The sequence below is a fragment of the Sipha flava genome, unplaced genomic scaffold (assembly GCF_003268045.1).
Source record: "Sipha flava isolate LNK unplaced genomic scaffold, YSA_version1 23_pilon_pilon, whole genome shotgun sequence".
Classification (NCBI taxonomy): Eukaryota; Metazoa; Arthropoda; class Insecta; order Hemiptera; family Aphididae; genus Sipha; species Sipha flava.
Genome location: NW_020272884.1, coordinates 145,752 through 217,840, shown reverse-complemented (window position 1 = coordinate 217,840; position 72,089 = coordinate 145,752). Strand labels below are relative to the sequence as shown.

Here is a 72,089-nt window from a genome sequence, read left to right as displayed (position 1 = left end):
AACTTGTAAAATAATTAAATACTAAATATAATGGTTCCAATGTTATAACGAAAATGAGTGATAAGTGATATTTTAGAATATTACGTATAATATTGTAAAAAAAAAAAAAAAACGATTGGGATAGTTCAATAATACGTAACGGTATAAAAAACATTTGGGAAGTAATTTGTGTATTTCTAAGTACATTTTATTTGTTGTTATTCTTGATTTTTACCAATGTTAAAATATGATAAAATAAAAAGCTAAATGCATTATCAACGGTACAACGGTCAACAATGCTAATATAGTTGAATCCGAAAGTATTTTACTGTATTTTTAATGGTCTATAAGCTATGACACACATACAAATGTACTGTAATCATATCATTCACATATTATATAAGTCAACAGTCTATAATACTATGTATATTATATTATAATGCTTTAATATTGCTGTTCATTAATTTTCGATAACAATATGGCTTTGAGTACGAATTTTATTGGTTTTGACAAAAATGTTATTCGACCGAATGAACTAAAAAACATTGATATAATCGAATTTAACACTAATCTATGGCTATCTAATAGCTTTATATTAAGCATTTAAAAATATATTAAATCACTTAAATTATAATGGAGATTATTTTTCGTATTGTAATTTTACACTCGTCCTAAATAATTGTTCATAAAAAAAAACGTCTCTAATTACTAGTGTTTTATCTTTTAAATAATAATATTCATTATATAATTTTAAACCCTTCGATAATTACTAAGAAAGTTGTATTCAATTATTATATTATGATTTTCATTGAGTTTTTATACGAATTCCAAAAAATAAATCAAAGCTACTGTAGCGTAAATGTTAAAGCTATTTTTGTAAGAATACAATTTACATAATTACCTACATTTAAATTATTTATATAATGGCTTATTGGTTTGTCTAATATGCAAATGGCATTTATCACCATCGTGAACGTACTGAAATGTGAATAACCTGCGTATTTTTATGAATATTTCAAGTAAACGACTAACAATTAAACATACATTTTACACGCAACAATTTATTTCGTTATTTACAAATTAAATTGTTAACTGTATGTTGGTGTTTATAAGAGAAGTTGATTTGCACTTGTTTTTTGTCTTCTAGATGCAGCATGGGTCGTAACAACGTTTTTTCATCGATGAATATTTATCTCCGTGTTGGGGGTGGTATTAGTAGTTTTACTCCCTCTATTCTTTATTCTGTTTCGAGAGGGCACAAGGGTTCAAGGCCAAGATGAAAAAACTATATAAGACCAGCGGCGGCAGCGAGGTAAGTCATCGGATAATGATTGCCACCTGTTCTTTCTTACATCGCAATCAACCCTTTTTTTACGACTGAAGAATTTTTCCCACACCCCCTGAGAAGAAAGAGACTTGCAGTGTATATTATATATTTATATATATATATATATATATATATAAAAGAGATGGCTAAACATGACAATTGAGAGGCAAAACGGGTTCTGTGTGTCGTAATATTATAATAATATCCTGGGCCCCGCCAATTCAAAATTTTTATACCCACCTTGAATATGATAAAAAAAATATGTCTGAGAGTTAGGTAAATTAGCGGTAAGGAAACAGGTGGTTTATCAACCCTCTGATCACAATGATGAATAATATTAAATCTATTGCCGGGTTCTTTTTTTTTTTTTTTGCGTTCAGATTAACCCGGAAATTTTGTTTTATCTTTACCTTCCTCAAAAGGTAAGCTACCGTTATTCGAAATCACTGGTACGGAGTACATCATGGCTACCATATGGAACTGCAGTTAATTAAATGTTACAATCTGTTGTACCAACGGATACCTATGTTACCGTGATAACCGGAAATCGAAATTGACTTCGCGGTGACGGGAATTATCTTTATCCAGAAACATAAATCTTCTTTGTAATGTCCGTACATTTAATGTTTTTCCATGTTATAGACCTTAATAAAATAAATACATAATAATGGACTGGACTATATTTATATTATTTTTTTTTATAAAATAAGTAATTTTTATAATGTCTGATATTTTTTAACTAATTTTCAAAAACTACTAATGTTGTTTTCGGTCGAAAACGTTTATTTTAATAACTGTCATTACTCGTATTAAACCCTCGTCCCAAAATGTTTAACCGTCTAATAGCATTTACGTGTGGTAATTTGCGAAAACCTTTACCCATTAAAAATATATGAAATACTAAATATTTCTTTATAAAATATTTCATTAATAACTGTTTAGGGGTCGCGGTTGGTTTCAATAATCACAGGTTTGCTACGCTTTCCTAGTTGAAAATAAACGTTATAGCCACCAATATTAATCAATGTGTCGTATATAGTATGTAGTACCCGAGACCTTGCATAATGTGTATTATACGATTTATAATAATGTACAACATTGTAATCGTAGTTTTCATATAGACAACTTGAAGGATAACTTAATAAAAATACAAAATCGTATTCCGTTTGTTCGGAGATTTGCCTAAATAAATTAACTTCAACGTTCCACGAACAACCGGAATAAATTACAATAATTGATTACTACCTTTTATTTTAATTTTTTTCTCAGTCGCACATAGGCCTATATCTATGCCGTAAACATATTTTGTACATGCGGTCGTATGGTTTTTCGTGCGGCAGTAGATTTGACAGAACGTCATTTTTGTAAGCACGATTGTGCGCAGGCTACATATTATACAAGTATACGTTTATAAATACGCTGTTTATTGTCTATTGTCAAAACGGGAAGGATATCGTCGTAGGGTAAAACTCGTACAGAATATCAAAACCTAGTGTACTTAGCTCATTGCCGCCACACGGCATAACGTGCACACGGCACTTTAGTCGTTTAGATAACAAGACGGGATTGGTTAAAACGACTCTCCGGTCTCCGGATTTCTGGCCAAATAATAAAGATACACACACACATACACATACACACACACACACACACACACACACACATACACACACACACATGCACACGCACACAAAATGTGTATATATATATATATATATATATATATATATAATGTTGGTGTATTTTTAAATTACACAGTAACAGTAGTGGTGGTTGTATATTGTACTTACCATGTAGTGGTGGAAGGAACACAAACCGCACGGAATGTAGTTTCTATGGAGTAATTGAATTAAAAAATATAGGATTTTTGAATTGCGTGCAAGGAAACGTTGAAGAAATAACGAGTAGTATTCTCATGATAATTTGTATGAATTCGAGATGTATTTTGTAAAAAATAAGACAGACAGCCCTTTTCACTTTATGTATTGTAATTAAAATGGGTTAAATTAAATGCACTGTATACACTATGCCGCATATAATACGTGTACAATGTAACTTTATTACATCGGTACATTTTTAAATGGAATAAGTTTTGAAACGAAACATTCTTTTTTCTTTTAAGATAATCGAACAATTCGATTTGAAATTAAAAAAAAAAAAAAAATTAAAAATACCTTATCCATATAAGGTTGTAGTTAATTTATTATACAAATTATATTAAAATTTAATTATTTTTAAAACCAAGAGTAGTAAAGTTATATCAAAAACTCTTAAACCTAAATCGAAATTAACTATTCAATAAAATCAAATTATTAAGATTCTGACCGACAACGGTTCAGAAAAAATATAGAATATTTGTAGATAAACATGTCTTACATTTTCTGCGACTACATTGATAAAAATTTTCAATGAAAATATAATATATTCAGTTTTCATTGCATGACTGCTGCGATTTCCTTGAAAGGACTTTAAACATATACATACTGTTTTTGTTTATTAAACGAACAATAAAACAAAAAACGTACACACATAATCAATATTGCGACGGCGTCTAGGTTTATATTACAGTTTAAATATCTATTATAAAATTTAAAGAGATAATATTTCTAAAATAAGACCATATCCCTCAGAACAAAATAATAATTAACAAATTATAGCGTTTTATGTTTTATTGCATAATTATATAACTTATGCATTATCATAATTTTTTTGTCGGTAAACATATTACAAAAACAATATGACTTTATTTCAAAAATACTCTCCTTAATAAATTTAATAGTATAAAATAAAATGTTAACACAGATGCTACTTTTTTATTTTATTCAGTGAAATATTGCTATAATTCCCATTAGATGGACTGAGACGGTATTAATACAGATATCATGTTCTCATAATGATTTATACGAAACACATTAAACTCGGTCTCAATTTTCTTTATGTTGTGGTCAAGGCTGCAAGGTCTTCGTGAAATTAATGACTTATTCTCGATAAATATCATCTTAAAAAAAGAAACAGCAATTTTTTCTTATAATTATCAATAAGCTGGCTGTAAAAGTGTATTTCAATGAGAAAGACGATGTTACGAACATTAAATCCCCTATCACTCGAGCTCAACAAATTTTTATCAGTTCAGATATTTTATATGGATGATACCTGCTAATAAGAAATCCTGTATACAAGCCCGACCAAAAATCAAAATTCAATTTTCAATGCAAAAATAGGTATTATGTATTAGATATATTATGTTGCCTTTCGTTTCCTAATAATAAATATTAAATAAAATAAATAAATTAATAAATAAATAAAATAAAATAAAATATTCATAAAATTAATTGAAAAACAATAAAATTACGTAGAATATTTTTATATAAAACTATCCTAATTTTAATCTTTAAACATTTAATTATAAGACATTTTACACTGAGTATATGTTTTATAATTTATATCTATTAACCCAATTAAAATTAAATACACAGTTTTATGCCGGATATTATCTTCTGTTATTTTAAGCGAAATACTAAATGATAATGTTTTTTAAAACAATAAAATACGATTTTCGATTTTTTGGTTACATAATATAATACTTACAAATAAAAGTATAATTGTGTTCTTAGAACAAATACTTTTTAATAAATTATTAAATACACTTAATAATTATCATAAACATAAACATATTCGTAAGTTATTTAAAATTAAATATTAATGATTAGGGAATAATACATACAAGCATGGACTATTGTAGAATGATACTCTTTGATCAAATGACGAGATGCTTTATCTGCCAAACATATGGACACATAGCAAATTATTATAGTGCAAACATACAAACTTACATAACATGTGCGTCCATAGACAAAAATCACGGATTTAAATATCGTGCAAACTGTGACAAAAGTAAGAAAACAAATTATCCGGAGTGCCTTGCCTGTGCAGGAGTAATAATACAAAGATGCAAAATTATGCACTATGGATTAAAAAAATCGAAATTAGACACGGAATAAAAATTTAAAAAAATAAGGACATCACAATTCTCCTTGTTGTCAGGGGAAAAAATATGGTGACGGCTATCTAGCTTGTCGTAAAAGGAATGGCCCATCACTAGCCGATCTACCTGTTGATCAAAATAGTGGGAGACTTTTCTAAAAGAAGTGTCGGGTTGATCGACCAATATCAACTTAAAACCTAATTGGTGCCGCGAAGAAGGGGAGCCCTCTTACAAATCGCACCAGCTTGCCGCTCCGAAAGTAATGTACCTCAAGGTTGAGGTGGTAAAGTGGTTGTGGGACCAGCGTTCGATGGTATGTCAAGTACTGGCTCATTAACTACGCTGTAAAAGGAGAAGGAATCCACCACATTAAAATTCACCACATTAAATTGATAAAGCAATATCGATCAAGTAGAATCTAACTGCAAACCAGTTTAGTACTAGTTTTACCCTAATCTGTGAAGTCTCATGGAATTAGTTGTCGTTGATTGATTTATTTTTAAATTACTGTAAGTCAAAAAGTTTAAAATGTATATTTGAAAAGAAAAGTAATATTCTGAAGAACCTATAGTAGTTCAAATACGAATAAGCAATTATGTACTCATGTAGGTGTGCGTATGTAGTTGGTACACACAATTACGATATAAATAATTGTACATATATTTTGACGAATATACGTGTTAGTGTATGTATGTGTACATTTGTTATATAAATTTAATTCTCCAACCGTTGAAACATGACAATTGACATCCGTTGGATGTGCGCAGTGTGTGTATACGTATAAGGAAAAAAACACCCTAGTTCCCCAAAGATTTCGTTTAGTATTTTTTTTACCGATTTTTTTCGGTATTTGCATGTGTTGCATATTATAATAATTTAAACCATGCACAATATAATCATTCTTCAACAATACGAGGCGTGACGAAGTAAGACATTATGTTATCGTGAAAATTTCCGATTCCGCACTACATTAAACTTTCGTATATTTTTGATGATTCATTGGTCCGTCGACGGAATAAACGGTTTTCAGATTTGTAAGTTTCGTCTAATATTCAAAGTTAATCCTTAAAAACAGTAAATAGTGTGAAATTATAAGAGCGGGGTCAAGCTTGTCAGTTAACCACGTTCGTCCAATCAATTTATGGTACCTTTATTCAAAGTAAGTTTTCTTCTTGTTTTGTCTTGTATAAGAGCTTTAATCCCGAAAAGGTTCTACTATTGCACCTGTCCTACTTAGTGTTACATGATTCGTTAATATACTCTATTTTCTTTCACCTTCTTCTTCTTCGTTGGGGTTTGTCGACTATCAAGACCATCCCGTCACACATCTAATTCTCCATCCTTCTCTATCCAAAGCTCGTGCTTTCCAATCCGGTCCTCCATTCAGTGCCAACGCGTCTTTTTTTATCATATCTTCCCACCTTAATCGAAATCTCCCTAGTGGTCTTTTACCAACTGGGTTCTCTTCCATAGTTATCTTTATTGTGTTGTTCTGGCTTCGTCTAGCATGACCGGCCCACTGAAGTCTTCGATTTCTAATTGTATTTACAATGTTTTCTTTTTTAAATAGGCTTTCCAATTCATTATTTTTTCTTACTCTCCACTCACCCGTTTCTCTGTCTTTCACTGGTCCAACAATTTTTCTTAAAATTTTCCTTTCAAAAATCATAAGTTTTTTTCCTCATTCTTTCTTAATGTCCAGGTCTCCATCCCATAAGTGACCACTGGGCATATTAAGGTTGTATATAACTGTTTTTTAATTTCTAACGACAAGGATCGTGATCCTAGTATTTTTGAGAGTCCATAAAAGCACTTATTTCCTGATTTTTCGTTCACCACGTGTTTGTAAAATTGTTATTTTTTTTTCTCCAAAAAAAAAAAATCTCAAAGGAGACAACAATACAATTATTATATTATATATTGTATTATTACTATAACGATACGATTACGCGTTATCTCTTCGTAAAACGTTATGAGCACAAGGGTGCATCAACTTGGCCCAACTTCACCGACGGAGACGAAGTGACGATGCGTATTGCACACGGTTTCCGACAGCCTGGACAGCGTTTCCGTGCATGCGTGCGGTACCGTTGCGAAGAGACGAAATCGAAAAGAAAGACACTCCGGTCCACGGCCGTCGGTCAAGTGTGTCCGGGGCGGGGGCGGTGGGGGGGCGGAATTCGGTTAGGTGGTTCGGCTCGGTGGTAACGTACGCGTACAAAAATAATAGATTGTGCAGCAGCACACCTCGCCCGGTGATCGCGGTAGCGACCGGCAGTGCGCGGCGGTACGAGTCGGTGATATTCGTAGTGATGCGATGTGGTGAATAATAAATACGTGGGGAGAATGGGGGGGGGGGGGAAACGAAATGGAATTGAAAAATAAAAAATAAAACCAATTTTCGGTCCGACCGGAACGGCGGCACGTATTTTTCCGCTGTCTAAACACGACGGCGGCGTGCAACGTACGTACGTGCATCGCGCGCTTTGGCGGTCAGGGGGAGGAGGAGGGCCGCCGAGCCGTGTGCTGACTCAACATTACATTTGGTGGCAACCGACGGCGGCTACGATTACGACGATGACGACGACGACGGCCAAGGTCAACGCGATCTGTTGGCTGCACCGAGTCACGGTCTGCCGGGGCCGCCTCCGCCTCCGCCGCCGTCGCCGTCGCATAGCGGGTTCCGTATACAATATTATTATTGTAATGATATTGTGTTGCGCGATGCGGTGTTCCGTCATTGCGCGCGCCGATCGTGTATACGTAACTACGTAATAATAATAATAATAGTTTACGTTCGCGCGCGGCGCGCGGTAACGATAATAAAGCGATGACGATGGACGGCGGCCGTAACCGAACCGTCTCTCGTCCGCGGCCGTCAGCGGCTCCTCCACTACCGGACACCGGCGGTCGCCGCGAACCAGACGCTAGTGCGAGAGCCTTCATCAAGCGTCTACGTTCTCCCCCCCACCCCTTCGACGATTGTCGCCGCGCTCGTCCGCACGTCGGTTCCAAGCGCACAATCCTACCCACGACGGGGGAAAAAAAACCCGACTCCCGTCGAGGCCTGAATATGGGGTGCCGGACCGCGCGGTCCGAGCTATACGCCATGTGCGCGGACGAAGTAGAAGGATCGGCGGTGTCTACGGGTTCCGGGCAGTGCCGTAACTATAATCTTGAGGCCCAAGTGTGAGAACATTTCAGAAGCCCTTCATCGTTTCCTAATCAGCTTAAATACACCTTAGGAATATAGAAAATTATATGAAAACTATACATATTCAATTCAACCTTGCAGTTCAGGTTTTAACGATAGTACTAACGCTGCATTTGAAATCATGCGGAACCGTATGCACAGTGCTGTAGTTACGGTGGGAGAGTGTAAGGGGTTCCACCCCCCCCCCAGATTTTTTTTTAATGATATTTATTATTTATTAATATTTCCATGTTATAGTAAAATGAAAATATAATTTTACTATGATTAGGTACATATTAAAAATCGAATAACAAAATAATTTTCATTAAATACGAGACATAATAATAGTACCATTTTAAATGTAATATTATTATATAAGACTTCGTATTAAGATACACCAAGAATATTATGAATTGATCCTTTTTCAATTATTTTTTCAATTCTCCCCCCACCAAAAAAACTGTATCTACGCCACTGCTTGTACATATAATATATGCATGAAATTTGCGGAATCCGAGGCTCCCAATACAAACATTTTAAGGCTCATCTGGCGGTGCCTTGCACCGCCTTCACCTGAGGTAGTTGCGACACTGGTTTCGAGCGCGATTCCTGCGAACGGCACTTCCGGGGTTTTCAATTTTTTTCTTCGCCGTCTTTGAAGAATCGAGCCGAAAGCAAACCGCCGAAGCCCGCCGATAACTGCGACTTTCGTTCGATCGCTCGTTGTGACCTAATGTCATACATTCATTTCGGCTACCAGACGTACACTTTTCGTTTCCGTTTGTTAATGAATCGTTCCAATAGAGACCGTGTGTACCACCGTTGGTAGCGCACTACGCGTCTTGATTTTGAAAGCAACTTAATTTTTACCGTAATTGTTGGAGTTTTCACGTTTTCTATTATTTAACGCGCAACAATGACTCGGCCGGCACACAGTTTTCGGTTGTACCACGATTCGTGTTTCGGAACGTTCTCTGCGTTACATTAATTACGGGCTTGTCACGGTGTGCGCAGCACGAAAGGACTTTTTTTCAACAAAAAAATTAATGCACTACCGCAATACGCATGGCGATGTACAAGATAAAGCGTACGTCAAGTATCCGAACATAACTAGAGGAATACGTTTCTAAGAGAAAAATAAAATCGTATTTATTTTTATACCAGAAAAATTTTATTATTTACACCTATCACTATATAGTAAAATCGTACGATAATCAAAATAATCAAAATCAACGTTGAATTTAATTACCAGTATTTGTAATAATACATCTAAGGACATACTACGCGTTTTATTCAAATAATACGGGAACAAAATAATAAGAATTATACGTTGTTTGCTCACGTTCGGGATAGGAACAACAATCTCGGCAGGTTTTTGATTCTGTTTGCAAAGAAAAACGAATACACAAACATATGACGTTCTAGACACAGGTGGAATGATGATGATAAAAAACGTACGATTACAATGAGTTTTGGACTATCATGATTCATATTTGTTTTATATTTTTTGTGTGCCGCGAAGGAATTTTGATTCATAAACTTTCTTTTCAAAACCTGGGGGGAGGGGTATTTTACTCTAACATAACATTATAACTTACATTTTATTTTCGGCAATATTATTATTAAAATTTGATAATTTCATTGTCTATTTGATAGAAATATGAGTAATCAACCATGGGTACATCGTAGCAGTATTAAGGAGACGCTAATATTGTTGTTATTTATTTTATTTAATATAAATTATTTAGACATGTATAAAATATTATTTGAAATTGTCATTAATTAATATTTTGCAATTCAACTTATTATTTTTAAAAACTGTCAAGAATATTGCCGTGTAGGACATGTTTTTCTTTCAGGTGAGTTGTGAAGTACAAATTATTTAGCTGTCGTGAGCACCATCAGTGATTTTTCTTTTCATATGATTTATTTATTAATTTTTTTGGAGGGTAATTTACCCTGGGTGCTGGGTAAATAACATGTAAGTAGAGGTGCGACGACTTTTTAAAACCATCAATCATGACCACGTTGCCTGTTCAAGTACTATGCGTGGCCACGAAGAACGAACATAACAGCATAAATGCGCGTGTTCGTTAATAATATGTTAAACATGTGTTATTAGTGATGGGTTTCGAGTATCTTATGGGCCATGTATAAGAATACGCAGAACCCGATTTTATAAGTACTCCCCTAAAAAAGTTTCAGATAAATACCTCTAATGTTGATATCATTCAAGTATGGACTATGATTACTTCTAATTTTATCAAATTAATCTATTACCAAAGTTTATGATTAAAATCATTAATCGATAAAACAGGCTTGGAAATATTTATTTAATTTTCGTCTTGATAGTAAATGATAACCAACAGGTTTGTCAAGATGTTTGAAAATTGATAGCTACATAGAATTGTAAAATATATTACATAAAGCGCAGCACAACCTGCTTGAAGACTAAGACTAGGATTAAATATAAACTAAAAAAAAAACCCGTTGGCTTATTTTTTTTTTTTATATAAAATAACAATTATTTAATTATTATTATGCACTATAGTAATTGCTCTTTCATATAATTAATTTAAATTGCCGTTTAACAATAACCAATGCAATCCTTCGTTCCGACCAAATTTAACTTATAATTGTTATTTAGTATTTATAAGATATTTATTCAGGTGGTAGTAAGATTTATTATTTTTGCTTTACTATTAAATTTCAAAAATAAATGTTTGATTGAAATTTGAGATCATAAAGTTACTTTACAGAAACTAAGTTTGAATAAAAATAAAATCAATTGATTTTGATCCCAATTTCTTTTATCAAATTAAATACGTTTTTTAAAATTTGATTAACAATTCTTAGTTTTTAATGATTGTTAGCATTTGTAGTTTTTCATAATTTATATACATTCAAGATGATCGAATATCCAATATTACTTTGATATGTCATTTTAGGTACCTACTATGTTACACTGGAATATATACTAATGTTCTTCGGATAACAATGGTATTATATATCAATATGTTTATATTTTCTTAATATATCCAATAAGAATGTTATTTTTATTGGACTTACATAATTATTAATTTATTTACATAAGTTAAAACAAGAATGAAAAGTTTATTATTAAATATTATAACATAATGCTATATGTATGAATGCAGTGAGAATTATACAAAAAGTATAGTGGAAGGTGACAAATAAATTTAAAATCAAGTATTGCGTAAATAGTTCAGGAAAAATGATAGAAATTGGTACTATGGATTTATTTCAATATTGAATATTAAAACAAATACATTTCTTGTTTAACTAAATACCCACTTAAAGCGAATTAAAAAAAAAATTAGACTACATGTTATTAGAAGAAAAAGGTAAAATTCAAATTATTGAAACGACTGGTACGACAAAAGAGGGGAACTTTCTTATTGTTATTTAGGATGATCTCAGAAGTATTTTACAACAAAATAATATAGTGACTTTCTAATCGACTTATTTTTATTTAAATTAAATCTGCATTTCGAAATAGAAACTGAATATCCTGTTTCCTACTAGTCATATACCTATATGATATATTTTCGTATATATATAACATTTAACAAGAGTTCATGAGTGCGGCGTGTGGACCCTTCGAATTAAATATAGAAAAAGACTCCAAGTTGGCGGAAAACGATGAGTTTATGTTTCGCCATTGCTGAAAATAACCGACTCTAGCCCGCAGGTTCAAGTGTAAACACACCCTTCAATGTTCTATAATTAGAAATTTTTTATTGTATATGTATCTAAGGGACCGGCCGGCCATGTGCAATTGTTTGTTTAGAACACCAGCTCAGCAATCGCGGGAATCACACATCGTTTGTGTTTCTTTTTCTCTACATTTTTTTTTGGTTTTTATAATTGAATAATACGAAAAAACAGACCACCATATGTTTAAAACGTCTACATTACGCCTTTATATACGTCATGTATAGGAGTGTGTGTATGTTGATTATATTTGTCAAAATACATTTGTATATTTTATAAATAAATTGCCTATATAACTTATATAGTTCACATTGTTACGGTTATTTATGTTGAGTTACAACATTACATATATTGAACGTAAAAAAACCAAAATTTTTTTTAATCTTAAATAACATTTGTAAATCAAATACAATATTAAAATAAGTCGAGTTATTCAGAATTTTAAACGCTTAAAATAACTTTATATGATATGTTCTATCCTACAAAAATAACCCAAGACATGTGTGCTTAAAATAAATTGATATAAAACCATTAAACTCCTTTTTGTTTTGTTGTATTTAAAATGTTAAAATATTTAAATCTATAATTACCGAATATACGTATTAAACGGTTTCCTATTTTATTCAAATTTCACTTAAATAAATATGATATTTATTGTTCATAATATTTGTAATGTTTGAATTAAAAATAACTTTATTTGTGTTTATAATACATGGTATCCTATATAATACTATTATGAGTTATAACCCATATAACGTCTGATAAAAATTGTTAAGTTCCTACTGCACCTATTATCTTAATTCATGTATGTGTTATGTACGTCTATAGAAAGCTTTCTGATTTCAACACATATTTTAATATTTTTCTTATTTCTTAGGATATAAAATATTAATTAAAGTATATTTTACAATCATAATTTTTATTTAAATACACTAATAAATAATTGAAATAACTTTGGAAAGATAAGTTTGTTAGATGAAATATTTTTATTGAATTGTATTAAATGCAGTGAGTTATAAAGTTACACAGAAATATATATTTGAGAGCTCTAAAGTTAATTTTCAAAATAAATCTATACTTATCGTTCATCAAATATTTATTATTTATGTTTTAGTATCCAACAATTTATTCAGTGAATAAAATTATTGTTAAATATCCAATGGTAAAACTGCTTTAAACATAAAAATAAAATTTTAATTTCAGAAATACATCGTATTTAATTCATAACTAACAAATAATAATGCTATTTTATTGTTTTTATATCTTTAATCCACGTAGATTTAATAATATATAAATATATTGCAAGAGATATTATTGTACATTCTAAATTACCTAACAAATATATTATGTACATTATGTTTTATAATATCGGACATTCAGGTTAGTTGGGTTTCAGTCCGAATAAAAATACTTAAAGAGTAATTTCGAAAAAGTTCCAAGGTTTATTTTTTATACTTATTGCACATATAATTTATATTATACATCATATTATTTATTTTATGCATTTTATAAAATTTAAAAAGAAATATTATTTTATGTACTTAAATATTTTTCATTCAAAAAATGTTTTTTTTTTTTTTGCGAAAGCTCTTATAAATATATTATATAGAACTCAAGATTAAAACAGCTACGCAGCAGTTTTTAATAATTCTTAAAAATTTCCATGTATATGGTTATATTCGCCATGTTTTTTATTTTTTTTTTTTTTACGATTTAATAAACTGCAATGTTTTTAAACAATATTAAATCATAAAATGCATTTAGACCGGCATAAAATCGTTAGGAATATCTATGCAATTTATTACATAGAAGTAATGTCGTGACTTTTAAATATTGATGTTTTTTTTTTGTTTGTACGTGCCATCTATCTCATGATATCGCGGACGCGGAAACTCTTTTTATTCTGGTACGTAGAATATTAAAGATGAAGATTTTCAAGCCGACAATACCTACGTAGTATACACAACGTATTATTTTTCAACTGGACGTTAAGAACCCGATGGATCTGCATGTTAAGTAGGTAAACCTGAAATATATCGTGTACGTATGTGCAGAGAACCAACATAATGTTTTAAGAGAAACAAGATTTGGGATTACGGATTGTGTGATAAAAATAGTATCCAAATTATTCAGACGAAAGCCTGTTTTACACACAGCGAAGAAACTACTCTCAAGGTCTACTTTTACACAGTACTATACACATGTAATTAAAAAAAATAAAAAAAAATACGTTAACTTGAGTAACGTAATTCAATAATTGATTAAATATTCTTTTTTACGTACCATCACAAATCATAATTTTTTACAACCTACATTACGTTATTATTTTTACGAATTTACTATCTAGTTGTACCGATGGTAATCATTTTTAATTTTGGCCGTACCTAAATTAATTTAGCTATGCTTTTATTGATTTTTGTTCGTATTTTTATGACTGACCACATTTTGACATTGAAGTTTAATATATATTAATTTATGCATTTCGCTATCACTATAATACGAGTATATTCTCATATTATTTGTTTCGTCATATGGTAATAGTTTAGTATAATACATTTTATAGTAGTAATAAGCGAGGTTTCGAATGTCTTTTGTCATAAAAAATATGGTCAGTGATTACATTAAAAAAACATTTTTGCCATTTTGATTTTTCATTCGTATCTAATGTAAAATTAATTAAATTCAGTTATTTCGACTTGTTAGTTATTATGAATTATATATACATGTTTTAAAATCTAATAGAACTATGGTATGAATAACAATATTACAAATGTGTTATAAATTCAATATATGATAAGTAGATGTAATAGGAGGTATACAAAAACTTAGAAATTCAAATTACATTTTCAACATAGCTATTTGACAATCAGAGAATTAATATCACAAATGACCGGCCATTCAAAGAGAAATCTTATTAGTGTATATACTTTAACGTTAAAGGTGACTAATGTTTAAAAATATATTTCAGAACAAAGACGTGAGATGATATCAACTTCTTTCCAATAAATACATTGATTCATCGAACAATTTTTGGATAAAAAGAATGGCATAGAAAATATCATCATTGTTTTTTTCGATACTAATTACTTTTATACAAATAAAATATTACAGATTATTTCAAATGTAAAACAATCGCAAAAAAAACATGCACGTGATCGTTTCCGAGCCATTAGATAATTCTGTAAAAACATTTTATTTTTTATTTCAAAACAAATTATACGCAATTAGTAAATAAGTTACACGATAAAAGTATTTGATAAGAGCAAAAATAACAATTAACAATAACACGAGGACAGAAATCACCAATTGGCAGGGGTGGATTTGAAGCTTGTTTAAAGATGGATTAATAGAAATACTATTACTATGATTATATTATAATATATATTTTACTATTATGTATTATCATGAAACATGCTACCTATACAATGATTTATATAATATTCGATAGTAAATATTTATAAATATATATTAAGTATAATGTATGATTGTATACCTATATCAAAAATATTATATATATTTGTGATAAAAAAAGGCCAAAGAGAGGAGGATGATCGCCACATACCCTCTTCCCAATAAATTCACCCCTGTCCATTGGTGACACTACCTGATTATGATTAATTGTTATGTCTAATAATATTGCATAATACAATAATATAATAATAATATTTAAGAAAGTTCTACGATTTTCGACTGATAAAAATAAGTGATTCTGTAAAATAACTCCAAAAATCAGTAATCACTTATCATTAAAAACATAAAACGATAAATGTTGAAAAAATATATGTAACGTTTTCGCGACGATATTTATTAAGTCGAACTTACATTTAAGAGTATACCATAGTTGTAAGTGTTTATACCATATACTTAAAATCTATATTTTAATTTTAAAAAAATCCTAAAATATCAATAGGTATTTAGATTTGAATAATATTATAGTGTGCCGCCGATTACTCGATGGTGCTATAATAAGTTAAGTTGATAAGTGCTAATAAGAGTGGGAAAAGTTCAATTAATGTACTTGTAAATAATAATTTTTACGGTATTGGTAGTAATTTATTTTAAAACTTGGAAAAATCAACAGTCATTAATTGTAATATTTAATGAACCTAATGTTTAATTAATTGTAATTATGATAAGAACAAATGTAAGCGGAGCGTATATACTGGATGGCTGGATACGTCTAAAATTAGTGCTGAACCAGAGCACTTATAAATTATGTTTGATCGTGTCCTCGTCGGTTGTTTTGTTTTTGTCAAGTGCTTGACCTTGCTCTTGATCGAAACATTCGGATGGCGATGGCGTTTTTTTGCAATCTATAGCTTTTCTTTATTGTGGTTTTCGAGATTCGCACATGGCTTCTTCCGTGTTACTAATATTTGGTCGTTTCATATTTTTTTCATAGTCAGTTTTTTTAGTTTTTATTTTATATCGTTATAAAGAATTATAACGATACTTAGTACAATATCATCGACAGGACGTGGTTACGTTTTCAAAGTTTTCCCATTTCCAGTCTAGAAATGCTGAAAAACTTAAAGAAATTTTTCGGCATAAAATTTAAGTTGTTAGTTAACTAACAACCAGTGTACACGGCACCTGTAAACGTCAATATCCGCACATTCGTTGTTGTAGTAATTCTTCTCGTACGAAGTACAACCATCAATGTTGACGATATTAACATGATCATCGCTATCGTACGCAATAATACACTGGCGAGTTGGACGAAAAGTAAAATAAATCGGTGATCTGACTGCGGTGCGTAAAGTAGGCGGCGGCGGCGGCGGGATCGCATGTTTTATTATTATTATTATTTTTTTTCGTGAACACACCGCGCCGTCGTCGTCGACGTCGACGTCGACGTAGTCGCACACCGTGTGGGCAACCCTTCTCATAAAATGCCGCGTTACCGCAGGTCATCAACCTACTCTCGCGCGCCACCGCCACCACCGCCGTCGCCACTCGCCCACTCGTCCCACTCGTCCGCCACCGCTGTTGCCGCCGCTGGCACAGCCGCCACAATATACGAAATGCGCGCGCCGGTTTATCCTTGAACCCGGCTCAGGGCGGCGGCGTCCATACCACAACGATAATATTCGGTCCACACACAACACAACACGCACACGCACACACTTGTTGGAGTCTCCTTCCCTTTACGCACACAGACGCGTTTATTATACACATCCCCTGCGCAAGCACTCGCACAAAGATACGTTGTATACGTTTGCGTGTGTGTGCGTGTGCGAGTGCGTATGCATATATTATGTGCTGGGTAGGTGTACACGCACACAAACGCAAGCACACGGGAAACTAACGCAACGCGATATGACTTAAACCGGTTGTCGCAGACACACCTAGTCGAACCGTCCGTCTTCGCCCCTCCTCCTCGTCCATCTACCGCTATTTACACCCCCCCCCCCCCCCCGGCCACTTCTTCTTCCTATGTACACGTACACGGTTTTTTTTACCATTATAATATTATTATTATTATCATTATTATTGTATGTCCGTCCGTCCGTCGTCGTCGTCGTCTTGGTCGCTATATTTTTGTATACATACCTATATACGTATACGAGTCTTACCTGTTTTTTTTTCGCCCCGACCACCGCGCCCCGAACATGCACATCGAAAATTACCGAATATTTCCTCCGCGCGACCCCCGTGTTGCGCGCACTGCGGTACCCACCTCTCCCGTCTACAACCTCATCGTGCCGTCTCCCATGTATGTATATGCGGTTTAATCTACAGACCGCGATGGCCTCGATCGTGGTGCCGGCACGCAGGGTTGTGTCGGCGGCGGTGGTCAATGACTTGTCTCGCCGACACAATGCTTCGCATTCCCCTCCGCGGCCACCGCCCATCATGCGTAATCCGTCATATTCCGTCTTACCCCTTTTTTTTTACGGTACCTCTCCTCGCCTCCTTCGACACATTGTTGCACGCGTTCTTCTCGCCGGCGAGGCCTCGAACACAATCTTTGTGTTGCGCTTGGGATTATTCATAACTTCGAGACACGATGAATATAATAGCTGATATTATATTATGCGTGTAGGTATATATTTATACGTATACGCTTCCCCCCGACCGAAGGCCGCACCCACTAAGCCCCGCAGTGCATCATGCAGTCGACGTGGATCTGACCACGCTACTATTATTTTTCCAAGGTGTTTTTTTTTCAATTTTTTTTTCAGCTCATTTACACGTACCGTGAAACTGGTTGCGCCGGACGAGAATTATTTGGTAATTGTACAACTTATACGCATAGGCAGTATACGAACGTAAAAAATACTACCTTTGCTGAGGCCGGCCCCACTGCATTTCACATGATGTACACCACACGTATACGCGAGAACACGATGGCCGAACGGTCGAAAAACGTACATCATACCGTGTTCGAAGAACACAACTGCGACTAGACGTCTTGTTATGAAATTATGATGACGACGATGGAAATATGATCGTGTTCGATCTAGCAGATTTTTGTCGGACGACCTTAGACGGACTCGTTTTCTATACGCTAGGTTAGGGAACGCGACGATTACCCTAGACGACGACGGGAAATATGGTAATTCCGTAAGACCATCAAAACCCAATGTATTGTAACACTATACGTACGGTCGTCACACGAGACAGCTATTATGCAAAGATCTGCAATCGATATAGGTTCGTCTGCAATTGCGCCGGGCGTATATGCGTACATTGTATGCATAGACGCAACACGGCATATTTTTTAAAAAACACCTATATTGCCGTCGATATTATTCCCTGCGTATACTTGCATATTCATGCTTACCATTGATAAATCACGACCGACACAAATCCTCGTGAAATGTGTATTAAAAAAAAAAAAGAAAAAAAAGTGCATTGCACTGCGTGATAATCGGTGTGGGTAAATATAATAAAAAATACTGTTCGCTCTGTAGTAAATAATTATATATAAAATGTTTATGTTTTATTAATGAAACCGAAGACGATGAGAAAAACATGTGTACGTGTATATATGATACAAGGGTGTTCCTTTTATTGAAGGTATATGATCTTAAATAATTTTTTCACATTAACATTCAAACTTATATTTTGAGCTAATATATAAATATGTTGAAATTAATTTGAAATATGAATGCATTTGTTTTCTCGTTTATTATTATCTTTATGTAAAATACTTTTTCGGTGAATATCTCGCAAACACATAAAAAAAAAATAACTAAAATTTACTATGTTATACATATTTCAATAAATTTAATTTTCTATAAATGATGTTCTTTTACAGTTATACAATTATATTGCACTTTCTATATTTCTAATAATTTTACAAGATATTTTGACTATGATGTAAAATATATAAGTCTTCTATTGTGCATGAATATTTTTAAATACACATAAATATTACGCCACAACTTCAATATTTATCGAAGATAACTTACAACTCAATTCATAACTTATAACCGGTTTACCAGTAGAAATAATATAAGAAAAAATGATAAGAATAAGATATATTAACTAATGCTGATTATCATATGCGTTAGAAAACTGTGGCGTATGCGTTTTATTAAAAAAAAAAAAAAAAAAGAATAGTTATTAAGAAACTTGCTACGCAAACCTATGAGATTAAAAAACAAATAATAAAAAAATAAAATTTAAAAATGAGGTACACAAACGATTAATTTATTTAATATTTTTGAAAATAATTCATCACGAACATGCACGATTTACGTTCATCTATTGTATTAACAATACCGCAAATATATTGTTGTCAAATCAATAATTTACGAATATTTAAAGTTATTTAGCAGACTCCGTCACACTTCTCACACTATTGACTCAAGCAATGAGGACTACGTTCGTTTGCTTATGCCAGTTAGTTAGTTACCAGTATAATTACCATTATAACATAATAATGTTCAGAACAAATAAATATGACATAACATGTGTATTACTACGTGATACGCAAGCCAAAATATTTATTTACTAAAATCAAAATTGCCATAACCAATGGTGTTATGGTTATGTGTCGTACATTTTGTTTACGTGTTGGGGAAAAAATGTGTACAACTTGGTGTGCACTTCGACGTGACAAAAAGTATTTACAGTTCATAAAATACGACTATAACATAAACTGATTCACGCCGTCGCGGCATAAGACAAATGCATCATTGTATACACACGGACGGGTCTTGGACGTACGCAGACGACCAGACATAACATTGCACATTGCTGTATTGTGTATACGTTCACAGTCCCGCGCAGACATAACAGACGATATTGTGCGCTCCAGCCCCGCGTGTAGATATCGTACATAGATACGACGAAAAAGACGAAAAACTCGAATACAATATGTAGCGGAATATCAATAGAAAGAACGAGTCGGACACGTTCAGCGGAGGCGATTGTCAAACTGTCCGATTATTAGAATACATATGTACCATCGGTGTATTTTACCGTTATGTATTTATTTTTATTTTTTTTCACCATTATTCGGTTAATGACTTGACATCCATCTTCCTTCCTTGTCCCCCGCCGAACATGTTTTTAACAATTATTTTTCAGTTGCGCATGACATGATTTTACATTTTTCTCAAAAACGATATTTTTTTTTTCTTTTTGTAATACCTTTAATTCAACGCAGGTGTAATAAGTCTAGTGCTCATGTATAATGTACATGTACGTGTCATAGTTTATTGTGTTTGTACATAGGCATGCGCAGATCTGCATTTAAGGAGGTGCCTACGATACTTTTGGGCCCTACATGTAAAACGCGTTGGTATATTAGATAAATTATAATCTATAAACAATTAAATAAATATAACTTATACTTCAGATTATGGTATATTAATCTAATGAATATGTTTTCCTTGAATCTCGTATATTTTTCTCAGACAGCTTTGATTATGATTTGTACTTTTGTGTATTTGATATTTTAGTTGTTATATCATCATAAAAAGTATTTGCACACCCGGCTCTCCCCCCCGTGTGCATGCCTTTGTGTATTTGAACCTTTATAGATAATATACTAATAAAAAAAATGACAAGTACTAACATTGATTTTGGTACATTCTATACGGAAATAATGAGTGGCGTAGCTAGAAATTTGTTAGAATGAAAATATTCAAGATACTATCTCACTTTTATTACCTATAGGTTATATTTTATCAAAATATTCAATTTGCTGTTGTCTGATAATAACTGTAGACATTTAATACACGAAACAAGGAATTCTATCATGTTATATACACAAAAATTATTGTATTTTAACACAAATATATAAAATTAAGAATAAGCGTTTTGAACATAGGTGAAAAAAAATTGCAGGATTCCCAAAAATATAACATCTTTTTACATATGTAAATATGTAAAACAGTATTTTTACAATTTGATAATATATTTTTATCTATAAATAATCAATTTTATGCTCAATAACTGCTCAGTTATTTTCTTAAATTGAATTAAAGAAGTTGATTTATGCTACAGTAGGTACCTAGTATAAATATTCGCTTAGAATAAGTAATAACTTAATAATAAAATGCATTTTTATAAACTATCTGTTTTAGTAATATATTATTTAAAAAAAAATAATGCTAATAATTTAAAGCTAATAATCATATTATCTATACCAGTGGTTTTCAACCTTTTTAACAATGCGGCACACTTCATCTCCAACAAAGTTTTCGCGGCACACTAACCCATATATTATGTGAACCATATTTTATATATATATATATTGTTTACAGTCTACTCTATTAGAGAGTTATTTATTGAGAAATATATAAATACAATCGATCGATCGAGACGGCTGCGACAGGCATACTCACAATAAATAATATTATATGTATCTACAATTAGTTCAATCAATTTTCATCTCGAATATCAGTAATAAGCTGGTAAATACATACTTATAAAACAATTTATAGATTTATCACGGCACATTTAAAGGGCGCTCGCGACACACCAATGTGCCACGGCACACCGGTTGGGAATCATAGTATTGATCTATACTATACTACTCTTAGTAGAACAAGATCACTAGAAGTAATACAATACCTCTGCAATATATTAAAAATACGTATGTCTATGTTTGGCCAAAAATAGTTTATGCGCCCTTATAATTTTTAACAAATGCGGGTATTGCATAGGGTATTAAATAGGAACATATTAATTTTTGTAATAAATAGTAATAATACAACTAGCAATTTACAAAGCTTCCAAAGTGGCCAATGAAATGAGGCTTGCCGCGGTTGTCGTTAAATTGATATCATTGTGCAAGTGATTAATATATTTCATGACTTTTAGAAATTCATAATTATTGTTAAACCAATTATCCATTAAAATTGGAATTTAATAATTGCTAAAACGACCTTTCCGTTATTAAAATCATGTTCGTGTTTTATGAGGGTAAAAGACCAATAGTCGGACTCTGAATTTTTTACGATCAATATATCAATTGCACCACAACAATTTAAAATACAGTACAGTAAGATGTTATCCTGTTACGTATAATATAGTTAATATTAGAATATACTAATGTAAGTGTTAAAATATTATATACATAATACAAATCTATGATTTTATGTTTTAAAATATAATAGTTATAAATATATGTACATTGTTCACAAACTAAACTATATATTATCACTGTATTTCCGTCCTAATATTAAAAAAATGTTTTTTCTATATAACCATTTTATTGTTCATTATGTGCATTCAATAATATCCATATTATCACAATATCCATACCAACTGTTAAAATGCGAAATTGACCAGATTTGATGACCGATAATTTCCTCTAAAATAATCTTTTTATTTTTTATTTCCCTACGCGGAAAACCTATCTTTTAAATGATTACTCTTCTCCAAATTGGCGATGAAGTGTAATGACAACTATAGCAAATTAAACATTTTTTTTTTGTTTCTTAAAAAAAAGAAGAATTTGACGAACGAAGTTTTTACTTCTGAATGATTATATTTTAATAATTCAACAATGAAGTCGCATAACATACAATAAGAATATGTAATAATTATGGGATATATATGGGATATATTATATGATATAATATACCATTATCAATTTGTTTATCAAAGTTTTCGAATCTGCGACATATATTAATATTTTAATTCTAACAGTAGAACGAATTATCTCTAGTTCATTCCAAAAAGAAAGATAGGTGTTCTAGAAAAAGACCATACCAGCACAAAACCGATACCAAGAAAATTATATTCTGAAGATGCGTCCCATAAATTGATAGTATACTGTTTATGCGAATTAGCTATTTTAATGTCATCAAATTATTTTTGTTTTTAATGCTGTAAGTCGAGTGTGTGCGTTGCTCATGTTCAAGCACTGGTGATTATATTCCTAAATGGTTTTGGCGGTTCTTATAGACATGTTCCACTTTGTTGCATGTTACAATATCCAAATATGTAGTACCCCTCTGCCATCGGCAAAAGCCTATTTCGCTGTAACCCTTCAGAACACCACATAATGTAACATTCATTGCCGGCTTTAACAAGGACAATATTACAATTGGTTACGTTATGCGGGCGTCCAATTATTCAATTTAGGATAAACACGGTGCGCGCTGTATATACGGTTTCATAAATATTGTTGTTATTATAAATGGTGACAACGGCCGCGTTTTTGAAGGGAGAGTTAGTAAAAATTTACACAATGAATAAATACAGCGCAAACGAGGCGGGAGTAAAAAGAATGTCGAGTCCGTAGTTCATAGGCGTAACTAGGAGGATACTTAGGGGTACTATAGCACCCCCAGACTCTAATTTAGCACCCCCAGTTAAAAAAATTGATAATTGAAAAATTGTGTGAAAAAATAGTGTTTTTCTTATTTCATACAGTTATTTTTATTTGATGATTTTATCAGAAAGATGAATTGTTCATGACTATTAGTTAACTACATCGTCAGAATTACTTAAAAAATATTCCACTAGTCATCGCAAGATAATACCAGTATAAATATTATATGTTGTATATTTCTTAGTGCTGTATGACTTAAATACATTAATATAATGAAATAAATAGGTATGTTACAATTTATGCTTGTTAATATTTATAAATTAAAATATTAGTGTATGTGCGTTGTTATGATACATTTAATGATTAAATTGAGATAAGGTACTTGGGGGGAGTGTTGCCGTAGCCCTCCATGGGTTAGTGCGAGCTATGTAATTTCAGCACCCTCAATATTTGGGCTCTTGTGGCGTCTATGCCGCAGTTCCGTAAAGAGGTGTAGACCATAGGGGTGTCGCGAAAAAAATATGTTTATAAATAAGTTTTCGTGTCTAAAGTGACGTTTATATATTATACAAATTGAATATGTCCAAAACTTGTCGTTCTGTGAAACTTATTTTTGAGTTCCCCTAATAGTGTACATATACAGCAATGTAAATAATGTGTAGTACCGAAATTGTTTAGTCGTGCCTCGGAATACAAATCGGGGATAATGGTCGACTTTCGACGTGCACTTCTTTAGCCTCAGCGATTATCGTAAATTATGTATTTAAAAAATAAATACATACATACATGTACATAATTTTTCTATTATTCCCTAGCTCACATTATCTTTAGACTTGAACATTTTTATTTCTAAACGTATTTGTCATTCGTACGACGTTTGTGTCGTGTGTATCATGACCGGACATTCTAGATATTATAATCAAATAAACATAATTGATAACGTACTATATTTTTTTTGCATACGTGAAATTTAAAATTATTCATATAAAATTATCAATAAACTGCATTGACATTCTTCAAACAAATAATTACAATAACTACGAAGTATTCGTGTCAGTTCCTATATAAGCACGATAACAGAAAAAATATCGAATACACATCAAATTAAATATTTAGCATTTTGGCTCAACCAATTTCCCAATTATTACTCTTATCAATAATTTTAATTTGAATGGCAAAATAAATTTCCATGCCCCTTATGGTTTAAAATATTTAAACATCAATAATAGTGAATAATAACTGTTTTTATCAACGCTAAAACAACGTTATGTGTATCTGTCGTAACTATAAGGTATATTGCATTTGTTAACGGAACGAATTTTTCGTTTCTGAAAGTCAATGACGATACGTTTCGTGTTTACGAATAGACGGTCAAATTTATTTTTATTTTTTTATCAGTCAATCGACTACGCAAAGAACGCTTTAAACAATAATGACGTGTAACGTACGATAGTATTGGAGGGGGGGGGGGGCGTACAAGATTCTTGTTTCCCTCGACTCGGAAAAAACGAATCTAAAAACCACGAGGATACGGCGCTGCAACTGGTGTTTTATACGCATACGCATTAACGGTATATTATTACACCACGCACATTATTGAAATTACGAGTGCGTAAATCGATGAACGCACGTAATTTACGAATGCTATTGCACAACTACAATATATCGGTAAACAGAATAGACGCGGCGTGGCAGAGAAATAGAAAAAATAACAACAACTATATACGAGTTCAGTGTCAAGGTGACACCAAGGTCCTGCGGCGGCGGCAGAATCCGTCGTGGCGAACGCGCGCGCGCCGTAGAAACCGTTGCTGCTATTATAAACGCATAGTTTTCGACGCCGCGACGTTTCAAGGTTTTTCCACAGGCTTGTTTTCCTGCGTGGACGTGTGAGTGGCGAGTATGGAAAGAAGTGTGAGAGAGAGAGTGTGAGAGAGAGTGTGAGAGAGAGAGAGTGAGAGAGAGAGAAAGAGAGAGAGAGAGAGAGGGAGAGAGAGAGGGAGTGATCGAGTGAGACGAGACGGAGCGATTTGGAGAACGAAAGAGTATCCGACTGGTGTACGAAGAAATGCGGGTTCGGTGCAGGAGGGCGGAGTACCGCGTACCACCACGCGCGGAGGGGTAATGGCATCGTCGCGCGCGAGGGGGGAACCGGTGAGTGGGAGTGAGAGTGAGTGACCGAAGAGAGGAAAGAAAAAAACCGTCTAACGGCAACTAGTACATTGTGTGCGCTAGAAACGCGCAAGCAGCGAAAGTCAAAAAGATTATTACACTATTATTATTATTATTATTATTATTATTTTGAACGAATAAATGCCGACTGCGCGCGCGAGTAGTACAAAACTACGAGCGGAAAGCGGACCGGGGGGAGGGGGAGAGGCGAAGCGAAGGCGCGCACGTCGGCCATGTGTTACCACGAAAACTTTAACCTTGAACTCGGCCGGAGCGCTGTGCGTTCCGGTTAACTGTGTTCGTCGAGTGCGCCGCGCGTTTCTCCTTCGGTCGCGCGCGTTGGATGCTGTTTTTTTTTTTCGGTTAGAAAGAGAGACCCCCGGGTCCGAGATGATCGTGAGAGACCGAGGGATGACGGAAGGAGAGAGCGAGACGGAGCGAGAGAAACGTAGGAAAAGTACGTTGTTATTATTATATTCAGTTTTTTTTTTTTTGTGTCCGCGGTGCGTGCGTGTAACTCCTCCGCCGTCCTCTCGCCGCCGCCGCCGCCGCCGCCGCGGAGATTCAAATATGCGCGCTATATTAATAATAACGCGAGCGCGCGTACATAAATAATTCGTATAGGAAAACCACACACACACGCCTTTCCGTGCGCACTCATTACACGCGCGCACACACACGCCTTTCCGTGCGCACTCATTACACGCGCGCACACACACTCGTTCACACATTGTTGTTGCCACTGCCGAGCAGCCCCCCCTCCCCCGGGCATTGACTAATGTGCATCCACACACTTACGTGGCGTACGTAATATTCTAATAGAATTTCGTGGTTTGACGCGGCTCGTCGGAAACTTACAATATTATTATACGCATTGCACGAAGCACGACCATATACCATATACTTCTACTGCACCACATAAACGTAAATATAAGTGATGATATACACACATGGGTGTGTAAAAGAAAGTCGTGCGAACGACGTTATAATGTACAACAAGTCAAAATGGAATAGATATACACGCGGTGGTATGTGTGCGTGAGCCGTACAAATATGTATAACCTTGGCCTTGGAATATATATTTGTGTAAACGGTGTAAATTAACGGGTCAGTATTATAATATAATACACGTATATGTATATGCATAATGCGCATGTGTGTCGGCCCTTAAACACGAGTACGGGATACAGTCAAAGTATTAAAATAATAATGATAATAGACGCTCGACGTCTAAGGTATTGTGTGAGCTCTGCGACGACGTAGTGGTCGGACAGGATAAAAAACGGTATTCCTATAGCCGCATTTTAGTATTGCATTATTCGCCGGGATCGGTTTACAAGCGGTCTACACAGCGACGTCTAGACTATTATATACACGAACCGTGTATATACACGTATTTTGTCTAGTAGAAAGAAACGCGTACTCGGATACTACGATAATAATTGATGTAGTCCTCGCGTAAATCTACGGTTTCAATGTAATAAAAGCAGTGACGGATTCAACGGTAGTACAAGGGGGGTGCGTACACCGGAGCCGCAATGCTTTAAAAAATTATACCAATGTTAAACAAAATTATAAAATTGTTTTTTTTGACTTTGTTATATTTTTAACTCAAACGTATTTAATCAACGTGCACTGATGATCTAGATAAGATTTATGATAATGCTTAATTTTTTTCAAGGGGGTTTCGCCCTACTTCCTAAGACTTCAATCCTGCACCGAATAAAAAACACGAAACAGAGAACAAATCGTCATAACGCAATTACTTTTTGTATTACGTTACGAACGTCTACATGAATAGTCGACCAAGGTAGTTGTCACGTCGACCGAAATAATTATGTCAAAGCGTTACTCGCTCGTAGAGCTTATTACTTAAGGCTCTTAGTAGTTACCTGAGTAGTAAACTACGTGTATACTATTCGCATCAATGCATAGATACACGTTATGTTGAAAATAACTGTTTAGTCGACCGAAGTAGATGATGTGTTCAAGTATTAAAGTGCATCGGGAATTGAAATACTAAGTTATTGGGTTATATAATTATATAATTATTTTTTATTCATAATTACGCGCAATATTTTAATCGTTTAATAAACGTTTTTTGTTGATTAATGTTGGTAATATAGATTTTGATACATAGTTTTATGTTGTTGTGGTATGCCAATTTTTTCCATAACGCATTGGCGTTTCACAAATTCAACTAGCAAAAAAAAGTTATTATGATTTTCTTCATATCAACAATGGAAATATATAGTGTTTCAATTTAAACGTTAGTTCTATTCAATTTAACCAAACTTAAAGTGTCTAACATATATACTTATTAATAAACAGTGATTTATTGGTGTAATTCACTTATTTAATAATATTCGTTAATATTCATATTCTTAATTTATTCGTATTTATTTTATAATTTTTTAATGTATTACTATATTAGTAAACCTCTTCTTTTTTTTTAACTATCACTTAGAGGATTCTGGTCATCGAACATGAAAATCGTTTGAGAGTTATAAAAATGAGCATTCGTTGCAAAAATATAGGTAATATAATGTTTAAAGGGATCTATAAATATTTTTTGTACGTAATATAATTTCAAGTGCTTAGGTATGCTTAAGTATATGCTTTGTGCGCTATTTAGTAACAACCTATCTATAGTTTTTCAACTGGTTTGTATGTAAATCTAATTGGTTGTTCATAACCACTTAGTCATTTCAGAAATGTTTCTTATAACTAATTTCACTTCCAATATTATATTGAAATGTAAGTCGTGTATGCAATATGATATTATAAAGAAATATTATATGTGCTGAACAATGTACATCCCAGTGTTATAATCTTTTTATTGAAAAAGAAATTACTGATTAGGTTATTTGTGAGTACAAAACATCATAAGTAGTACCGGACAATATATATATATATATTTAAATATTTACATTGAAACTGTATTTCTTAGTATCATTCTTAGTATACTTATACTATTCACATTTCAGTATCATATTAGGAATATTAGTAAGTTATATGCCTTAATAACTATACTTGAATTCGCTTATATGTGCACTCATACTGACAAAAAAAAAGATACGTTCAAGGCGTGTTAATTTTGGTTTCAAAATAGATATTATGTATGATAATAACACATAAAAAGTATAATGTTTTACATGTGAAAACGCATGCTTAAATTATTCACTTAAATTTTAGTATGTACTTTTTTCTCCCGTACTAAAAACAATAGATGTACATGCTATTATGTTTTATTAATTAAAAGGGCCCGATGTTTTTTTTAGCATTGTAAAATGTCATGAAAAATATGGGTTTATTTTGATTACGCCATATGTGATGTACAAATAACGCAGACAGACAAACGGCATTGAATCGTAAACTGGCAACTGGTAAACTAAATTTTGTTTGAAAAAAATCATACTCAAAATAACTATAAAAGTCTAACAAAAAGAGTAAAAATGAGATAGTGAACAGCATAAAATATGTAAACACTAAAACACATTTTGAGAATAAACAGTTTGTGGAAAACAAAATGGCTTGCATGCTCTTTCGTATTATGTTTTTTTTTTTTACAAAATTAAGAACTAAACGATATAAACAAATAGTAACACATGAAGTTTTTGAAAACCGACTGAGATTATTTAAAGTTAAATAATTTAACTACCGGTCATTTTATGAATCGTACTATCAAATATTTAATTTATTCAACTCAGATTATAATTTACTAAATGACAATATGCAGTAGAAATTCGTGCACAAACTTAAAATTATGGATATGTTTTTATTTTCCTTTTTAGTTTTCATATTCTCGTCACTCAAATATATTTTATTTTTTCATGGAAATATTCAACTGGAATACACAGATCAGTAAAAACATGTAACAGTACAAATAAGTACGTTAATTATTTATTAGTGATTAGTTAATATATCATATTTATATAATATAATAATAATAATAATAATAATAATATAATCATATTTTATAAAAATCCATGGGTTTTAATAGAAAAAAAAACCGTTAACATTTTAACGTACAAAAATAAATAATAAAAATGTTAAATGATACGATCAACTGTACAAATGTCGACCATTAAAAAAGTAATTTTGCCATTATGTACCTCTGCGAAAAAAATAATAATAACAGTTCACTTATTAGCAACCCGTCATTCACAAGATACCATCCCCTATACATTATTTCCCTTAACAATTATTACTTCCTCTTTAAAATGAGACTTAATATGCTTCATTCATATGTATACATGACATAATAATAAACAGGAAAAGGTTAAAAAGATAAAATATGAAACTTTTCAACGCTTTAATCTCTAATTTAGTTAATAAGGATATGATATATTTACATTTAATTATAATTTTTTGATAATTAGTAAATATTTGTCCCTTAAAATTTAAAAATTATTACTAAATAAAGTTAAAGTTATTACTAAGTAACTTACTTTAAGTAACTTTACTTAGTTTAAGTTAAAGTTATTTTTTTAAAGTTATTACTAAATACAGAAAATTCATGATTCAGTTTAATAGTAATTAGCATTCAAGACCAAAATAACGTTATTTTTAATTTAAACAACCAAATAATTTATTTAATATGTTGGTACTTATTCACATATTGTAAAAAAAAAAAACATTTTAATTAATATTTAAGTATTATTATAGTTAATTATTTTAAATTGAGTAGTTTCCATTTTCTTACAAAAATAAGATTATTTAGAAACCATCCGTTTAGTAAAAAATGAAAAGTGCATTCTCTATTTGTTCTATACATTGTCTTTAAAATTGAATTCTGTGATTAAATAATAAAAAAATTTAATTATAATCTAAATCATTATAACTTAATAGTTCAATTTTATGTTGTTTACCTACATACGATTGAGTACTCAAATATAAAAAAAAACTAATTATTATACATTTTAATGTGTTTATAATATTACAACTTTCGATTACAATTTTAAGTACATATTTTATTAATGCGTTACACTTTTTTTCTTTTCAAGTATAAAAAAAATTAAAACCAAATTTTTGTTGGTATATTAAATTTATATTCATAAAAAAATACATTGATCGAATATATTAGATATATTTATTATTATATTTAAAGGATTGATCCTTTGGTATTTAATACGTTAAATTCAACTGAATATTAGTAAAATTAAAGTTTTATTTAAGGAAAGCTAGTTAATTAATAAACACAAAGTTATTTTAAAAAAGACAATTTATAATAAAAAATAATAAATAATGATTGTTTTGATACATTTTCAAATGTATGATTGCTTGTTATGATTTGTTTTTCGTTGTATGTGGCAAAATATCATAACAGTTAAAACTAAGCGCAGTTTCTTAAAACCACTTGAGTAATGAACATATATACAATGGATTTTTTTAATAAACCAGAGAATTTTTATACATTAGGATAATGCGCGAACACCAACCACACTAAATATGTATACTTATAGATCTAGGTACGAGTATATATATTTATATTTATAAACTGTTTTTTCAGTGCGTGTTTTGGATACTTCAAATGCATTAATGCTAATGCGTGCGTGCACTGTAGGGGGATATCGGTACACAGACATCCGGTGCTCATATATATAAGCACAGTTTTTCGATATGAAGAAACCTGCGAGTGTTAATTTTTCGTTTAAAAAGGACATTTTTACGGTTATATGATCAAAATCTTTAAAAACGTATATAGTTTATTAAAAAACATGCACGCTATAATATATTATTATAGGCAAATTATTTCTGCAAAATAAAAAATAATAATTATAACGATCCTCGACACTTGTTCCGAAAATATTGTTCTTAGTGTATTTAGTTATAAATTAATAATATTTAAAAAAATATAAAAAATGGTCTCAAGTATTAAATGATTCTCGCTCTTGTAAGTATATTTATTATAAATATTAATTACGGATAGGCGTGTACATAAAAAAAAATTTTGAGAAGGGTTTTAGGTTATACATTTTCATAATTATATAATCTATACACCACTTTTACTATATAAAAATATATTTAATAACTGTCCTGAATTTCGAGAGAGGTTTGAACCCTTTTTGTGTACGCGCTTGATTACAGAAGAATAATAATTATTAGTATTGTATAATGAGCGGTATAATTATATAATAATATAATATAATATTATAATATAATAATTATTTATTTTTCATACGTTTGAGCAATTGAAATCGGTGACAATCTAAATAACGTTGTGCAAGATATGTTGTAGCCAAAAACTATTTCAGGGGTAATATGATGAAAAAAAATTGTACGATATTGTTGTGTTATAATTTATTATTATGTAAAGAAATTCAAAATGTCTTCATTGCCATATGCATGTACAGACATATATTTTAGGAGGTGCCTACAATACTTTTGGACCTTATCTAAACAAAACGTGTAGTTATATTTAATAAATTATAATGTATAAATAATTAAATAAATATAACTTTAATTTTATATTTAAAATTATGGTATATTAACCTCAATGAATTTGTTTCTTTAAACCTTGTCAATTTTCCTCTGATAGCTTCAATTATTTATGATTTGTACTTTGGTAATCAATTGTAGCTGTTATATTATCATATAAAGTTTTTGCACAAAAATTAAGACCGTTTTGTTTTGTTTTTATTTTACGAAACATAATTATTTTATACCAAATATTTTAGATTAAATTATACATAATTTGAGCAAAATCCGTTAAAATACAGGCTCCTTACTTTTAGACTTAAATTGCAGAACTGCACTTACAACCTTTTGGGAGGTATTCGAGCACACCCAGTAGGCTCCGTGCGCACGCTTATATTCATTGATACTATTATGATTTTTGATCATTATTATACAACTTTTTTAATGCCAGTTATTATTCATGTATCAATTTAAATAACAATAAAAATAAAATGAATGAAAAAACGAATTTATAAATTTTTAATGAATACCTATTGTTCTACGTAGTACATTCCTTTATTATTTAATTATTTAATTTTTATTATTTATCACCTAATATTAATATAAGAAAAGAAAATTTTGTTACTTTATTCAGACTTACTAAAGAAGTTGTTGTATAATTCAACTTGTATTACTTGAATTACTTATATTAATATGATAAATTCCAAACGTCGACCTTCCGAATCCGATTTATAAACGTGCGAAGTACATTTAATAAATTCTTTAAATTTTATAACAATCAATAGTCTGTAATTTGAAAATTTGATGCATATCATCTTGTTTTATTGGTACATAATCCTAAAAATGTATTCATAATTCGTAATGAATTCTCTAAGTCGTTAATTTTATAATAGCTGTTACATTTTGTTATATAAGTAAAAATGTATTGCCTAAATAATGTACCATGTAGTATTAGAAATGTTATAAATATGCATGTGATCGAGTTTTTCCTCGTGTGTGTCGTTTGAAAGTGTCACGCGAAGCGAGTACCGTTTATCGGTAACGAATAGATCGTACATTTACGTTCTTGTATAACGTCCAAGGGCATCGATGTGATTTGTGGTCAACAAGTCGGAGCCGCTGCAACTATTTCTATCCTAAGATATCACCTGTCAACACACACCGAATAACAAATTGCTTCTCGTTAAACCGTTACGAATCACTGGAAAATAAACTGGACTTCTTACAAAATTATAACTTTAATGCGGCTTTAATGTTAATATATAACGCATCTGAAAATACCTGAATTTCTGAGTCATCAAGAAAGCAAATTTTAGAAATTTATCATACACACGTGTTTAAATTAAAAAAAAATTCGTTATTAAAACATATAATGGTATGTTGACATTTTTGGATAAGATCTCTTACTCGCACTGTGCAAACGATCGAGTTAGTCGGTGATGCGCTTGTGTATCTTATACAAATAAATGATAGTCGAAAATCAGAATTTATAACTTATAACTGAATAACCTATTGTTAATAAATAAGAAAATATATTTTTAAAAATAACATGATATGGAAATAAATTTACTTTATGAAATAATTTAAAAATAATAAACAGTTCGTTTTTCTTTATATATATTTATATAATAGCACATTGCACATATGTTTTGAATGAATGGGTTGCACTGAGCATTATACCCAAAGGATTCAAACATCCATTATTACATAACCATATTTAATATCTTTGTAAGGTTTAAAGCTTATCTAAGGACGTTGTTTTCTTATAGTTTAACAAAAATTGTATTTTATGTGTAGCATATAATGCATGTTATAATTTATGCTTATATTGTTATATAGTTTTACCAACCACACAAATATTTCAAATTACCCATTATATTTGAGACTTATAATACAGGGGTCTCCAACCTGTAGCCCTCGGAACGAAATCAGCCCGCCAAGCTTTTCAAGCTCCCAAATTAATAAATGTTTTGAAAATATATTATGTGTACTGTAAAAATATACACGTTACATGTAAATAACATTGAATTAGTTTTCAAATTATTATAGTTTAGTGTTGTCTCTTTACAATTTTTATGGTCGTAGTTGTATTTGAATTTAAATATGAGTTTAAATAAACGCTAAAAAATCTATAAAGAGTATCATGTTTTTAACTAAAAGTAAAATCATTTTTAGTTTTTCATTAAAAAACATTGAAGTGTGCTCAATTTATAAGAAAAATATTGCCGTTTGGAAAGATTATTATATTCATAAAAATGTTGGCTGTCTGATACACTACGATTAGATGTGCATGAATACCTAAAACAAAATTTATCAGCTCAATAATCAATTTTTACGAAACAGTTTTATCACAATAAGTCTCTAGTAACAGTAAATTTTTAAGTATATTTGTATATATACAAGAAGTATCAATTAAAAGAAAAATTTATTATTATTAACCATGTCAAATTCTTGAAAAAACATTTCAAGGATTACGTAATCACACATAAATATGTTTCTCCGATAAGCTGAGACATACACAGGTATACATAAATGTAATAATTTGTACAATTGTAGACGCGTAAGTCATATAATCAATGCTTTAATGTTATTTTTAGCATCACAAATAGTAACGTATTTGCAATGTTGATATAATTAAAACGTATTTATGTTAAGCACCTACTTACTACTTTAATAGCGTAGTAGGGAAATAGTCATCAGTGTCAGTGTCAATGCTATCGCTCTATAATAGTCTTTTGCAGATAAAAATATAACCGAAGTACATGCAGAGGCGGCTCCAAAGCCTTGGTTAGGGGGGGGGGGGAATATATAATTTTACAAAATCTTATAACAAAAAGAAAACAACAATTTTTACAACACAAATTCAAGTCGTCTATTTTTAAAATTGGCAAAAATATCAATAATATGATCTATTTGATCTAGAATATCTATTTTATGATATACATTAATTAGACATAATGCTGATAGTTTATCTTCAGTCATCATTGAATGAAGCCAGGTTTTTAGTCTCCGAAGTGTGGAGAAACTCATTTCAACTGAAAAATCTATTTCCAAATGGCAACCATTCCTAGTTGAATTAAATTATAATACGGTTTTTATAAAATATAAATTCTTTTGTTTTGTAGAACAATATTCTTAAACAATAACAGATTCAAATTAAAAAAAAAAATATATCACATGCAGAAATTGGGAGGTGTGCCGTGCTACCTGAACAAATTGTTTACAGGTCAGCAAAGCAAATGTTCCTAATTTTAAAATTGGTAATTGTATTTTGGTAGCTGTACCTAAAGTAGACAGAGGTTCATCAGTTCCTGCCAATGTAATTATTGTAATTATCAATCAAAATGAACATTAGCTTCATCAACTTAGAACTATTTATTGGCTAATAAAAGTATGATACAGTTCTGCAAATGTAAAATTTGTAGCATATAATTTTTTTTAAACTGAAGAGGTTGATTATGATAGAGTCATAACTTTACGTGAAATACTTGGTTACATTTCGGGGGAGGGGGGACAAGGATTTTCTAGTTGTGTGTGTAAAGGACAATAAATAACTAGTAAATATACACGGTGTATCAAAAGTCTTCATCCAATTTCAAAAATTTATATTTATATTAAAAATGAAGATATAAGGGTAAAATAAAGTAAAATATATTCTTAAAATAGTCAAGTTTTATTTACTTTGGTTACAAATGTTTAATATGACCCCCACCGGCTACCCGACACACATCTATACGGTAATCAAATTCTTCCCAAACGTTGCTGATCATATCTGATATCGCGGCATGAACAGCATCTTTGATTCTAATTTTAAGCTCTTCCAAAGTTGTAGGTAATGGTGGTACATACACTTTATCTTTTATGTAGCCCCATAAAAAAAAATCACATACTGTGAGGTCAGGGAAATGTGGTGACCAGGGATGAACTTCGAACAAAACTGTCGAACATGCTCGATGTTTCCGTTAGAGAAACGAGGTCGACCTGAGCGTTTCTGTGCACACAAACAACTACTTCCTTGGAACGTTTGGTGCCAACGTCGAATCCTTTGAGTAGTAGGAGCTTCAGTTCCCTAAGTTCTTCGAAAATCACGTTGAATGGTTAATGTCGACTCGCACTTATTGAAACGTAGGACGTAAAACGCTTTCTGTTGTGGAGTCGTCATAACGAAACAAACTAACGGTTCCTAGTTCACTAACCATTACGGTGCCAAATTTATCAACGAAATAACTAAAAATAAACTTAGTTATATAATCTTTCCATTAATACATCGGTCATTAACCTGCGATTAACTGTTGCCGAACTATATCAGTTCGTAATCGGATGAAGACTTTTGAAACACTGTGTACTTGCTTTAAAGCTTCTGTTTAGTGAAATTATCGGTGTCATAATACTTCAAATTGTAATAATAAACAATGTAAATAATAACGAATTATAATAGTTAAAGTTTTTCAGATTATTTGTATAACAGTTTTTTTTTTTTTTTTTAAATATAGAAATACATTTATACAATATAATATCTTAATTGAATTTCGATTTCACAAAAAGTTATTCGTTTAATATAAACATTTAAAAAAATACGTACAGTGTAAAATACGGCTATCCATTTCCCGAAATGGTCAAAATAAATGTCCATTACATGTACCCAAAAATGACATACACGGTATGGTCTAAGTTCATGAATTGGATATCCATTTCGTAAAAACTACGATTACACTAAATGGATGTTACACTTATAATCAATAATCGATTACAAATGCATGGACAACTATGGAAACGGAAAGACTGACCGGTATTAATACCATGCATGTATATATTATAATACATCGATTAGTTCCTGTCTGGTATGTTTAGCATACACTCCAGTGAAACCACCAAAACTACGCGTTATGAACACTCGGTCCGATCACCCCTCTCGGATGTAATACATACATATTACACTGACCACTATGCTTACGCGCATGGTTAAATCGCATAAATGTGTACATCGTATACGACGCGCGCAAAAACTTAAACCTGTATCGGGTTATACGCGCTAACGACTCTTGTGAACAATTCAGTGATTATAGATTTAAGTTTTGGTAAACCAAGATTAGGTAATTAGAATAACTAATAATCGGAGGGAAAATAAATGTACGTATATCATATAAAAATTTTTAAATGCACGTTAAAATAATACAATAATAATAATAATAATAGTATGAATGAATTTATTTATTTATTTTTTTTTTTATTAAGAAAATATTACAATCTGTATACATAATACAATAAGTAAAAATGTCTGAACAATATGTCACAACGCATGAATATCGTGCATGAAGAAGGAGCCCATTGACACCACTTAAAAAAAAAAAAAGAATAATAAATAAAATTGTGAAACTAAAATTTGTGCTAAAATGAGTTAGAGAAGGTCTTTAGCCCAGTTTCTTTTAAGTCGCCGTAATGAGTTAATAGGGTTAGAGGAATTATGGAGATTAGATATTAGAGGGTTAGGATGGTTTTGTGTGTCACTGTGGAATTTTTTAAAATAGCAAGAAGCAAGTTCAGGAAGTGTTAGAATTTCTAGGTCTTTGTGAAGAGTTTGGTTACTAACATACCATGGTGCTCCTGTTATTATTCGTAGGTTAATTGATTGAAAGGATTGAAGGATAGAGATATTTGATTTTTTCGCGGATCCCCAAATTTGAATATCGTATGTCATGGCTGGGCGTATAATTTGTTTATACATTAAGTTTTATATTAAGTGGCATATTAGAACGGAGAAGATGTCTCAGAGAATGAAGACGTAGGTTTAATGATTTTCGTTTGTTTTTTATGTGGTAGGCCCAATTTAGTTTTTTGTCTAAATAGACGCCTAAATATTTAGTGTTATCATGTTGAGGAATTATATTGTTATTTATCGATAAAGGAAGGCCATTGGTGGATCGGAGAGGTAGTATGAATGAATTAAAAATAAATTAATGTCTCATAAACAATTTGGTTAAATATTTATATAATTTTTTAAATCATTATTCAGTATTTGATACTAAAATGTTTTTGTTATGTTGTGTAACAATATATTTAAAATCATTAAGAAAATCTAGGACCTGAATCTAAGACTCTGGTACATTGCACCTCTTGAACACTCGTTAAATTATGATTGCACAGGTATGGAAATAGCTGTGTCGACTTTATCTGCAGTCGCTACCAACGGCTGTATTCGTCTAGATAGTATACGTCTCGACGTTGTTTTTTAGAAGCTCATTTTTTCACAAAAAGAATCAAAAAAATAACCAGCGGGGGTGGGTCTTTTCTTTCGTTTTCCAAGCAGTAAACGGGTTACTATTGTTTGGAGGGATGTTTTACAGCGTGCAAATGCAACTGCACCGCTCTTCTTTCAAAGTACCGTTTGTGTGAGTGTGCGCTGCTTCCCACACACGCTGCCGGCCTACCACAATGTGAACACTTGTGATATTATATACATATTTTTTACTATTATTATTAATTTATTTTCATTTTTTTTATTGTCTGTCGTCCTAAAACAATAGTGTGCCGTCGCTGCGTGCTTCCGGTGGCCACAATAATAATATTGTTATTTTACGTTACGTACACACACATACACATTAATACGCCACACAAGCACACGTTCATACACTTCGAAATACTATATAGTATATATAATATTATTATGTACGTGATGTATATTCGTGTACTTATATGTGCACGTATTTTTCGAATACTGCACAGCCACGTTGTACCGTAGATAATATACGAGTGATATATATATATATATATGTATCATATATAAATGAATACATACGTAAGGTATACACACTGTTGAGCACAAGGTAAACACATGTATATTTACTTCCTGTGCGACTGCCTAATGCAGCAGGAAGAAACGCAATTTCGGTGCAATCATTGTCCTTGTAAAGGACATATGGTAAGCACCGCGCGTATACGCGCGCGCACCATTGTCATAAATTCCGCCTCACATTGTACAGCTCTACATATTATTTATTATTATTATTACTATAATAAGCGAGGTCCGTGGCCGTCTGTCCGAAATAACTGTTTTTCCCTTCCTTTCATTGACAAAGTAACGATATTGTTGTTAAAGTGTATTGTATTGTGTACTTGCGGCTGGTACCACAAGAACAGTGCACGCAGTTGCGATTACTGATTACGATTCACTAACACATACATATAGCAGTCATAGTACAATAGGTGCAAATCATAATAATAGCTAGCGAATATAGGCATGTGTCTAGAGCACACAAAAATAAATTTATTACAAATTGTTCTTTTACTTTACAATATCCAATATGACAAACTGAGTGACTATTAGTGTGGATGTCCTTTGAAAGTGTATAAACGTGATAAATATGATGTAAATCCGAGAGCGTCTTGCACGGGGATGCACGCGCCTTAACTTTTTATTTCTTACATCTATCATTTTCTCCGCATCAAGTATATTATTATTCGAACAGTGAGGTTTATTCTCACAGGAGACCGTGAACGATTTTAGGTATTGAAACATTCCGCTCAGTTATAATATATTGCCCGGTTCTGGTCGTTCTGGTTGACACAATATGTCTCCGATATCATCCGGAGATGGACCCCAGTAGTATGTATTTGTATGTTCAGAGTCCATTGAAAAACTCAATGTATTTTCTGAGTCCATTAAAAAAAAAAAATTGATCTTAGCTTAAATAAGAAATTAACCACCTTATTTTTTTTTTTAATAAAAACGGACTCAGAAAATATATTGGGTTTTCCGATAGACTCAGAACATACAAATACATAACCCTTGTCTTGGCTGCTTCGCAATATCATCTGAACATACGCCTTAGCCGCGTAGGCGAACGTGCACTCCGTGAGTAGGCAGGTACACGGACACCTACCCCCGCCGGACTGCACGTTGTTGAACGTTGTGACGACAAAGATAGCGGTACACAGTGGCGCACACTCGTCTTACCGACATGGGTCGAATACATTATATTAATACCGACCACCCACCCATTACCCATAAACATTAGCAAAGCAACTCCAAATAAAGGTAATTTTGGAGCTTAAGGTAGTGGAACTTAACACTTGAGCACGTGAGCCTAGGTCCAATCAAGTTTCACACGTTCAAAATTGAAATAACATTTAGAAAATTACAAATATTTTTAACCAATTTTTTTCGGGAGGGACGACTGACCCCATTGACCCATGAGGTGTGTGCCACTGGCGGTACACGTTGCCGGTGTACCGTGCACGTGCAGATTGTTTTGTCGGACCGTCGGTTCCCGACACACAGCACACGCGCGCACAACAACAATAACACGTAAGAGCGTACCTTTACTACGCGCAGGTACACGGTGCACACACCGTACGGGCACGCGTGTGTAATAATAATTATCGTTTTGTACCGTTACGTTGCAGTGTTACGCATGTGCGTGCCGCGTACGTGTATCCGTCGCAATACCGCCAAGGTGCGCGTGGGCAGACTTACCCTCGCGTGTGGGTAGGCCCCAGCAGGTACCCATCCTCGCCGTGCGCACGCGCATAGATGAACGGACGAAGTGCCGCTGCAGCACTGCGAGTAGGCCGTATATGCTTTCGGTACGCTTCGAGACGCTTGCTCGTGTCCTCAATTAGCCCCGGGCTCGCAAATATTGACGAGACGTGCTGAAGGAACACAAGGACGGACGTTGTTCAAATCCTAGTTCAGCCGATCCTTATACCATGCCGAGGACCGTGTTCCATACCCGTAAGAGCGTTCAACGCGACTTCCCAGGGGCGTCATTTGGGGAGGGACAGACTATGGCAAATGCCCTACTCTAAGACATTTTAAAAAGTCGACAATTCTTTGTCCGATGATCAAATGCTAAAATCGGTAAATTATAAATTTTTATTTACTATTTTGTACTCAGAAATCAGATAATATTCTCTTTAAAATACACGTTCATCGTTTATTATAAGTTTTGAAACACTGGCTCTTCCCCAGTTTATGACAATCATTATTACGTGAACCTTATAAACTTTATTTTTGGTATATTATATATTTCTATATATGTGATCTTTATAAAGCAGTTTTCGTGATATCGATATCATAAAAATTGAGCTCATACAGGCGCGTACTGGCCCACCGGGATACCAGGAAAATCCCGATAGGTCCTTTCAAAAATTATAAGACCTGGGCCCCTTATCAAATAGGTACCTGTAGTTTCAGTTAAATTCAGTAATTTTATTATTTTTAGCAATTACAATACAATACTGATGGACAGTCAACTTCTTAATTTAGTACCCAATGGGAAATGAGTAAGACACGCAATTTTTCGAATAATTTAATTTATTTTCTTTTGGTAAATGGTCTGTTGTCATTATTTCGATTATTAAAATCATTCGATTATCCCCATCACTAGTTGTAACATCACCAGGAGAATTGGTAAGTAATGTTGCTGAAGTTCGGCCGAAAAAATGACCTGTATCAGCTCAAAAATACAGTAAATTTAAATATAGGTATTGCAATTTCTTTAGGCATATTTCCAATTTTGTTTTTTCCAATAACCTGCTTGATACATTAACCGTTTTTATAATTAAAAAGAATCAAGGATCAAGGCAAAATAAGAATTAATCTTTATAATTACCTCATCATTTTCCAAACAAATTTTTTTATTTGTACTAAAATAAGAAAATAAAGTTTTTTTTTGTTTTTGAGTATTACTCATATTGTCTTAAAACTTCACAGTTACAACTTACAAGACGCAAAAAATAAAGTCGATCAATAGTCAATTCGGCAGTAAGTCAGTACTCAGAATGGCGCGGCGTTGCTATCCGTCAACGACCAACGACCGTACATATCTACTTTTAACGAATCACGATATCATACGATAAAATATATATATATATAGCTATACATTAGCCATAAATCTATTAGTAACAAATTTTCTAAAAATAAACCCGCCCGGCCGCCCTATGGTTAATCCACGGTCTTCATGGTCATTTTGTTTTGTTTACCGATTGCTTATCGGGTTTATTATAAACACTCTTGCATGAAAAATAATTCGCAGAAACGTACAAAATACAATACACCATAATATAGGTATAGTTTTTGTTGCCTGATAGTCGTACATGCCGCCAACGATAAACGATTAGTGGAGATTAGTATACCAGACTATCAGAGCGGTACAATTACCACGACTAGAACATTTAGAAAACAGAAAACATACATGCTTGAAAGTAATATCATATTAAGAATATTAGAGAAAATGAGACAACTTATAGCTACCTAAAAAAAAAAAGGTCAAGGGGGGGGATCTATCCCCCATATCCCCCCCCGTAAATACGCCACTGCTACTGGTTATTCTGAGCGCCGAGCAGTGCCAAGATAATTTTCGACTGTATATTTGTACGTTTTCATGACTTCCCTTTTATGGTTCAATTAATACGATAAGATAAAATATATAATACATAATATGAAATATACGATAGTCAGACGCCCAGACACATCGCCACCATCGCCGCCTCTACTCGTTAGACAATAAGGCGTATTGTGAAGAAAATATACGATATAAAAGTAAACCGAGCTTCATCTTTACTCAAAAGGCAGTTGAAAGAAGAGTGGTGGCGATCACTTCATCCATCCATAGTCTATGGACCATAGATACAATATTTGACGATTTTCTTTCAGACATGAAAACATTTTTAGTATAAGGTCAGTTCGCGTGTGGCGTCCGTAACGTACGCATCAGCGTCGTGCTCCTCCTTCGTTTAATTCTTATATTGTTTTCGCTCAATTTTTGTACCAAATAGTTGTAAAACTGTTTATAAACATACTTATGTTTAGTCAGCAAAAATCTACCTTTAATAACGAAATGTAAAGCTATTTTTCCTTCCTATAAGATAAATGGAAAACTAACTTTATTATAATATTGTCATTAAACGTCGTCTTATCGCGTTCGTTCTATCGTGCGTCGTTACATCACGTGTCGTAACCGTGCCGCACGGCGGTTGCGACTTCAACCTCTACACTAGTCACTAATATGCCGCAATCAAACAGAAATAATAATAAAATCAAAAACAACCAAAATAATCTCAATAATGCAAACTCTCGCAATCAACAGTCGACTATCAACAGCGTTCAAGTAGCCGATAATAGTATGGACGATAATACGCATATGGACGATAACTCGAATGACAGATGGACCGTAGTTATAGATTTAAAAAATAATGATGGTAAAAGGAACTATTCTAGTTCTTCTGAACAAAACTCGCCAAAAACAACGATAAATAAAAACAAACAATTTTTTTTTACCACTAATCGATACGAGATACTATCTCAAATCGATCCTGTACAGTCATCTTCGAAGTCTCAGTTGAATGATACCCACGCTTCTGATGTTCTCCAAAATCCTATCAAATCCATTAGCATTGGAACTAAAGCTCCCCTACTCCCACCAATTTGTATTAGGGGCGTAATAGAATTTACCAGCTTGTGCACAAAACTTATTGAATTGATTGGTGTTGATAATTTTTACTGCAAAGCCTCGACTGACCGCCTCAAAATCATGACAGCTAATCCAGAGTCTTATAGAACACTGGTCTACTTCTTAAAAGAAAAAGCCGAATTTCACACATTTCAGTTGAAAGAAGACAAGCCTTTACGAGTTGTCATTCGTAACTTATATCCAACTACGTCGACAGAGTTAATAAAATCTGAGCTCGAACAACGTCTATTCGATGTCAGGTAAGTTTCGAAAGTACTTCACAAGATAAACAAGCACCCACTTCCACTATTCTTTGTGGACATTGAACCATCCAACCAATCCAATGATATTTTTAAACTTTCGTGACTTTTCCACACAAGAATTAAAGTAGAAGAACCATATAAACCTAAAATGATAAGCCAATGTACAAATTGTCAAGAATATGGGCACACAAAATCATATTGTGGTTATTCGGCTCGTTGTGTTCGCTGTGGTGCAATTCATACGTCGTCGGCCTGTCCAAATTCCCAAGATGTCCCACCAAAATGCGCTCTTTGTTCTGAAGAACACCCATCAAACTATAAAGGCTGCTCTGACTATAGAGATCTTCAACGACGAAAAAATCCAAAACCAAGTAACCAGTTAACTGTTAATTTTAATTCTAAAAATTCTAATGTAAAAGATACCCATTTAGTGAAAGCCTCCTCAATAAACCCTTCTGTCTTGACGCATACGTACGCCCAAGCTACCTCTAACTCACACCCCAACTATACTGATCTACCACTGGGTCCAAACATTAACCAAATAATGTCAAACTTTATTGATGAATTTAAGCAATTAATAAATCTTCTAATCGCCCTACTAACTAAAGTAATTTCAAAACTTTTTGACGATAAATAATGTCTTCTCTCACAAACAATTCCCTTCTTATCCTCTTATTCAATGCAAATGGTCTCAAAAATCATGTAAACGAATTACAGCTGGTACTCCAAGAAAAACGTATTGATATAGCTCTAATATCAGAAACTCACTTCACCAAATATTCTTATGTTCTCATAATTGGGTACAATCTTTTAAAAACATATCACCCAGATAATACTGCTCATGGAGGTGCTGTGATTTACGTTAAATCCTCCATATTATTCCAAACTCTTCCAAACTTCTGCCAACCTTATTTACAGTCTTGTGCCATATTACTACATCTAAATAACATTCTAACTACAATAGCAGCAATATATTCCCCACCACGTCATGGCTTAACTACCCAAAATTATGTCGATTTCTTTAGCACTCTTAGCATAATTTTATAATAGGCGTTGACTACAATGCCAAACTTCATAACTGGGGCTGTCGTACGAATAATCCTAGAAACGTGGTCCTTCATAACTTTATAAACCAAAAAGGGTACAATATTCAAGCTCCATCAGGTCCAACATATTGGCCCAACTTCCTACGCAAAAAAACCGGATATTTTAGACATTTTTGTAATAAATACACCGTATAACATATTCTACACGACTATTAATCTTCTTGAACCTACCTCGGATCACTCAGCAGTACTTCTGACTGCTAGTGCTACTCTACCAATCTGTCCTTCAACCCCTAAACTGTTTCACCCAACTACTGATAAACAAAAATTCCATGACTTGGTCAACCAAAACATTGTCCTCAAGGTTAGCCTAAAATCCACCCAAGAAATTGATGATCCCGTAAATAAGTTTATAAATTTAATCCAAACAGCAGCGTGGGATGCTAGCACTACACTTAAACCGCGTAAAAACTATTCTCCTTCAATTCCTGAACACATTCGTCTCTTAATAACTAACAAACGTAAATCACGGGCTCTGTATCAATGCACTCGATTTCCCTCTCATAATGCAGGAGTAACACAAGGTGGTATACTTTCTCCGATATTATATAATATATATGCTTCAGATCAACCTCCTTTTCCATATACACAGATAGTGTTATCACTGGATGGCTTCTTCCCTCACGTATTTCATGTTAAAAAAAAAAAATCAATTATTACATATTCTTATTGTGCCTACGGGCACAGATTGTATATTTCTAGTTAAAAAAAAAAAAAAAGTATAAGGTATTTTATAAAAATAATAGTTAAATAATATTTGTATATCCTGTTATAAAAAAAAAAAAAAGGGGGCAAATGGAGAAAGAGGAAAATATTGTAAATGTGCTGGCACTGTTGCCTTTGCGATGGGAGTACGGACGGGAGTGACGGAAAGAAAGAGAGTGTAGTTCGCGGACGACCGTTGAGCGAAGAGTGCGTTGTCGTTATATGTATGTCGTTTTGGTGATCTAAGTTTATATGTATATTCTACTGAATAAATGTTTATTAATTGTTTATATTATATTAAGAGTTGATTCTTGTGCGTTTTCTTTGTGTAAAGATAGAATTTTCCTAATATATATAACATTTCAGAAGTTGGATGCGAAATTACGTTCGTGTTCGCGTAGTTTGATATTTGTCATGTTTGCGTGTGCGACGTGCGTAGTGTTTAGGTTGGAATTGTGTAACTATCTATACTTAAACATATTAACTGTGTTTAATTATAATTAACTAATTTTGACTGAAATGATATACCTAAATCCCAATTAATTTAAATGATTAAGAAGTTTTATTAAATTTATTGTAAGAAAAATGTATTATAAGTGTTAAACAGCAATTCCTACTAGGTACTAAATTAATTATATTTTAATATAAAACTAATTAAATAATTATTACCCTTTCTAAAATTAAGACATAATTTAATTAACACTAAAAATTATACATTAATAAACGTAAAATTATTCGTAATTATAGATCGTATGTATACAAATTTATTGAAACCAAACACTAATATCACCTCGAGTGTGTAAAACAGCAAAATGATGGACCTGATTGCTCGTAGACTTCCCGCCGTGAAAGTTCAATCTGATGGAAAAATGTTCAAAACGTGATATGTGTAAAACACACAAAATGTTAAAGAAATTCGGGTAGTGGATTACGAATCACGTTGGGCGCCACTGTCGTATACGCCGATTAAGGACGTACACCAAAAAAACAAAACATTAATTAATATAAGCACTTTTATTACCACTTCGACTTCTCGTAGCAATCGACATACACACAAAGTGCCCGGACGAACGACGAGAACGCTCGTTTGCAGCCAATTCTCCCTGAACGACTCCTTCCGTCCTTTTTATCATCCTCTCTTACAAAATCACTTACGATAGTATTTATATTAAATCTAACCTAGTTACATTATACTTACTGACTATGCTTAAAATTTTACTGATTGTTAATTTGTATTATACTACATATATTTCATCATATTACCTACATGTATTTTACCTATTGCAAATGATTGTTTAATGTTTACTTAACCTAGTTAATATAGTTATAGTTATAATGTATTTATGCATGATACAACAACACCTAGAGGCCCTATACAGTTCAAAAATGTTTACCATGCTGGACTTAGCTTCGGGATATCTGCAAGTACCACTGTCTGAATCAGCAAAAGAAAAGACAGCATTCATAACCCCAAACGAATCCGGCCAGTTTGAAAGAATGGTTTTTGGTTTAATTAATGCACCGTACGAATTCTCACGCCTCATTCAACGAATATTACATCCACTCAAGAATAAAGTAGCAATGTGGTATCTAGATGATATTTTGGTCCCTTCTATGTCGTTTGATGACATGATAAAGCATCTGAGACAAGTATTAGATGCGCTGAAGTCAGCTAATTTGACCCTAAAATTGAGTAAGTGTTATTTTGGGTTTCCTGAGGTGGCATATCTTGGATTTATGCTATCGGCCGACGGAGTACGTCCGAGTAAACAGAAGATGGTAGCTGTACAGCATTTTCCAAGGTCACAAAACAAACAGGAAGTACAAAAAATTTTGGGTCTATGCGGATTCTTCAGAAGATTTATCACACATTATGCGCAACTGGTACGACCAATCAGTGAATTACTGAAAGAGAAGGTAGCGTTTACTTGGACAACATCACAAGAGACTTCATTTCAAACTCTGAAGTAGAAACTGGTTAGTAAACCTATATTGCAACTATACAATCCGACAGCTCACACCGAATTACATTGCGATGCCAGTATAGTCGGGATGAGTGGTATGTTACTTCAACGTGGTGACGACGGACACTTACATCTAGTACACGCTGTATCGAAGAAAACCACCTCGGCGGAGGAAAACTACCACTCTAGCAGACTGGAACTAATGGCAATAGTTTGGAGCATGACTAGGTTACGTCAATATCTTATAGATATAAAGTTTATAGTTATGACCGACTGTCAAGTGATAGTGCATCTAAATACCCAAAAGACCGTTCAACCCCAAATCGCAAGATGGGCAAACCTTTTGAGTGAATTTGATTTTGAAATTGAACACTTCCAGGGACCAAGATGGAACACATTGACGCGTTAAGTCGAGCGCCGATTAACCCTTCAGAGGACACCGATGTGGAGGTGCTGGATAAACGGTTAGAGGTGCTTATTACTATGAGTGAAGAAGAACAGGTTCTGGCGATGCAACGGACTGATGCTGCCCTGAAACACATCGTGGAGATCTTAAGTCGAGAGGATTTAAGTCGTACACAATCGGAAGCTGAATTAGTCAAGGACTATTGTCTAGAGAAAGGATTGCTATATAAAAGGGTCAATGTTGATGGGAACATCAGAAAGTTATGGGCAGTACCAAACTCCATGCGAAAGAGTATCGTGGTGCGGTTCTACGACCTAGCTGGACATTTCTCTGTGGAACGTACTGTCCTCAAGATACGAGAAAAATACTACTTTCCACGGATGCGGCGTTATGTACGTATACACATAAAGTGCTGCCCCGAATGTATTTTAACGAAGGTGTCACGGGGAAGACAACCGGGAGAACTGAATCCGATCGAGCCTGGAAAGCGCCCCTTTAAAACGGTTAATTTAGACCATGTAGGCCCTTTTGTCAAGTCAACGAAAGGAAATAGGTATACCCTAGTGTTAATTGATAATCTTACTAAATTTGTGAAATTGTACCCAGTTAGAAATTGCGGCACTGAAGGAGTGACTAACAGTTTGCGGCAGTTCATTCTAACATATGGTTCGCCTAAACGGGTTATCAGCGACCGAGGGACGGCGTTCACATCCAGGGCGTTTGGGAACTTCTGCTCTCAACATGGGATCAAACACATCCTAAAGTCAGTGCAACACCCGTGATCTAACGGACAGGTGGAGAGGGTCAATAGTACCCTGATACCAGTCTTGCAGGCTAACATGGAATGTGACAATAAATGGGATAAACTTATATTGGAGGCTGAATGTCAGTTAAATAGCGCGTATAATAAAACACTTGGGGATACACCCTTTCATGTACTATTTGGTTATCGACCAAGTTTTAAGGATAGCATACTACATCATTTGATTGCAGAGGATACATGGGATGACACTGAAAGACTCAAAAACAACATTCATGAGAAGATTACTGTAGAACAACAGTGATGGAAGGAGAGATATGACAGCAGGCATGCTAAATCAGTTATATACAATGTAGGTGACTTGGTTTTTATAAGAAGATCACCAGATGTAACCGGAGATTCCACCAAGTTACAGTCAAAATACCGTGGACCTTTGGTAGTCACAGAGGTGGCATCCAAAGATGTTTACCGAGTTGCAGGACTGAAGGCTGAAAATGGCAGACGGTATTCCACCACAGTACATGTATCACACATAAAGGGTTATCATCTACCCGAAACCGATGACGAAGCGGAAGAGACAACAACAGAAGACCAGGAAGAAGAACGATCATCGATGGAAGAACTTGAGAGAAAGGAAACTATCACGGGAATGGACCATGATCCTGGAGAACCGAGACGACCAGCAAGGAACCGTAAACCACCAGTGTGGCATGGTAGCTACAATATGAAGCGATGAGATAGTTGATATTATTATTATTATTACTATTATTATTATTATTATTATTATTATTATTATTATTTACTATTTTTATTATTTTTTTTTACTTGTTATTAAATTACTTATTTTAATTTGTTATTTATGTATAAAAAAAAAAGAAGAAAAAAAAAGAGAAATGTTTATATAATTATTAAAATTTGGAGAGATTTAAATGGTAAGCGTGAATGTGAGTGAGGACACTCAAGGGTCAGGAAGACCGAATGTTATGAAAAAAAAAAAAAAAAGGGAAGGAGTGGAAAATATTGTAAATGTGCTGGCACTGTTGCCTTTGCGATGGGAGTACGGTCGGGAGTGACGGAAAGAGAAAGAGTGTAGTTCGCGGACGACCGTTGAGCGAAGAGTGCGTTGTCGTTATATGTATGTCGTTTTGGTGATCTAAGTTTATATGTATATTCTACTGAATAAATGTTTATTAATTGTTTATATTATATTAAGAGTTAATTCTTGTGCGTTTTCTTTGTGTAAAGATAGAATTTTCCTAATATATATATAACAATCCCTTTCAGAACTAATAATGATAATAATAATAATAAAGATGAAAATAATACGAAAATTAAATACTATTATTGGTAGATTTGGATAGTTGCGCACTACTTGAAAACAAGTTTGGTTGATCGCGTACGACATCACTACCAAAATCACATATGCTCCAAACGCATTATAATAACATAACAAGACAAATCGTAAAAAAAAAAAAAAAATGATATTTTTAACAAATATAACGGAACATACCTTGGACGGTCTGGCGTTCGAGTGGTTATGCCCACGCGATCGTGTTCACACGTGCGACAAACGCCACAACCGGGAGAAGAATCGGTTGATTAACGGCGTCGGTCTCGATTTATAATAACTTGCTTCACCGCGCACGACAATAACCGAGAACATTTCGCGGACACGGGTCAGCTACGGTTCGAACAGTCGTCATACATACGAAGTTGTCTCCAGAGATGGTGACTCCACCGTGCTATGCCGCAACCACAAAAACACACGGCCAGTGGCACGGGAAAAACGACGAATCGGACGTTCGCAGAGAAAGTTTCGACGGAAAAAAGTCCCGGAGTAATAGCGTCCACGGACCGATGATAATCGTATCACGATAACGCGCCGATCGAAAATTCTTGAACATCACACGCCGACACCGTTATCGGGTGCTCCGGTTAACACGAAATGGGATAATTTAAACGGCGACGTGACACTTGTGCGAATGATCTCTTTTCGAATTCGAATTATTATATAAATCACGCAAAACAAATTTATCCGTAACGTCCAACGCACTTGTGTGGGAACAGTGAAAACGAAATATGTTTAAATGTTTATGAGTCGTACGAGGAGTTTGTGATGTGTGTATAAGATTTAACCGACAGTTTATGTTTTGTACGGACCGTGGTATACATTTGAGTTTCTAGTTCTACTGGGCTAGCGCTCTTGGAAATTTCCACTTTACTATACGGTGTTCTAGGGATTTCCACTTTCCCTCCCACCACGCACTTTTTGGGATTTCTACTTTACTGGCCGCCACTATGGGATTCCCATCTTACCGCCCGCTGGACGGATAAATGTGACATTCAAACGCTTCGACCATGGTCGAAAACCAAACTCAATTATGTAATTATGTACCGTCACCATAATAACACACCTTCACGAAAACAAATAAATTGATCATGTGTCATCGTTATTGATATACCTAAGTTATTTTGAGTATTATAATTGTTATTAAAAGTAAGACTTTTAAATTTATTATAAGTGCTTTTTCATATGCAAAAATATACATTCCAATGATTGCCAACATTTTCACACAAAGGATTTTAATTGATTTTTATTTTAAACGTAATATAATTAGTGTTTGAACATTTCATGAAATATAAGATTGTGAAATATTTCAGTATTTAAAAAAAATTGTTTTTCTTTTATATATGTTTCATTTTTATCAATATTTCACATTTTTTAGGTAGAACAAATTAATAAGACCCATTAGTCATTAAATTAATTTTATTTTGTTTTATTTTAATTGTTAAAGTTTATTATTAGTTAAATTTTTTTTGTCAAGAAAGTTACATGTTAAGATTTAAATACAGTAAGATTTAACACTATAAAATTTCAGTATGTTAAGTTACAAAAACAATAAGGGTTGATAAATAATTAATGTAAATAATAGGTACTTACTATATATAGCTATCATATAGGTATATATAGCCATATAGCAATATATAGGAGTAGGTACCTACTCTAATGTTCCATAAATAATTATTACATTAAATATCTGAGTATCTAGTCATCATATATGACCATGATTACTATATGTAAAGTGACGTTAAAAAGTTTTTAAATTCATAGATAAATGATAATTTTGTACCTATATTTTACTACCTAGTAGGTAATTAAAAACCTACATCTAGCAATAAAAAAGTGAGTATCCGTGCATTTAAAACAGTTTTTAAGTTACCTTGTGATAAAATCATAAAATAAAACTAAAATTTGTTCCACATACTTATATCAGTTGAATAAGTTGCATCAGATTTAAAGACATCTTTAATGTTTTTAGGGCATTTACAACAATCTAAAATGTGGTTTAGTTGACGAGTTGCATTTTTTACTGTTGTCCAATTGCAATAATTACATGATTTTTTAATTATGATTTTATTACGTTTCTTTTCACTATATTCTCTAAACACTATGTATTTTTGCACTATGTTTACCCATGTTTAATGTTATCCAAACTTATTCGATACACGCATAAACATTTGAACAGAAATGAGTACAGGGTAAAAATGATAATATTATATTAAATTTGTAAGTGTTAACGAATATTTACATAATATAATACTAATAATCGTATGAAAATAACTCGTATACATAATTCTTGATGTAAACTATATTATAATTTGGCTATATAATTAAAACGCCATGGTATTTCAATGAACCATTTTACAAACTTGTCCTACGGGCCAAGCTCTATTTGGGGTGGGATCCGTTTCGCCCAAAAATGACCCTGCCCGTTTCGCCCAAATTTTGTTTTTATATGATTCCCGTTTCGCCCAGAGTAGTTTAGACTACTTAGTTAGTTAAGTTACTTAGATAGTTAAGTTGGCAATGATTATAATATTTTAATATTTTTATATTTTAGTGTCATTTAGCGTTATCCAAAAAAAACCACAAGAAGGCAATATTCTTTGTTTTCCAAAATTTTTTGGAAATAACCAAAAGTATATAACGTAGCAGAACACGAACGTTTTACACAACGCCAACGAATCTCATATGTATTTACATTATTTGACCCATAGGCGTGCGCAAACTTTATTCGCAGGTTATGCAATAAGAAATATATGGCCCCTCACAAATAAATTTTCTAATCTTCCCTTAATGTATTAGCATTTTTTTTTAACGCATATGAGATTCAAGTCACAATCTAAGTTTTTGCATATATACTACTTAGCTTCTTCAGGGCCGGATTTAGAACAAGTGCCGCCCTAGGCCCTTTTAAATATGCCGCCTCTACCCCAAGAAAAAAAAATTGTAATTATTACAAATAAATTTATTTCATTTTAAAGAAATTAGGTCAATAGTCATTATAAACAAAACAAATAATAATTATAAATCCTAATTAGGCATTATCAGTATACATTTTGAATCTTAATCTTAAAATAATCTTAATAATCTTTAATCTTATACCTAGTAATACTTAATAGTTAAACTTATACCTAATCATAACCTATGTTATCTATAACATTTTACGACGAACTTTTTTAGACGCGAAATCGTCGATTATATCATCATAATTTATACTTCGAAGCATCTCAGATTCTATGTGTAGTATTTATGTCGCGTTTAATCTATCTGACTCCAAAGTTGAACGAAGATGCGATTTTACTCTTTTCAATGCTGAAAACGACCGCTCTGCTGTACAATTTGTTGCAAACGTGCACAAATACATACGTAACGCTGTTGTGACGTTCGGATAAATATCTATTAAATCATTTGTATACAACATCTTACAAAGTTCTTGGGCGTTTCTTTTTTTATCAGATTTAAAAAAAAGATGATCACGCAAATGAAGACATTCATTTGTAAATGATTCTTCAATATCATTAGGATATTGTTCTATTAGTGCCCTAGTTTTTTCAGAAATTATTTCCTCGTCAAAACTACAAATATTTGTAAGAAAATCAAACTTGACACATAAATTTTTATATGAACTGCCTCGCCTTACGAGTTCAGCATTCAATTTATCCAATATAACGAAGAATACATTTATTCTGAAATCTTCCTTGCCTGTTTCTGTGATCACTTCATTCATTGTTTCGTCGAATTGACGTTTTCTCTTAACAGTTCTCCGCTTGTCTTTTTTGTACTGCATTTCACCGCATATTTGTATAGCTTTTCCTTCATATTCTTCAAAATTATTTCTAATTCTAGATATGTACTGCTCTAAGGATCCATATAATTCAACAATCATTCCTAACTCAATATTAACTGATTGAAGTTTTTTATTAACTATATGAAACCTTTCTAATACTTCATTCCAAAAAACAGTCATAAAGCACATTTCTATAGTATTAAAAGGTTTCAAAAGAACTGAAGCGTCAAATTTTGTTACAGGTTTTTCATTGGCATCGTCAATAATAGCCTGTAAAGCGTTTTTAATTTCACTCCAAGAAGTACATAAAGATTTACCCGCTTCGTATCTTGCTGACCATCGGGTTTGAGACAAACTTTTTACACACTTAGACTTTTTTAAATAAAATAGTAAAATTTCCCAACGATGGGTAGTTGCTGTGAAAAAGTTATATAATTCTTGTAGATATCTAAAATATGTTGTCGATTTTTCACAGCAATCCACGGCAGATATCCCCACAAGATTTAGGGAATGTGCTGAGCAAGGGACATAAATGGCCAACGGAATAACTTCTTTAATTCTGGCTTGAAGGCCAGTGTATTTACCAGCCATGTTACTGGCATTATCGTATGACTGCCCGCGGCAATTTTTAATATCCAAATTATATTGATTAAGTGTATCAAAAACTGCATCAGCAAGTTGTTCAGATTTATGCCCAGTATTGGCAATAAACTTTAAAAATCGTTCTATAGGAGTACCATCTTTTGAAATGTATCTTATGATAAAAGACAACTGATCAACATGGGATACGTCGGGCGTCGAATCAACGCTTATCGAAAAATACTTTGAAACTTTGACTTCTTCAACTATTTGTTTTGTAATTTTTTCTGCCATAATTTGTATAAACTCTCCGTATGTCTGTGAAGATAGATACGATGTATTACCACTACCGATTTTACCGTAATGGCGAATATGCTCTGATAGAAAGGGATCAAATTCTGCTAAAAGCTCTAATGTCATAATGAAATTACCGCTATGATACGACCCAAATTTTTCTTCACTGCCTCTCAATGGTAACCCTCGAATTACTAAAGAACGTACAGTAGCAACTATTCTTTTTAAAATATTTCGCCAATAATTGGTTTCTTGTTCTAATTGCAAAACAATTTCTTGGTTTATTTTACCTGCAGTTTTCCCCCTTTCGATTAATGCAACTGTTGAAGTTTTATGAGGAATAGAATTTTCGTGATCGTTTAATTTTCGTACAGCATTTTTCCAATCATTAAAACCAATAGTTACTAATGTTGATAAATGTGCACTTCCAAAGAGTCGACATGGTGCACAAAACACTGTACCAGTAGATTTCGAAAACACTAACCATGGTCGTGACTGTACTTCACCATTTATACGTGTTCTAACAAATAATGATTTATTTAAAAATCTATTTTTGTCAGGATACTCACGTTTAGAACATGTAAAATCATCATTTAAATTTTGATTTATTCCGTGTTTTGCCACATAATCGCGAGTTACATCATTAATAATCCATTTAGCCGGATCATTATAATCAATATAAAATGTAGCCGGATCCATATTTAAAGTAGAAGTTGTTAAATTATTAATGACCAAATCCGATTCGCACTTACTCGTTTCAATCTCTTCTAAATCATGTTGATGTTGTTGACCATTATCAGGTGCATTCAAAGAAGACGGTGTAGCAGGTTTAAAGAAAGTACTTAGTTTAGGTATTTTATTTAGAACTTTACTCTCTTTATATTCTTTATCTTTGGCTCGCTTTTTATACTCTGAACCACTAAAACGTTTACGACCGTCACTCATAGTGAAAAAATGCTAAATACTGTAAATTATTAATTATTATTTATTAAATATATTATGTTGTAATATGCACTCCCGACAATGACGAACAATAAACTGAAATGAATTGTGGTCGTGTGCGATGTGGATACACAATATCTTTAGCCAATTTCTATATATATTATATTTTTATCGTAATTACTTTTAGGAACAACTTATATTATTATATACCTAGGTAGGTATCTTATCTTTATAGCTCACATTACGAGAAAATTGATTTCGGGTTAGTGACATTTCAGTTTCATGCGCCCGTATATTTTACATACAGATATCTAAAAAAAAATCATATAAATATTTCATGCATTCATATGATTCTTTTTTTATTTCTTACAAAATTTGCCGCCCCAAAAAATTTGCCGCCCTAGGCCCGGGCCTCACGGGCCTAGGCGTAAATACGGCCCTGAGCTTCTTTACTTCCCTTAGAATCTAAAATCACACATAGTTTTACAGTAGAATATTAAACAATGCACTGTAGAAATAAGTAGTTTGAAATTTGATTTATATTTATTAAAACAAAATTTATTATTTATTTAAGATCAAGTATGTACTATATTGAATGCTTTTGAATAATTTTAACATATTTATAATGTTGTTATTTTATGGAGAGTACGTAAAATCTAAAGTTCAAGTCTTCTTTTTATCGGCACACATGCTTTGAATTCATCTATTACATCTTCAATATTGATTTCTGATGCCATCTTTTGCTCGATAAATATTAACACCAGTGAATCAAGACGTTCTTGTAACATAGTGTTTCTAAGTTTAGACTTTACAATAGACAATTTGGAAATGTCCTTCTCACACGAACAGCTTGTCACAGATATTGTTGCAAATTGTGTTAAAGCTTTATTGAAGTTTGAAAATATTGTTTTCCGGTCGTTTTCTGATAACCAATTCAGCCATACTACAATTGTTTTAGTTAATGACCCTCTAATAGAAGTTCTATCAGACATATTTGTAATGAGCTTAATTTCAGACTCAAATGTAGTATTCAAATTAAATTTTTCCTTCAACATTGAAATATCATTACTATCAAGCTTTAATTGATTTAAATTTCCTGTGGCGGTAATTAAATTTAAAGTTTCTTAACTTAATAATAAATATGGGCCCCTCACATGAAGCCGCAGACTATGCAGCGGCATACCCTGCATACCCCGTGCGCACGCCTATGGAATCACCAGTGCTAAGTATAGTAAGGTTACGAGGAGTCGTTCTTTTTCAGGTATGGTTTTCCTAAAATGTGAATCGCTTTTTGTTATCTTAGGTCCAATTAATTGAAGTAACATTTCAAAATAATTTACATTCATACGACAAAAATTTGAGAAATGAACAGCACTATTCATTTTCAAATCATTAAATAAGTCTGTTCCACTATAGCGAACACGGTTTTTAAAAATTTCATTAACCCAAAATCGGCGATTTTTTTAAATTTACGTTTTTGATTTTTTTTAACTACACTATTCATTACTACATACGCGGCACAAGCAATCATTAATTTATCATCCGTATCACTCATTTTTTAACAAAATACCATTAACCACTCAGGACGAATACGAAAATCCAACTGTGTTCAGTGTTTACGCAACTTACTTCATTCATGTACAACACGAAAATCAAATACACTAAATACTATGAGTACGGTGAACGTGTGTGCAGTATGTGATGTTTGCAAACATCACACATGATTCAAGCGCGTGAGCTGTGTGTCATGTTTTCATACTATGTGGACGCGCCTTTATGCTGTAAATGTTTATTCGATTGTTTTACCGTGCCTGAATGTACAGCCGAAGATGATTCAAATAACGCAGAATCAATTCTGACTTGGTCAATATCGACGGTCGGAACATTCTTTTTTTTAAAATTAAATATGTCAAATACATTTTTGGACATATTTAAAAAAAAAATTGAACGAAGTTAAAAAAACGAAACAACACTTAACAGTACATACGATGCAATTGACAATGGTTGAATGGCTAATGAAATAGAAATATCACTGTTGTGTGTTTCGAATTGTCAAATTTTACATTGGTATTTACTATTTCGTCTATTTTTATAACATAATTGACAATTCCAAGAAAATAATGAGATATCGTTGTCTGCGCATTGAAACCAATCATTAGATTCAACTGATATCGTTTATATATAGGTACTAATAAACTAATATACATTGATTCTTAAATATTTATTATGCTGTGCCTCTGTGCTGTATGGACTTAGGCATTTGACAATGAAATCAGAAAATATATCACATCCTACTTTTTTTTCTATAATATTCTCTAAATGTTTTATTCGTGTTCCAACAATATTTGAATTGAAAGTTAATATTTATTATTATTTATTGCAGTAACCTGCAGTGATCAATTATTTGAGGGGGCTAATTTTTCTATTTGTACGTTTTGAGGGGACGAAGACCCCTTAAGCCCCCTTAATTTCCGCCTATGCTTCTGAAAATCCTATATTATTAATTCTGGATAACCACGTACCACGTATTTTTCTTCAAACCATACGTTTTTGCCATGAACACAATTTTACTATACTTGAATTTCCTCTTAATACTACTCATAAGTTACAACTAATAGACGTTGCAGTTTTTCATCATCTAAAAACGTATTACAGTCAAACTCGTTACATATTTATGACAAATAACCCAAGAAATACTACAAATGATCGATATATTGGAAAAATATTTAGCGAAGCATATACGCGTAATGGAGCTGCTACAATAGGAAATGTAATAAAATATTTTAATGCTTGTGGAATAGAACCCTTTAGTCCAAATTTTTTTTCGGATCATGATTAATTTGCTTCTGCAGAAGTCAAAGAAAGACCAATTGAAAATATTGAAAAAATATTTGAAAAACAATATCATCCAAGTTCCAGGAATAGGACCAATAAATGAAGAGCCTACTCCTGGACCAAGGTGAATAGATATACATGTTCTTGGTATGCCAACAAAAACTTTTCCAGTAATTTGTTTTCAACAATGTTTTCAAACATTTTTTCAACCTCGACCTAGGGCAAAAATTCCAAGTTTAAAGATAAAAAACTCATCAGTCAAATCCATATAAGTAATGAAAAAAAAAATCAAAAAAATCATAAAAGAACAAAATAAAAAATAACGTCTGGAGAAAAGAAAGTTAAACTAGTTACAATTATAAAAAGAAAATAATATAAAGAATAAAAAACGAAAATTAATTTCATATTCTAAAGGATGAAAAATGATGAAGTTTCATATACAGATATCGATAGTGAAGATTTTATTAATGATGAATAGAGTGCGGATTTGTATGCAATGGCATATGTTTTTGGTTTATTGTATAATATGCTAAGTGAGCACGAAATTTGTTTATTGGCATAACGATTTAAACAATGACATTTTTTTAGTGCATATTTTCCATATTTTGTCGTTTTTAATTTTTAAGAGCTTATTTAACAATTTTAATTGCATATTTCATCTTAGAGTGCATATTTTGGTGTTAGATTGATTTTTCAACATTTCTAAAGTAATAAACTCATAACTGTTACAAAAAAATATATACATAAATATCTTTTACGAAGAAAATCTTATCGCTTTTAGATTTTGTGGGAAATCCCGTTAATCGATCTGGTGTGTCATATTTCATTTTATTGTGTGTAGTCTCGGCCCTTGGATTAATTATCTTTATCGGTGAAATAATCAAATAATATATACGAATACTCAGAAAATATCAGTTTAGGTATCAGACCAATAATATTATTTCATTCTGAAAAATATTTAGTATTAACCGTGTGTTCGTGTCTGTCGTAGTGCGAATCTTTGTGTATTATATTTTTTCAAGATGCCGAAAAAAAAATCGTCTTTATCGAGTCGTCTTCGTAGTTATGTGCGTGAATTTGGCTTGAATATTTTTTCAACCGATGGTCGAGTAATACTGTGCAAATTATGTGAAGTAAAAGTTGGCCACGATAAACGATATTCAATTACACAACATATTAAAACTGAAAAGCATTTAAAATCTGTAAGTTTGAGCCAGACTAAAAAACAAAATGTTCAAAGTTTACTCATTAATACAGTATTGAATAAAGATCCATTTTGTGTAGATTTATGCAAAGCACTGGTTTCGGCAAATATTCCGCTAAAAAAACTTAACGATACACATTTCAAATTATTTTTGGAAAAATATACTCTCAAAAAAATACCCGATGAATCAACAATTCGTAAAAATTATTTAAATGATTGTTATATTGAAACAATGAATAAAATTCGTAATAAAGTCGAAGGAAAAAAGGTGTGATTGTCAATAGACGAAACTACAGATATTGAAGGGCGATATGTCGCCAATGTCATCATCGGAACATTAGAATCTAATGGTCCAGATACAACGATGTTATTAAATTCTGAAGTTTTGAACAAGGCAAATTACTCCAATATTTCAAAACTATTTGAAAAATCTCTAAATTTATTGTGGCCTGAAGGTATACAACATGATTCTGTACTGTTATTTTTGAGTGATGCTGCGCCGTATATGGTAAAAGCAGCCGGTGCAATCAAGGCATTTTACTCTAAAATACTCCATATTACTTGCTTAGCTCATGGATTACATCTTACAGCTGAAGAAGTAAGGAAATGTTTTCCGAATGTGGACAAACTTATATCAAATGTTAAGAAAATTTTTTTAAAATCTCCTTATCGCGTTGCTTTTTTTAAAAATGAAGCACCTGGTCTGCCTTTACCGCCAAAATCGATCATCACTCGTTGGTGGACATGGCTAAACGCTGCTATATATTATTGTGAAAACATAGAACAAATTCGTAATATTGTTAAGCAGTTAAACCCAGATGATGCAATTTCAATTCAAATGTCCCAAGATGTTTTAGCGGACAAATCATTGGATACGAATTTAATATATATAAAATCTAATTTTGGATTTTTACCCGAAACAATTAAATGTCTAGAAAAATCGGGAGTTCCTTTGAATGATGCTATCACTTTGATTGAAAACACAAAAATATCTCTTAAAAAATGTAACGGACAAAAGGGTAAACCTGTTTATGAAAAATTTAAAAAAATTCTATCAAAAAACGAAGGCTTCGATACACTAAGTAAAATTTCAAAAATTTTAAATGGAGAAAGTGAATCAATTGAACTCGAAGAAGATTTATCTCCAAATGATTTGACATTTTTTAAATACGCACCAATCACTTCAATAGATGCAGAGCGGTCATTTTCGAGGTATAAAAATTTATTGACTGACAAACGTAGATCAATGTTATTTGAAAATATTGCTAAAATAATTGTTATACAGTGCAATTCAAATTTAGGTAGGTACCTGAGTAAATTTCTTTTGAGATACATTTTTAATATTATTGATTCCGATTTTTTCTTATATATTAAAACTCAAAAAAATGGACAGGAAATCAAGATTCAAGAAATTAAAAAAAAATTATTTTTACAACAAATGTAATCATTTAAATTAATTATTATAATAATAATTTATTATTATTTTATGCAAAATACATGTAATTTTTGGTGCATATTTTTTTTATGCATGCATATTTAAACATTTTAGTGCATATATTAATGCATATTTAAGATTTTTTAACGCATGTTTAGTAGATTTTTAAGACATATAAATCCGCGCTCTAATGATGAAGAACGTATTTTTTCTAAAGCGCTCTACAGTCATGATTTAAAAGGTAAAGCGTAGATAAGATGTGTCAATTGTGTAAGGTAGGCTCACGAATTGTGTGCAAGAGTTGAATGTTGGAAAATATTTACATGTGAGCTTAATATATTGCGAACAGAAAATATTCATAAGTTGATTCTTATACAATTTTATTGTTTTATTCGGTTTTTAGTCTACTGAAGTTTACTTACCAAATTATGTGACAAAAATAATTATTTTACTAAGAATTTTCATTGATTAAAGGTTAAAATGTATTAATTTTATTTAATTTTAATTTTATTATTTATGTTTCTAACTAAAATGGTTTTGATATACAAGTATATATATATACTAAAGGGATAAGACACAAGGGTGGTGCGAAGGGGTTATATTTGAATCACGTGATTCATGAAAAAATGGCAGTGGGTGGTCTTTGAAAAACAAGAAAATAATTATTATGGTAAAATGCTCATACATTGAACACGTTATATTTATAAAATAAAATGACAAATACAGAACTATAAATTATAAATTATAAATATGAACATTTATAGAGGCAGTGCATTTATGACCGTTTAAAATTATGCAGTGTAAATAATTTTGGAAGATGATCCTATGAAATCGGTGATTCGAGTAGAAAAAACTTCTCACCACCACTGATACAGTGTATATGCACACATACTAGTTAAATATAATAAAAACAATAATTCATCGACAAATTATTTTTTTTTTTTTTAATTAACTTGCTTTTTATTAGAAATAATTACAGCAAAGCGATTACAATATGATGATATGTTTAAAAAATTAAAAAATTAATAAAATATACAAACAACAATGAACTACATATTGACTTTAAATAAGTTTATTACGTTATGTTGTCTTACTTCTATATTAGAATTAATCATACCATAAATTTAAAATTTAACAAATATATAATGTATTTATTTTATTAACACAAAGTCCCAAATCTCTGGGGAATAAATAATACATGTATACATATAATAATAATATTTTAAATGTATACAATTAAAAAAACTAGTAAATATATTGTAAATTAATATCCACGAACAGTTTTGATGTGTTTTATATATTTTAATGCTTTTTGCATTAAAGGAGCTTTTTTCTTTGTGACTGTAATAAAAATAAAAAATTAACAAAAATTAACTTATTTTGTATTCTTATATACAATTGCTATCAGATTTAGACAATATCAAAAAAAATTATTTTTAAGTGGCTTTTTTAAGACTCTAATCATAGAAAAAATGTTATAGTTATTAAACATTTCAAATAGTAATAAGTGATCCGACTTTATTACTATTTAGCTTTTTTAAACAATCAAAATTAAAAGAAAAAAAGGACATTTTAAAATATTAGAATTTAAATTGTACATACTTGCAGAAGATGATTTACGACACTTTTTGGGTACACAAATAGCCGTTTTAAAATATCCTGAATCAGAATCAGAAGATTCGGATTGATTATTGGAATTTATTGGTATTGCTGATTTTTCCATTATATTTTTTTGTTTTTGTCTCGCCTCTGTTGCTGTATAGAATTTTTTAAGATTAAATAAAGTTTTTAATTATTTAATTCTGATTTTACTTTATTAATTTATTATATACTAGCTGACCTGATACGGCGTTTCCCGTATGTTAGTTTATTTTTTAGCATTTTCGTAGGCCATGTATCAGTGTTAATTTGTGTTAATATTACATGAAATTCACAATTTAATTGTGTGTGTGTGTGTGTGTGTGTGTGTGTGTGTGTGTGTGTAGTACTATTAGATTCGTTGATAACATATATTTATATATTAATATTATTATTTTTTTATTATTATTAAAGCACCTCCTTATAGACTACATTGGTTGTTCTTCCATTTGGGGTAAGAATGACTGAGCTTGTAGGTGAACTAACTCTGGAGCGTGCCACATAAAATTGCCCATGTGTAAAATCAGTCATAACTCAAGTCAATCTTTGCTATCTTTAAATGTATATATATAGTAGCTATATTAAATGTAAACAAACTTTTAAAAAACCCCTATTACCCCCTTAAAGGTCGAATTTTGAAAAATCCTTTCTTAATACGCCTCCACATTGCTTGTAGTAACCTCTGTACAAAGTCTCTAGACCCAGAAACTTGGTTTGGGCGTTGATGAATGAATAGGAGCGGTCTCCTATATGTATATAGATTATCTCTGATTTCTAATGATTATATATTTCTTAAAGGTGTATTTATTGCATTAAAAATATGAATATTATATTCTAAAGCAGGGGTTTTAGCAAGTAATTTTTATTAGAGTCCAAAAGATTAAAATAATAAATTAAGTCCAGAAAAAAAAATGTACGGGACAACCATAATTTGAGTTGGATAAATCAAAATATTAATTTTTTTTTACTGGCAATTATAAAAATTATTTAAAAATGTAATTAATGAATTTAAGTAAGATATGTTTACGGTCCATTTATCTTTGTCTATGGTTCAATAATTTCCGACGGTTGCTATACAGTCTCAAATACAAAAAATAAAATAGAAGATTTTAAAATATTAGTATATAAATAATTTTACATACTCGCAGACGATAAATTACGTTGACAATTATTGGGTACTCGAATGACCATTTTCAGTGATTTTGTACCAGGGTTAACGAATTGGCATTGAACGTTAGAATTTCCTTGGATCACTGATTTTTCTAATATGTCAGGTTCTCCTGCTGCAGCTATATGAAATTTAGCCTATGACAATAAAATAATTAATGTACCATAAATTAGTGGAGTATAATTACTTAACGCTTTGATTATAATTAATGATTACACATCAGTGTACCGGTTTTTCGGTGATTCCACAAATATCATTGCGCGTTAATTCTATTTTTTTAACGGCGATCTGTTTTTCATTGATTTGAAATTTTTTGGGTACACGGAAGACCATTTTAAGAGATCTTGTACCAGGATTGGAAAACTGGCATTGAGCATCGACATTTCCTGGTACTACTGATTCTTCTAATACATTAGGTTTTGCTCCTGTAGCTTTATGGAATTTTGTCTACAACAAAAACGGATATACCCTATATTGTCTTGCAATGTACTCACGGAAAGTAAATTAAAAACTGTATAGCGTTTAATACTAAATATTTTTTTTATTATAAATTATTATAAATCAATATACCCGTTTTCCGGCAGTCTCGCAAGTATCATTATGTACTAATTTTCTTTTTCCAACAAAATTTGTCGCGGCCTGTTTTTCATCAATTTTCTGTTGGAATTGAATTAATTTTGTTTCGCGTTTCTCTAGACACCGCTAATAATTAAAGACAATATGATGAAATATAAAAAAAATATTTAAGAAAATGTCCAACAATTTCATATTTGGTCAAACTGAATTGTTTAGATTTAAAGCGGCTTTTTTTTTTTTTACATCAAATAGTATGTTTAAACGAAATGGTATTCAAAACTTCTATACAAATTTATATTATAATTTTATGGAGGTTGAAATATACAAAGGCCCGTAATACAATAACTGATACAATGGTGCATACAATCCAAAAAAGTTCAGAATGGCAGCATATGGTTGTCTCCGTACGCACGCCTATGCTAATGGATTCTCCCGATTAGGTATCCGAATACCAATTATACAAAATAAAAGGTTATATATAATTTGACAATGCAAGAATAGTAAATTAACGAGTTCCTATTCTTTAACCTACCATAAACGTACTTTGTAATTGTTGATGTTTCTACTATATTAATTTAAAGTATGCATTCTTATTACCTTCATGTTTGAATGTATAGTTCTCTAATTCTTTGAAATATTAATTTGTTTTTATAACAATATTACCGTAATAACTTTCGAGTATTACAAATCTGAAATCACAGTCTTGGTTGGTTGTTAAAAAACTAGTTACATAAGTGCTGTGATTGTTTTAAAAAAACGAAGTATTATAACTATTGTTGTTAATCAAATCTATAGCAACATAAATATTGGTATTAATAAAATGTATACAAATCTTATAATTTCAATAACAAATCTTTATATTATATGCATATATATTACCTAAAAATAGTAAAATGTAGACAAATTTAACATAACTTAACGAATACATAGATCAAAATGGTCATTGTAAAACTAGTTACTAAAAATATATATATAGGTATAAGTTCATATATACAATGTAATACGATAAACATAAGAACAATATTAATTTATATTACCTATTTATCGAAAAATTATTGATTTATTTTATAAGAGGACCATTTTTATGATTACTCGCATTTAGTTTAATAAATATTTGAGGAATGCTAAATAAAAACAAAGTTTATATAGTAAATTTATAAATCTATATTAAGGACAAATAGGATGAAACATTTTTTAATTCAAACAAAAAATGAAACTAAAATAAGAAAAATTGTCAATAGAACCAAAATGTAGAATAATTATAAATTATTTTTGCCAACAGGCTGTTGGAAAAAAGATTTAGAATTTTTGACGTAATTATTTAATTAAAGGCTAAAAACTAGAAAATATTTATATAAATCGACCGGTATGTATTTAACGGCAGTATGCTTAAAATGTTTCAATACTTCGATTACAGAGAATTTGGAATAATAGTATAACCAAGGGCGTTTTTAGACTTACTTCTATGTGGGGGGGGAGTCAAATATTTTTTTTAATTTAGGCTCAATATTTACAAGACAAATTTTTGGTAAATCAGGTGAATCCTTAATATTTGTGAATTTTTTTTTTTTTTTTTATCTAATGCTGGTCCACTTAGAATCGACTTTTGTGTAGTTCTTTTTTAAATTAAAATAAAAAAAATTTGTAATGTATATATCACATACTCGTATAATCGATTCCTTAAATACGGATTCAGGGGGGCAATCGCCCTCTTCGCCCCACCCCTAAAATACGCCCCTGAGTATAACATGATCTTGTTCGACATCATACAATTATGTTTCAATCATTCAATTGTATAATACGCGATGGGATGGTATCTATGAAAATAATTAAAAAATTATATCACATGTTTCAATTGTAACAAGTACTATAAAAAAAATGTCTTCAAATTATCAGTGTCATATTTCAGATATTTATGAGCGAACTTAAATCAAACTATTAATTTGAGTTTAAGTTCGATTTTTTATTATATTTGTTGTTTTATTTTAATATATTTTAATTCAAATAACTAGTTTCTTTAAAAGTGGTTACCTATTTATATGTTCGTTATAAAATATTACTCACTCTATTTTTCTAGAAAATAAAAGTTGTGTTTAATAATATAGATCAATATTACATTTAGCCATTGAATCATAATTCATTCTTAATGTAGTTATTTTTTAAACAAAAGCTCAGTTACTTCAATTATCTTTCAATCACTGAAAAGTTTTCCCATACTGACAAAAGTTTAAATGTTCAGTCAATATTGATATTATGGGTTATTTTATATAATTACTATTGAGTTTACAAAATAAACAATGGATCTCATGCAATCAATTGAATTGCACCTTTTTATTGACAATGTAAAAAATTAATTTTAATTTTGACTTTTGTTTGCGTAGATAATTGTCAATTAATATGTAATTTACAATTTTGTCGAACTGATACTAATGTATTACTAAATATATATTTCGTTAATTTAACTATTGCAAGTTTCGGAGGTGTTAGGGAGGTGCATATACTGCGTATTGCCTATACATAGAGGCCTATCCTTTTACATATACAGTTTAAAGGGGAGGTGATCCAGAACCTACCAAATCATCCTACTTCTATCGTCTCATCTATAGAAACTAGAGATGTGTCGTTCACGAACGACCTAGTTCAATTGAACTATACATCCAAGTAATCGATTCGAACTAGTTCACTAGTTCACTTTTAAATCGTTCATCGTTCATTTGATCAAAGCCACAATATGGTAAATAATTTCGTTCATTGATAAGAATTAACGACATGAAAATAAAATAAAATTTAAACTTTATTTTTATTATTTCCTTAATAATTTACTGTATAGTATATAATATTAAGTAAACTCATTTTTTGAAACATTTATTTATTTATTTTTTGAACCACGAATCACAATTATTAATTTCTTCCAAATTGTGGTTTTTAAATATTTAGCTGAAAGATGACTGTACCATGTAGCCAAATATTAAACTTATAGTTTAAGTATTTCAGTAAAAGCAAATTCTGTGGTAAATTTATTAAAATAATTATGTAACTGGTGAGCTGAGAAGTATAAGTTGCAGATTTTATTATATTATAAAATTGTAAGGAAATCTGATTATAATAATATGTACTAAATTGTATAAAACTAAAGTAATAGTTATAATTGAGATTTATTTACCCTAAATTTTAGACATCAAGTGTCCAAAGTATAAGGTCAGATCTGGAAAACACCAGAATTACATATATGATTAAACTATTTAATTTTAACAACTTATCGGTAGAAGAAAAATGAATTATTATTATTCTATACAAAACATAACATTCAACAGTAAATAGCTGATTAATTGGATGCAACATAACACTTAAATCGTTTACAATAACACTATAACTATTAGTTATTATATTTAGTTCTTTAGTTACAATTAATATTTTTAAAAATTAGTAATTCATAAAGGTAAAATAAAGTAACTTATACTTTTCTTTATTTTATATGGAGATACCTGGTATCAAATTATTTATTTTTAACATTTATTTACATAAAAAAAAAAATACATATAAATATTTAAAACATTGTATTAATCTGATTCTTCTTCTTCTTTTTCTTCTCATAAATTAATATAATAATACAGTTAATAAAAATACAATTAAAAATAACAAACATTAACTTACAAATTTTGTATCTTTGTGTTTGAAACCAATATAATATTTTTTAAAGTTTTTAAAGCATATTTTTTTTATAATAATCTCATATCAAAACTGCAAAAAATACATTATATTCTATAGTTTGAACCAGTTAATTTACTTCTAACCAAACATTCCATATTGAAATTGTTATATTTATTCTTATAAAATTTATTTAATAGTTGTAATTAAACAATAAAATTAGCAAAAATGTATTAATTGCATACATAAAGCTTAACAAATACACTTTTATGTCTTCAAATCATAATAGACATCTATCACAGACAATTATTTTTATGCGTTAATAATAAAATAAAGTAAAAAATATTAACGACTATAATTTCCAATAAGTAATAGGTAGGGATTAAGAAAATTCATATTTTAAAACATTTATCACTAAATGAAGGATTATCAAACATAAATAAATAATATAAAGTATAATATAATTTAAAAGAATATCTTAAGAGATGTTAAAAAAGTTGTATGAAATTAGTCGTAGATCCATCTCGCCATGCTGGGTCATCAACGAGTTTTGCCCGACACAATGGACATGTTTGTTCGCGATCAAACCATTTAGCCACACAAGCTTCACAAAATATGTGGTGGCACTGCAATAATACAGGTGTAGCATATTCATCATGACATATAGGACAATTGCTACCAGCTATTGTCAGCTGTTCTTTGCTTGGCACTGTTCCCAATGCCTAAAAATTGAATCAAACATTTTAATTTATAACTTAAGATAAAATACAAAATTCAACAAATATATATATATATATATATATATATATATATATTATAATAACAATGGTAAATATAATGATATCATGGCTGAGTGGAATAAATCAGCTATAACTAAATGCATAGTTGCTGGGTAGAAAAAAAAATTACAGGTATAGTTCAATGTATTATAATAAATATAGGGAAACTATAATAAAATTACTATTCTATTAATTAGTGATGAGTCGAACTATTCGAATGTCGAACCGAACCAAACACTAGGTGTTTGTTTTGATTCATAATCTGAACTCAAAATGAAAGAAAATCGAACCGAACTATTTACCATTTAGGCATGTTCAAAATTTGAACTTGAAAATATTCTTAATCAAACAATCTAAAATTAATTTTCTATAATTTATAGTTTATAGTATCATAATAGTATTAAATATTTTTTTTATATTATTACTAATAGGTATGATAAAATAAAAAAATTCCATGTTGAAACACGTGATTATTTTTGTAAATATCTATAGATAATAATATTACAGATTATTTTTCTTATTTTTATATGATGTGCGATCATAATATGATCAAAACCACAAATCTATTTTTGAAAAAGTAAAAAAGAAAAATATATATGTTGTTTATTCTCTATATTTTTAGGTGTATTATATTTTGCACAACGTATGTAAAATTTTCATAATTTTAATCCATTTATAAAAGGAAAAAAATGTTTAGTTCAAATTTTAGTTTGATAAAAAATTATAATAGTATGGTTTGGGTTTATAATACTTTGATAATATTTGATTTGACACCGAAAAATCAGCACCCATTACTTCTATTAACACAAAATATATATCCTACCAAGTTATTTTAATAAAAACTATACGTTTAATAATTCTTTTATTATAATGTTAGGAAACAATATTAGTGTAATTATAACTATTTGAAACTATTTTATGTACATATTTGTTGTATGATGCATATATATTTAATGTAAATTATAGTTTCATAATATGTTTGTGAACAATTAATGTATATTGTATAAATATTTCAAATTTCAATAGTTTTTAATATATAATTAGGATTCGGTAATTAATTTTTTTTCCCCAAAATTGTAATTATCTTTATAATAACTCTGGGTTAGACTCAAAACAATTTTCATAAGAAAGGTCAAGTATTGTTTATAAAATAAAATACAAATATAATTCAATGTATATAGATGAAAATGAAACTTACAACATTTTGAAGTAATTTATATGAAGCCGTCCACCAGAGTTTCACACAACTCATTAAATCAGTGCCCTTAGACACCATGTAAGCGGCAGATAAAAAAACACCAATGACCTTTTTTGGACCCTGATACGATTCTAACATATAATACAACCATGGTTGAATAGGTACACAACACCGATATAATTGAGATGTAGCTTCAATAAAAAGGTATACTTTTCCCTAAATAAAAATGTGAGTTAAGATATAATTTTTTAAAGCAATAATATAAAAACAAACATACTCGTTTAATTATTGGTAAAAACCTTATTGGCATCATGATAACAATTATTTTAAAAATTATTGTTATTAATTTTAATATATAATCATCTACTGCTATTGACCACAATAGATTGCTTATTGTTGGCTGTGTGTTTGGAGGAATAAATATCAACCTGAAAATATGCATACAATTTTATAATTTTGTTATTAACATCAAAATTTCTATTATTTATGGATAGTCTATAATTAAAATTTATAATTACCCAAAATGTAAGTTCATATCATTGTAGAAATAGTAAAACAAAAACACAGACATAACCATATGACAAATAGCAAACAGCAAAAAGCCAATGCTGCGCTGTGATTGTTTTGCTACTTCTCGTTTAACTACGCTGTTGAAATAACGAAAAGAAATAAAGAGCACCAAAAAGAGCAGAATTGCTGTAAACACAAAATACATACAAGCACGTTCGTTAGTCGAACCTTGAGGCCATATCTTTTTTTTAGTTAAAACCAAATAATTGAGCAGAAAATCTGTTTAATTTACCTGGAATATGATCAAATACGGCTTTTGATAAAAGTATCAATAAAAATGGAATGTATTTAAGAGAAATACTCATCATTTGAGCGATTTCAGGGTTGTGTCGAAGAACATCATCTTCACTTTCTGAAAACAATGAAACATATTTTATTATTTTAAATAAATAACATTTTATATATTTATAAATTAACTAACTCTAAAATGAACAAGCGGTAAGGACAGGAGAAACCATATGGTAAAGAGAAGTATTTAAAAAATTAACTAATGATAAAATGTAACAATATATTATGAATATAAATAAATTTTGTATCTTAGTAAGCTCATGAATGTCTAAAAATATATAATATTCATTATTTCAAAATAATTAAATAGAAATAAATATTTAGAATGTAAATGAGTGAAGCAGTGCACCAAAATGTTATGTTTGTATCCCACTATTATTACTTCATCTTCACTTATGTATAAATAGAAAAATAACCAACAATATAATTTTTTTTTAAACTTTTAATACATTTTTGTCGACTATATCAATAAATACACTCATATTAAAATAAAATGTTTTTTTTTTTTTTTTAATTTTTTTAAATACAGTTTTAATCGCAAACTAGACATGTTATTACATTGATGACATTCATTGTTTCAAATCCAATAACGATAATA

The 72,089-nt window shown here is 31.4% G+C and overlaps 3 protein-coding genes and 1 long non-coding RNA gene across 4 annotated transcripts in view; 2 read left to right on the top strand and 2 right to left on the bottom strand.

Annotated features, from left to right (window-relative positions):
* LOC112684054 overlaps positions 1–1,943 on the top strand; it is a 5,532-nt gene extending 3,589 nt beyond the window's left edge. The window contains exons 3-4 of the long non-coding RNA XR_003148644.1: positions 1,127–1,291; positions 1,687–1,943. This is a non-coding gene — a long non-coding RNA (uncharacterized LOC112684054). The remainder of the gene's footprint in view (positions 1–1,126; positions 1,292–1,686) is intronic.
* Positions 1,944–53,797: 51,854 nt separating this feature from the next.
* LOC112684039 (zinc finger MYM-type protein 1-like) lies at positions 53,798–56,155 on the bottom strand. The gene is made up of 2 exons (XM_025555338.1): positions 54,153–56,155; positions 53,798–54,092 (listed from the first exon to the last, which is right to left on the bottom strand). The coding sequence occupies exons 1-2, from the start codon at positions 56,153–56,155 to the stop codon at positions 53,798–53,800; spliced, it is 2,298 nt and encodes a 765-aa protein (XP_025411123.1).
* A 3,979-nt stretch (positions 56,156–60,134) lies between these two features.
* Positions 60,135–62,037, top strand: LOC112684038. The gene is made up of 3 exons (XM_025555337.1): positions 60,135–60,189; positions 60,272–61,504; positions 62,030–62,037. The coding sequence occupies exons 2-3, from the start codon at positions 60,556–60,558 to the stop codon at positions 62,035–62,037; spliced, it is 957 nt and encodes a 318-aa protein (XP_025411122.1). The 5' UTR covers positions 60,135–60,189; positions 60,272–60,555.
* A 6,883-nt stretch (positions 62,038–68,920) lies between these two features.
* The window catches only part of LOC112684029 (RING finger and transmembrane domain-containing protein 2-like), a 5,181-nt gene continuing 2,012 nt past the window's right edge, over positions 68,921–72,089 (bottom strand). Inside the window, exons 4-8 of the mRNA XM_025555329.1 lie at positions 71,436–71,555; positions 71,152–71,329; positions 70,911–71,061; positions 70,634–70,849; positions 68,921–69,378 (exon numbers count right to left, since the gene is read on the bottom strand). Of these exons, the coding sequence (XP_025411114.1) occupies positions 69,145–69,378; positions 70,634–70,849; positions 70,911–71,061; positions 71,152–71,329; positions 71,436–71,555 (899 nt within the window). The 3' untranslated portion in view covers positions 68,921–69,144. The remainder of the gene's footprint in view (positions 69,379–70,633; positions 70,850–70,910; positions 71,062–71,151; positions 71,330–71,435; positions 71,556–72,089) is intronic.

Bases quoted from the DNA above. Each gene is read 5' to 3' on its own strand.
- LOC112684039 (XM_025555338.1), bottom strand. From the start codon at position 56,155: ATGAGTGACGGTCGTAAACGTTTTAGTGGTTCAGAGTATAAAAAGCGA. The intron at 54,093-54,152 runs GTTTGATTTTCT...TGAAAAAACTAG, and splicing joins TATAAAAATTTATGTGTCAA to GGCACTAATAGAACAATATC.
- LOC112684038 (XM_025555337.1), top strand. From the start codon at position 60,556: ATGTTATTAAATTCTGAAGTTTTGAACAAGGCAAATTACTCCAATATT.